The 72,089-nt window shown below is 42.6% G+C and overlaps 3 protein-coding genes across 3 annotated transcripts in view; all 3 read right to left on the bottom strand.

Moving 5' to 3' along the window:
• LOC147632070 (pentatricopeptide repeat-containing protein At2g33680-like) overlaps nt 1-890 on the bottom strand; it is a 1,947-nt gene extending 1,057 nt beyond the window's left edge. Inside the window, exon 1 of the mRNA XM_086807997.1 lies at nt 1-890. This exon is cut by the window's left edge and continues 1,057 nt beyond it. Coding sequence (XP_086664123.1) covers nt 1-890 — 890 coding nt within the window.
• Nucleotides 891-1,013: 123 nt separating this feature from the next.
• LOC147632069 (pentatricopeptide repeat-containing protein At1g11290, chloroplastic-like) lies at nt 1,014-2,222 on the bottom strand. The gene has a single exon (XM_086808644.1). The coding sequence runs from the start codon at nt 2,220-2,222 to the stop codon at nt 1,014-1,016; it is 1,209 nt and encodes a 402-aa protein (XP_086664770.1).
• A 17,934-nt stretch (nt 2,223-20,156) lies between these two features.
• LOC147632068 (uncharacterized) lies at nt 20,157-61,676 on the bottom strand. The gene is made up of 8 exons (XM_086808643.1): nt 61,456-61,676; nt 45,063-45,226; nt 44,738-44,957; nt 23,728-24,109; nt 23,518-23,652; nt 23,264-23,420; nt 20,381-20,783; nt 20,157-20,262 (listed from the first exon to the last, which is right to left on the bottom strand). The coding sequence occupies exons 1-8, from the start codon at nt 61,579-61,581 to the stop codon at nt 20,182-20,184; spliced, it is 1,668 nt and encodes a 555-aa protein (XP_086664769.1). The 5' UTR covers nt 61,582-61,676; the 3' UTR covers nt 20,157-20,181.
• Nucleotides 61,677-72,089: the final 10,413 nt, after the last annotated feature.

Here is a 72,089-nt window from a genome sequence, read left to right as displayed (position 1 = left end):
CCATAACCATGTGCAGCATATCCTGTGATTAGTGCATTCCACGAGATAACATCTTGAACTGGTAGCTTGTCAAACACTTGCCGTGCTTTGGCAAGTAATCCACACTCCACATACATATCCACCAAGGTGTTGCCAACAACAAGGTCTTTCTCCAATAACCCCTTTCTGTCAATCTCAGCATGTATTTCTTGTCCCTTGCCAATGGCTCCTATGCCACCACAAGCTTTCAAGCTGCAAATATATGTGACAGCATCTGGAGAGACACCCTCAAGTTGCATCTGCTCAAAACACTTCAGTGACTCCTCACCATGCCCATGTTCAGCATATCCTGCAATTAATGCATTCCATGAGATCACATCTCTAACTGGAAGCTTGTCAAACACCTCTTGTGCTTTAGCAAGAAAGCCACATTTGGCATACATATTGACCAAGGTGCTGACAACAGTAATATCTCTTTCCAACAACCCCATTCTTTCAATCTCAGCCTGTATTTCTCTGCCCTTGTCTGTGGCTCCTATGCTGCCACAAGCTTTCAAGCTGCTCACAAATGTGACAGCATTTGGGTGGACACCCTCGAATCGCATTTGATCAAAACACTTGAGTGCTTCCTCGCCATGCCCGTGTTCAGCGTATCCTGCGATTAGTGCATTCCAAGAGACAACATCTCGAACTGGAAGCTTGTCAAATACTTTTTGTGCTTTAGCAAGTGAGCCACATTTGGCATACATATCGACTAAGGCGCTGCCAACAAAAACATTTCTCTCCAGTAACCCCTTTCTTTCAATCTCAGCATGTATTTCTCGGCCCTTGTCTATGACTCCTATGCTGCCACAAGCTTTCAAGAAACAAACGTACATTACAGCATCTGGAGAGACACCCTCGAGTTGCATCTGTTCAAAACACTTAAGAGCTTCCTCACCATGCCCATGTTCAACATATCCTGAGATTAGTGCGGTCCATGAGATTACGTCTCGAACTAGAAGCTTGTCGAACACATGTTGTGCTTTAGCAAGTCAGCCACATTTGGCATACATATCTACCAAGGTGCTGCCAACAACATGGTCTCTTTCAAACAATCTCTTTCGTTCAATCTCAGCATGTATCTCCTGACCCTTGTCTGTGGCTCTTAAGATGCCACAAGCTTTCAAGCTGCTAACAAACGTGACAGCATTTGGGGAGACACCCTCAAGTTGCATCTGCTCGTAACACTTGAGTGCTTCCTCATTATGCCCATGTTCTGCATATCCTGCAATTAATGCATTCCATGAAACGACATCTCGAACTGGAAGCTTGTCAAACACTTCCTGCGCTTTGGCAAGTGAGCCCCATTTAGCATACATATTGACCAAGGTGCTGCCAACAAAATGGTTTCTTCCCAGTAGCCCATTTCTTTCAATCTCAGCATGTATTTCTCGGCCCTTGTCTGTGGCTCCTGTGCTGCTACAAGCTTTCAAGCTGCAAACAAAAGTGACAGCATTCGGGGAGACACCCTCAAGTTGCATCTGTTCAAAATACTTGAGTGCTTCCTCACCATGACCATGTTCAGCATATCCAGCTATTAGTGCAGTCCACGAGACTACATCTCGAACTGGAAGTTTGTTGAATACTTGCAGTGCTTTGGGAAGTAAGCCACATTTGGCATACATACAGAGCAAGGCATTGCCAACAAAAGGGTCTCTTTCCAAGAATAATGTTCTGGCAACCTTGGCATGTATTTCAAGGCCTCTTTCCAAATCTTTCAGCTTTGCACAAGCCTTCAGTAAGGCCACAAAAGTGTGTGCACTTGGATGTAAAGAATCATCCTTTAACATTTTCTCGTAAAGGGTGAGAGCATGCTGTGGCTTCCCACATTTAATGTAACCTGTGATAAGGGAATTCCACGACCACTCATTCCGATGCACCAACCTGTCAAAAACCTGCTGGGCATCAAACATGCTTCCAACTTCCACCAACATCGAGACGAGGTAGTTCCACAGTGATGCATGAACTTCCAGCCCATTTTTGAGCATGTAGGTGTGCAAGCGCAGCGCATGCGGTCGGTCTCTCTCCTTCCTGCAAATGTGCAAGATGTGTGCAAAGTCCTCAAGGGAAGGCTGGGGCAGCACCCCTTCTTCCAAGGCAGGCAGTGCCTCCTCTAAGCTAAGCATCCTCCAACCAAATTGGGAGGGATCCCTCGAGTAGTCCTTCCACAAGCGCTCCATCCGTGCTCGTGATGTCTGCATCTCCACCACACTACCGGGGCATGTTCAAGCATGAAAACTCGCACAAGGCAGGCAGTGCCTCCTCTAAGCTGAGCATCCTCCAATCAATTTGGGAAGCATCCCTCGAGTATTCCTTCCACAAGCACTCCATCCATGCTCGTGATGTCTGCATCTCCGCCACACTACAGGCGCATGTTCAGACATGAAAGCTCGCTCGTGGTAGAAGAATTGGAAATCCTTGCCGGACACCGTGATCCATCAAGAACCATAATAGTCACAAGGTATATAACTTTCTAATGGCTGCTCGTAATCAGTGGCAAGTACCCTTTATATTGCTTGTTTGTGTTCGATGTGTCAACATCTCCATAGAATACCTTTGCCTCCTTGCTTCTTGTGATCACTACAGCACCACTACTACCGCCCAAAGAGGGGACATGGGACTGGAGCCTTCAGCAGCCCCCAGAGGAAGAGGGGGCTGCAGAACGCTTTAGAACGAGATACAATGATTGTTGAATCCAAACTACAAAAATGCCGGCAAAAACCCAGAAACTGACCTTGAAAACAATCACGACACTGCCTCTGAAAACACCGCTTGAATTGCAGACGACTGCGATGCTTCGGTCTCCCTGCTGTTAGAGTGTTCACCCGCTAAAGCGCGCTCCAGGCCAGTTGGATCTCGCTTCATTATGTTTGGGTGATCGTGCTCCAGAAGAGCACTAAGATCAATATGGATTGATTGTTCCACATGGTCACGACACATTTGGCATGGCTATGGCCATGAGCGCGTCTCCACAACCTAGGCTATGGCCAGATCACCCCCCACAACTACCAAGCTTCGGTGCCCTTGTAAGCATGGTCCGATGCCATGGCCATCATGTGCAAGCTATGTCTCCCAACAGCCATAGCACCATGTTGTCCTTGTGCATGCAACGTTTCATAACTTTGGGCCTCAGCACTTGCACTCCCTACACACACATTTTCCATGCAGTCACTACAAGCCTCATTGGCGTTACATGCCATCCCTCCTCTCCATCCTCTCTCTAGTCACTCATTGGCATTACATGCCATCCCTTCTGTCCATCCTCTCTCTGGAAATCCAATCCCTTCAATCACACTCCAACGCCAATGTGATAGCCATCACTAGACACATGCATCTAAAATTTCCAATCCCTTCAATCACACTCCAACGCCAATGTGGTAGCCATCACTAGACACATGCATCTAAAGCAATAGTATAAATATATCCAAACCATGACCAAAACAAATGAACAATAATCTAAAAATATACTTGACCAAACAAATAAACAATAATCACCATGACCAAAACCATATTCATACACTATTATACCCTCTCATTGTACTTTGCTCACACACTCTCTAAATTCTCCTAGACCACATACTTTGCATCACTTGCATTGATTTTCCTAACTACTGGCTCTTTAACCAAAGCAAATTAATTATATGATCATAAAATTACAAAGTTTGAGATAGCTTATGTTAACTAGATCCTTCTATGGTAGATTGGGGATGCCTAAAATACCATTACACCATGCTGGTAGTTGGTATCATCATGGACGATTTCGTATTAAATACTAACGTGCATGTTGGGATTGGTTGTGAGGAGTCCAATTGATTGTATGTAACTAACGTGGTTGGCATTAAGCACAAGGATAAGGACATCGGCTAGCATCATGATTACCCCATTGCACACAATTGATAAAGACAGTATAGCTAATGTCATGGTTACCCCATTATTACACATAATAAAGTATAATTTAGAACACTCAACAAACACTCAACACTCAAGTGGATTTGGTGGAATATATGACACCACATTAGATTCCTTTAAGGATTTAAATGTTTATACTTATGGTATCTTGAGCTTCTTTCATCTTTAGTTAAGGGTCTAACCGTTCCAACAATGATTGACTAAGCTCATAAATAGCAATTTGTGGCCCTTTGGGAGTTGGATTAGAATCTTGGTTTTCTTAAGAGATGACTAATGGGGTACTTGTTAAAGAATCCTTTCTAGAATTATCTTTCATGTTATTATATAGATCCTTTGACAAGAATATTGGTACTCAACTATAGCAATCCCATAGGCATGAAGATCAAGATCACGTAATCTCATAAGAAATTGTGATAATAACAATTGGTCATCACTCATTCTTTCACTTTCTTCACATCTCTAGTTCAGGTGTTACTCCATGCAAGCTATGAATTCATGCACACTTTCATTCTCATTTTGAGTGATTTGATATAGTTCTGTAGCCGTGCTCCATTTACACCAAAGCTAGCCACTTCAATCTCATTTTGAGTGATGTTCCTAAAGTTGTACATGAACATAGGTTTCAAAGTCTACTTTTTCCTCAGGATTTAGTGATCTAAACGACTCACATGCTCTTCCATCAAGTGTAAGACTAAGAACTCAAACCTTGGCCAATTCATCCAGTTTATAGATTGTACAAAGATCTCTAGGTGTAGGGGTTAGTATCTCCTTGAAATTTTGTTTGAAATTTGTGCATCAATTTTTTCACATGGCCTAGCTTGATATCCTTTGTCCTAGGCTCTCTTTATACTATTCCAACTTCCCTTGCCACCCCCTTCCTATTTCCTAAATATATCTATTATAACTAGTGCAAGTGGTCTAATTCGGTGTATTAGTAAAATTGGTGGTATGATAAGATATATCTGGGTTTTTGGGTTTTCTATAGTAGGTCTTTTGTCATTGTTGGCATAACATATGGTGGAACAATTTGTCTTGTTGTGTAAACCTTGGTGGTGTCAAAGGTGTATGGAGTTGTAGAGTTGTGGCTTGCACCATGTTATTTTGGTTTTTGTCACCTTTAGAGTCTCTCTTGCTCCTTATGACCCTACAATCATAGGTAACCCGACAAAGATGGTATTTACAAATAAATATGTTCGTAGCCAAATATTAGCTACAATGACGTGCTCTTTCTTTCTAACTCTTTATGTTTCTCATAGATGTACATAATTAACTGTCTGACGTTCTTAAAGCTCTTGTTATTCATAACCTTCTAGTTTTAATTTTATACCTTTTTATAGTTATTATTGGTGATTGTTCAGGTTACAACATAGTTTTCATATGTATAGGCTTAAGCTAAAAGAAGACCACTATCCTTGGTGGTTGTTCAGGAGGCTACACCATAGTTTTAATATGTAACCTTAAAGGAGACCATTATCCTTGTTCGGGTTACAACATAGTTTTCATATGTATAGGTTTAAGCTAAAAGAAGACCACTATCCTTGGTGGTTGTTCAGGAGGCTACACCATAGTTTTAATATGTAACCTTAAAGGAGACCATTATCCTTGGTCTCTGGTGGTTATTGAGGTTGCAACACACTTGAAGTCTTTGGTGGTTGTTAAGGCTACAACACAATTTCAATATATAAAACACAATTAAAGTCTTTGGTGGTTATTGAGGCTATAACACAATTTCAATATGTATAACAATTGAAGTTTCTATTGGTTGTTGAAGTCTTTAGTGGTTGTTGACGTCTTTGGTGGTTGTTGAGGATACAACATAGTTTCAATATGTACAAGCTTAAGCTTAAAGGATACCATTATCCCTAAAGTCGTTGGTGCTGATAGTAGGCTAGCATCAAGATATCTCCAAGTAGCATCAACCCTTAACTCTATGAGTGCTTTGCTTATCTCTCCAAAATAGGGTCTACCTATGATAGAGATCATACATATCCATATTCCATCTTTATGTGTTCATCCCTTTGATCCATAGATCCCTTCCTTAACTTGATTGGAAAGGTCCAATGTACTTTACCAAAGGATTTTGTTATTCTTTGTCACCACTCTTAGATTTTGTTATTCTTCTTCACCACTCTTAGATCTGGTTAGTCTTCGTCTTGCCACTCTTAGATTTGGTTATTCTTCATCCCCACTCTCAGGTTTTTTTGTGCCAGATTCTAAAGAGGAAGACCCTAACAAGATTTTCATCTCTCTAGATATAGGTGAGCACTTTGTTCAAGACGCCACTTTTCCAATTATTATAGCATGAATGTCCCCTCTCCTTGTTGTTACCTTGGGTAGCCTAACACCATTGCAGAAAAGTAAGCAAGGTGAAGGTATCCACATGGCAAGAAGTCATTGGCTCACTAGAAGTCATTGACTCTGTCTATAAAAGCGCTTCCCTCCGCTCTCTAGAAAAGTGATTCAACCAGAGCGCACATTGTTACCTTGGGTAGCCTAACACCATTGCAGAAAAGTAAGCAAGGTGAAGGTATCCACATGGCAAGAAGTCATTGACTCTCTCTATAAAAGTGCTTCCCTCCTCTCTCTAGAAAAGTGATTCAACCAGAGCGCATATTGGGACTTCTTCCCCGTGTGGTTAAGGCTCCAAGGCTTGATACCTTGCAGATGTCGATCTTACCCCAGCTTGCCTCTCCGCGATGCCCAGAACCCTGAGCTCCATCAATGTTGAAGAGAGATGTCGTCCGCTTACACTTTGCAACCATCTCTACGTGAACGTTATGGCATCCAACCTTGCAACCAGTGTTGGCTGCGATCTTTCCTTCTGCTGCTCACACTTGGTCACCACCCAAAATTAAACACCTGAGCCTGAACACGCAAGGGAAACACCTCCAAGGATAACACCCACCCCATGGAGCCAAACCCCACTCAGAAGAACCCCACGTAGGCGTAGATAGCGCCGATTTGCACTATAGAAAAGAGGAAACACATTCATGACAAAATTGCAAGAGCGCTTTCTGCGAGATAATATTTTGCAAGCTTGTATATATGCTTGAGAATCCCCAACTACATCATGCACAATATGTCTTGGTGCATAAATGCAAGCATGTACTCTCTCTCTCTCATACACACACACACACACACATACATCATCAAAACCAAGTGCACTCCATGCTCTGAAGCTTGCAAAACAAGATTTATTATTTTAATTCTTTTACCGTGTTTTGTGTGAGTCCTTGGATAGCACCCTTACATATTTGAAATACTCAAATGATCATGAATTTGAAAGCATACTTGAAAGCAATGCTAGACTAACATCCACAATCGATGATCTTGAAGCCTGTTCTTATGTTCAATGGGGATTCAAAAGTACCTCACAAATTAGAAAATTACAAATTCATTACCACATTTGAAAATGAGTTTTGTATCATGAATCAATACGTGGGACTAATGGCCACCTTCAACACTGAAGGTGTTTTGGTCCACTTTTGATATTGAAAGTGCTATTTGGGAAATGGGGGAAGGACACGTTCTCCTAGAATTTTGGGGAGGACTATGACATCTCCCTGCCATACTTTAATTATGTTTTTTTTAACTTCACTCACACAAACGAGCACCAAAATCCTATGACTTGATGAATACGGTGTAACTTAGATTCAAATGTGGTAATGAATTTGGGATTATCTACCTTGCGATGTACTTTGAGATCTTTGTCAATGTCCATCGATTCCTCACTTTGAATATAATCAAAGCCTTGATGTTCATGCTCATTCGAGCTTTATAAGTTGTTCATATAAACTTGAGAAATATACGAAGAGGACGTGCTGTAGAAATGGTATGGGTTACAGTATCCATTTTCATTCAAGCGCTTCAAGATGTTTATATGTGAACAGAAGGACACATGTTCTTTCAAAGTACGTTGACAATGCACAAGTGCAAGCAATCAAGAGGATAAGGATACCCAAGCATTTTAGTTTAGCCCAAAGAATTCTTCACTATGGAAATATTTATTTGAAAGCTTGGCAAAGTGGAGTTTTAGTTATTTACTGGTGTGGATTTGATAGAAAAATTAGAGCTATAGTTATTTAATGGTGTGGATTCAATAGAAGAAAATTCACTTGCTTCTTATGATTTTATTTGGTTTCCTGCTATTTTCATTCAAGTGCTTCAAGATGTTTATATGTGAACAGAAGGACACATGTTCTTTCAAAGTACGTTGACAATGCACAAGTGCAAGCAATCAAGAGGATAAGGATACCCAAGCATTTTAGTTTAGCCCAAAGAGTTCTTCACTATGGAAATATTTATTTGAAAGCTTGGCAAAGTGGAGTTTTAGTTATTTACTGGTGTGGATTTGATAGAAAAATTAGAGCTATAGTTATTTAATGGTGTGGATTCAATAGAAGAAAATTCACTTGCTTCTTGTGATTTTGTTTGGTTTCCTGCTATTTTCTCTCCCACCAACTTGATCCTATTCATTGAAAGATAGGAAGAAGACTATCTAGAAACAAGATATTTGAGATAGCAAAGTTCTTTCACATAATTTATTGATAGGTGCTTACAAGATTACATTAGAAGATTATAATATGGGCATATGGCCTTTGTGGAGTGTAGATTAGACTATGTACTTCTCCTCACTAGACACCTTCCCAACTAGGTCTTTCAGGTGGTTGGGGCTTCAAGGTTACAAGGTGTCCTTAATGTGTTACCCAAGGGTGATGTTCACTAGACACCTTCTCAACTAGGTCTTTCACGTGGTTAGGGTCTTCAAGGTCCTTAGCATGTTACACCCAAGGGTAATAATGTTCATATTTTCCTTAACTAGTAGTGGAATTTAGGGATTCAATAAGTTCAATAAGCACTTAGATATACCTTTTGAAAAGGTATCTTCTAAGTTTAATAAGAACTTAGAAGATACATTTTCAAAAGGTTTTCTCAGGTCCCATTTAAAAAATCAATTGCTTGGGATGACTTATGTGTCACCACATGCAAAGCATCATGGACATGGGGCAAATAGGCCACGAGGGGCTAGGGGGAGGTTGAGTGGAGAGGAGATGGACTTTGGATCAATTTAGAAGAATGAAAGTGAAAGATCCTCATGTGATCCAAAACTTCCCATGTTTGGGCCATTGTTCTTGCCAAAAACATCACTTTTAAAACATACAAGTCCACACATGGAGAGAGTGCCATTTCTAGACGTGGTTCAATTCTTCAAGTTATTGGTTCTTATTATCAATCAACCAAAGAAATAAGTATGTGGGTAATCAACTTTGACCTCAATAAAGGTCCAAGAATTTTATATTTTTCAAAGGGCAAGATATTTATCTTTGTATTACCTCTCGACTTTTAAGGACAAATAATGACACCAACTTTTGGATAATGAACTACAACTTCCAACAAAGAGTAAAACAAAGGAGCGGAAAGAAGTGTATCAAGGTGCTTTGGGAGCATAGCCCATATGAGCTTTTAAGGATAAAACCTCTAGGTTAACCAAATTGTGGTTGACACATTATACATAAATTTTATAATCTTTTTAAGTCTAAAAATTGTAACTCTAGACATCTATAAGGCCATTAGTCCATGTAAAAGTCTTTTTTTTTGGGTAACTAAAGTGTGAATACCATAAGTATATAGGGAGAGAGAGGGATTGAGAATTTCATTTCCTACTTCCATGTCTATTTTAGAGGGAGTGAGAGAGTGAGATTGAGATAGGACACATCTATGCAGGTGAAGCACCTTCCTAAGTGACACAGTAAAGCAAAGGGGGGAGAAACCAAATGGAATTGGTACCTTGGAGCCAAAGCTTGGTACAACTAACCCCCATGACACATTATGCTCATTCTAGCCTAGGCTAGTGTGGGTAGTAATAGTTTAATATTTCTTATGGCTAAAATCAAAGGCACCTCTATAATATCCATTAGAATCTAATACATATAATCATAGACTTTGTTTAAGATTCACACCATAATTATCATCAAAGTTCATTAAGCATCATGCACTTGCAAGATTTTTTCTCTCATCACTAAAAATCAATGGACTCCTCCATCTAAGAATAAAAAACCTTACATAACCCATATGGGATATCGCCTAAGAATAGTGTAATGGAAAAGAATAAGATTCTTGAGGAAAGCATTGTACCCCTTAAAAAGAACCATCAATCCAACTCAATACTCTTTAAGATGATGTGCCACTTACCTTGGTCACACACACACACACAGACACAGACACAAAAGCATCAATGTCTTTGCTAGCCTCCAAAGAACCATTATTGCTAGCACCTCCTCACCATTGATATCCTTGGTAGATTTACGACCACACATCCGTATCTTTGCACGGTTTATCATTCCTTAATCCATACATTATCACCTCAAGTCTTACTCCTAAAAAAGTTCTATTAGCACACTTATGGTGGCCTACTTTATTCGGAGACACAACTGATTTTGTAAAAGGTTGTGAGGAATGTCAGCAATTCGTGGGAGTTCACAACCATGACGAAATTCCCATGTACCCTGTAGTGTTTCTACAACCATTTGAGAAATGGGGCATTAACTTTGCTGGACCAATTAGTTCAGCGGCTTAAGGAACTCAAGCATGATTTATCATTGTTTTGCTACTATGGACTACTATACTAAATGGGTTGAGGTTGATGCTAGGGCAATAGCCAAGTTTCTTCATAATTACTAGATTTGAGTGTCCACTCGAACTAGTGACAAAGGGACTCACTTCATCGATGATGTAATTAAGTTCTGCTGTATTCATGGCAGTGCACTGCAAATCCTCACCCTATTAGCCCTAAGCTAATGGCCAGGCTAAGAGCACCAATAAGATTATCTATGCTATCTTGACCAAGATAGTGGAAGCCTCATGTAATGACTACGAATAGAAGTTATTAGCTGCTCTTTGGGCTTACAGAATGACCTACAAGGTAGCCATCCACATGACACCTTTCAACTTAACATACAAAACAAATACTATCATGCCCATGGAATTCTTAGTGCCAAGCTTAAGGATTGTCGTCAAGGAAAGGTTGTCACAAAATGTCCAGATTGACCGATTTTTTGAGCTTGAACACTTGGAAGAAGCCAAACTATGCATCGTCTATGGAATGATAGTCGAAAAGCTAAGGCACAACTCTTGGGGTACCAGGTCACCAATTGACTTCTCCCCACAGGGAGTGGTGTTGCTCTGGGAAGTCCGAGACCACATGATCCATAGTAAGATCCAGTTCGAGAAGGTGGAGCACAATCTCACCTATCACACATAAGGTTGCCAAATACCTCAAAGTCATGGAACACCTAGACAAACTTAGACTCAGTGGTCTAGCCACTCTTTTGGCTTGGGAACAAGACCTCACCACCCTGATTTAGATTCATTTCCTCTTAAGACACCCACCTCAATCTACGATTCTATAGGTCCTAACCTCACATTGGCCCTCACTACTATGAGTATTTTTCGCCGCAAATCCTTGCACCTAGCATGAGCTATAGAGCCCTACCAGAAAAAACTGAACTATGAGGACTACTAAAGACCACATGCTAGGGTAGCCCCAATAAAACACGACCTCATGGGTGAGCAACCGATGTGACACGGTGACCCTACCTTGTCCAGGCCAAGTATTTGAAGAAATATTGCATTGCTACGCTCCAAGGTACCTTAAGATCAGCCTTGTTTATTTCCCAATCGAACACAAATGCGGCGGCAATGACCCTACCTTCTCCAAGAAAGTATTAGAAGGAATACTACTATGTTCCAAGATACCTTAGGATTAGCCCTCTTTATTTTTACAGATGGGTCAAGGACCTTTTTGAGAAAGAGTTGGAGAAAATCCCAATAATACATGACCTCATCGGTGAGCAACTGATGTGGTGGTGTGACCCTACCTTGTCTAGCATAATTATTAGAAGGAATACTGCTACGCTTAAAGGTACCTCAAGATCAACCCTCTTTATTTCTAATTGAATGTAGATGGGCCTGGGACCTCTTTGAGAAAGAGTTGGAGTAGAATCCGAAGATATAATTTAATTTCCCCTGGATACCTCCACCTTTTGCCCACCCCTCCTTTTGGATGCTTTGCACAATGCACAAGCTCATTCAGGATTATGATACAATACCTAGCTCTGACATGGTCATTACTATTTGCTTTTTTGGCTCATCATCGTTATTTTGGTGTTCCCAGACTGGCATGCATTTAATGAAGGTCGATAAGGCATAGCCTTTGACATCAACAAGGGCCCAACTCTTTACTAGATACTCCATACTTTAAGCGAGTATAGTGAATGCAAGATTGGATGCTCACATTTGAAGATATGTTCGAAACAGCCTTTTAGACATCCTACAAAGCCTTTCATCGAACCACCCAAAGTCATGCTTTCACTTCTACTGAAACTTTAATGGCTTCTACCACTAGCCTCCCATTGAGCTTCCTTGTTGATTCTAAGGATGGAACCACTAATTAGGGAGGGGTTGTGTTAACCACATTGTCTAACATTACTCCAAATGCATAGCAATACTTTCAAGAACAATGTACTTTATGTAAAATGATCATGGGGAATTTCTGAGCTTATGACTTATGTAATGCCTAAAGATAGTCAAACACCAAGCTTACGACCTATGTAATGCTGATAATGTACAGTTAGTCTAGGAAATAATCCTAGACTAAGTTACTGGACCTCTGAACATTATTTGGGGTGGCCAAGCATTTTATAAATGAGTCTTGTATATAAGACGTTTTAACTAATGAGAAAACACATAATCCCATTCTCACAATTGATTTTAAATCTTCTTGCTCTTGTGATTGAAGTTTCTTGTATGCTTTTTGTTATTGTATGCATGGTTAGGGATTATGTGGGTGAGTGATAGTGTTGATGTATGTTCTCTTTTTCCTCTCCCCTTCTCTTGTTTACTCTCTCATACTCACTCAAAATGGTATCAAAGTAGAGGTTGAGATTTCTATAGCTCTCTTTCTCTTTTCTCCTCCCGGCCCATTTACAAAGGTCCTTTGTGTGATGAAAATGAAGGAGCTAGCTCTCCACATAGAGGGTTACTCTACCTAGAGTAAGAAGAGGTACGAGCCGGTAAAACCCTTGCATTCTCTTCTCTTTCTCCCTACATTGCAAGACTCAAGTATTATCAACATTGAACATTTTTCAGCACTACTTCTAAGGAATCACCTTTGCTAAGGACTCCTTGCTATACTTTTCCTACGAGGTCTAAGACAAGACTTCGAGGTGTTTTAGACATTGATCATGACACGAGATCGTTTGCCAAACTTTTGTATTGAAGATGATATTGGAAGAAAATTTCAAAGAGAGCTTGAAAAGCGAGAGTGTTTTTTAATTGCATGGAACAAGGAAAGCCCGAACAAAACAAGAGAAAGAAGTTTATGGATACATGGGGAGCACAAGAGCATCCACTAGAGGAAAAGGTGGACATTGGGCAAGAGATTGCTATCGAAAGAAAAGATTTAAAGATCTTTGTGAAGATGAAAGATTCAAAGGGAATCACAATGACATGAAGGGTGATGTTTTGAAGGAACATACCTTTATTATGACACGTGGAAGGAACTACAGGTTCCAAAGAAGTGTCAGACATTGATTTGGGGCATAAAAGAATTTTTCATATAGAATTTCACAAGTTGAAAGACATGCGAAGGAAGGGAATTATCAAAGGATTTCTCAAGCTTAGTGATGATAGATCATCACACACATGTTCGGCTTATCAATTCAAAAGGCAAGCTAGTCTACCATTAGAAAAGCAATGGTAGAAAGCAGATGATTAACTGATCTTGTACACATGGATGCACATGGACCAAAGAAGACATCTACTATGACTGGATACAGATACTTTATGACACTTGTTGATGATGACTATAGCAAGAAGACATGAATTTACTAAGTGTTGAAAAACAAAGAAGCCGCCTTGGAGAAATTCCAAGAATGGAAAGCATGCGTGGAGAAAGAATATCACAGATACATAAGGTGTTTGAGGCTTGACAATGGTCAAGAATATTCCAATCGACAAGTTTTTGAATATGTATAGAATACATAAACATTTGTCAAGAAGATATGATCAACATTAATGTGGAGTTGTAGAGTTGAAGAATATACATATTGAGGTCATGGAAAAAGCTATGCTAAATGAAAAAGCAATGCCAGTCACTCTTTGGGGTGAAGTAACACTTATAATAGTATATTTACTCAATAGGATGGCAAATACAAGAGTCCAAAAGACATGTAGACACGTTATAAACCTAACATGTTTTACTTGAAGGTATTTAGAAGCATTGCCTATGTTTTTGTACCAAACAAAGGTACAAGGTCAATAGGATGGCAAATACAAGAGTCCAGAAGAGGTGTAGACACATTATAAACCTAACATATCTTACTTGAACTTAGAAGCTTTGCCTAGTATGTTCATGTACCAAACACAGGTACAAGGTCAAAGGCATTGGTGTGTGTATTTCTTGGATATGTAATAAATAGAAAAGTATACACGTCACAAGGGGTAAAAGTATACACGTCACAAGGGGTCACAAGGGAAGTGACATTTGATGAATCAAAAAGTTGGTACATTGGTACATCTCAAGAACATGAAAAACACTCGACAAATTTAAAGTCTACATCAACTTGGATAGGAAGAAAGGCTAGCTCACCAAAGGAGGCTACTACACACAAGAAAAATGAGATTGGATATTTTTCAATCATCGAATGATGAATCACAAAGTTCAGAAGAAGAACTTAGTCCCCAAAAATGCTCAATGTTTACACACCAGGTGCAAAAGCAAGAAAATTTGAAGACAGATGCAAAAAAAAAAAGCCAAGAGTCATGGGGTGACTCAATCTTTGACACCACAAAGATGGTTGATGACATAGAATTATCCACAACAATAGAGTTCGCCATCGACATTGAATACTTAAAGGATGGAGTTACCTTGAAGAGTAGCAGTACAAGCTATATGTATTAAAGATCTTGAGCTCAAGGGGGAGTGTTGAAAAATAACAAGCTCAAGATAAAAAAGGAATCGAACGGCATTGAAAAATGAGCTCTAGAATAAGAGTTATGAAGGATTTTGTGTATAAGCATGTGAACAAGCTCTAGGAGCTTTAGGAAATTAAGAAAATAGGGAAATTCAGTTGCTTTAGAAAGCATGAAAAAGAAAATCATCTTTTTTAGAACTTTATAAAAAGGGGTATCCCCTTTCATTATAATATGGCTCCAAGAACATTAATAGAACTCCTTATAAAAAAACTTCTCCATCATCTTTGATTTTTAACATAAAGATGGTGTTTTGTCCACTTGTTACACATGGGTGAGGGCACTATGAGACGTGGTGACAACCCAAAACTTTACAATGATTGCAGTATAAAAATATTGGCTTGAGGTATAGAGTTGAGGTGGTTTTGATGACAATTGCCATAGATTAGACAAGGAAAGACTGGTTTATATGAGGAAATACTGGTTTAGATGAGGAAGATCTCATTTTGCAATTGTCCTTGATTTTATTGGTTTAGACAAGAAAGATACTTGCTTTTACTAGTTTAGATGAGGAAGATCCCATTTCACAATTGTTCTCCCACATGTTAGCATCTAAATGGATTACTTCTTTCTAACATTGATTAATAGAATCTAGATTTGAGAATATGCTCAAATTGTGCAAAGTGTTTTTCTTCAATCCCATGAGAAAACATTTTGTCATTTACACATGTCATTGAGTTTCTCTCAATCATCAATATCGTGAGTGCATACGAGGTAATCACATGGGGTTTTTGTTCCATTGTATAGAGTTCTCTTTGTGGACTTCATGAGTTTCCAGCTAAGGCCCTGTCCTAAGAAGTTGCAGATGAAGGCTTCGTTCATTGCTCTATAAAATCTAAAGGTAGAAAGAGAAGGGAAAAGGGGTAGTTAAAGAAAGGAGATGAGAGAAGCCAAAGGAAGATAACAGAGAGATGGGGAATAAGCCCACAAGTGGCTAATTCACTCAAAGAAGAGGCAAGAATCCACTTAATTGGTCCATACAATGTGCAAAATGCAACAAATGGTTATTAAAAGGACTATGACAACCCAATTGCACATGAAAATACTCCCATTTGAGCATATTGCAAGATTGAATCCCATTTTAAACTTTTGAAATTCCTAATTAAGTTATCAATAAAAAAAGTAGCAAATTAAGACTAATCAATAATTATTAAACTCTTGAATCCCATTTTAAACTCTTGAAATTCTTAATTAAGCTATCAATAAAAAAACTAGCAAATTAAGACTAATCAATAATTATTAAGATACTTTTTAGTGGCTTGGGTGTTTTTTCCTTCATTTTATTACTAATCTACCTATCTAATAAAAAGAACTAAAAAAGAGATTGCCCTATGCTAAGCTATAGCCCTCTTCTAAATGAGCCTAACAATGCAAAAAGTAAGCAAAACTACTCTTTGCATGCTTTAGGAGCCTAAAACACACTAACACTATAATTTACGAGAAATTTTTGATAAAATCAAGAAAAAACATATTTTTCCTTCCTTTTCTACACATAAATTCGCACATCAACCTTGTGTGTTTTATGGACACACCACTACTCTACATAGAGCTCTGTTAGAGTAACAAGGAAACAAATCAAAGAGACTACCAGCCGAACCTAGCAACAAGACAAAAAAATGTTTAGACTTAGAGATGAGGGATTCACTCTACCACTACTCCTAGAGTTATGGGGATCATTGTGGTCGATGAGTTATCAATGAAGGCAAGCATCAACTGCATGGATGGTCTTGATGAAGGCACGCATATGTGTGTGGACAACACTAAACGGCATTCCTTCCACACTCAAACTTTCACTTCAAAGAGTTTCATCACTAAATAAGTCTCTCACACCTATGGTAGCTACGCAAGCATCAGGATAGAGCAGAGAAGAAAGAGCAAGTCTCAATTGCAAAAAGGGAGAGTATTTCTTGCATTATGAGAAAATGACTTATATACAAGGCCTTATATGCTCACACACACTTAAAGTGTGACCGACTAGACTCCCACACTTAAATGACTTATATACAAGGCCTTGTGTTCACATACTCTTAAAGTGTGCTTGACTAGATGCCCATGGCTCTTTAAGTGTGGCCGACTAGACGACCATGGCCTTATGTGCTCACAAACTTTAGGACAAGGCCTTATACTCTTAAAGTGTGTGAATAAGACCTTATATGTTCACACACTCTTAAAGTGTGGCTAATTAGATACCCATGGCTGTTAATAAATGGCCTATTGCTTATACAATGGTTAATCTTATAATACATCCATTTGGGAATTCATCCTAGCTTGTTGCCACATGCCCTAGAGGAGGAATCCGTATAGCGATTATGTCAAACCATTACGTGTGCCTATGCAAGTTGTAGACATATACACTGCCATTTCATAGCTTGATTATACATCCTTTTGATGTGTGTTTTTTTGCTCTTTGGTGTAGAATATTAGTTAACCCCAAAACTGGGTTAACACCTCCATACCTGGTGTAATGATTGGACGCTTAAGATGGTCACTATGTAGCTAGGATGCTTAAGATGCTCACTATGTAGCTAGGTAGCCTAGAGGACTGGCCAATGTGTGAATAAGTGACCAGGCTATGGGTGTTAGGCCTAATAAATAAGGAAATGAATAAGAGGCACACAAAGGTGTATGAAGACTTTCTCGGTCCGTGGGCACACTTATTTGAAGTATGTTTCTCCATATCTTCCCTTCTTTGTGTCGCCACCACCATAGCGAGAGCCACCACTGCCATAGCCGCCTGCAGAATCGACTACAACTACTCCTCCTAGAAATGGAGGTGGCAATTGTGCACCGAGAAGGATATCTTCTAGTATATTCATAAGTACATTGACACCAAACCATGCCAAACCACGTAAATATTGATTGTAGGCAAGCATACATGAGTGGACAACTCTCAATGTGCACTTAAACTATCACTTAAAAGAGCTTCATCACTAAATAAGTCACACCTATGGTAGCTATACATAGAGCAGAGAAGAAAGAGCAACTCTCAATTACAAAAAGGGAGAGTATTTCATTATGAGAAAATGTTTTATATACAAGACCTTATGTGTTCACACACACTTAAAGTGTGACTGACTAGACGCCCACAATTAAATATACAAGGCCTTATGTGTTCACGCAGTCTTAAAGTGTGTGAACAAGGCGTTATGTATTGACACACTCTTCATGTGTGGCTGCCCATGGCTTGTAAATGGCCTATTGCTTATACAATGTAATCTTATAATATCCATTTGGGAATTCATCCTAGCTTGCCGTCACATACAGGTGCATATCCAAGTTAAAGACATATACACTACTATTTCATAGCTTGATCATACATCCCTTTGATGTGTCTTTCTTTGCTCTTTGGTGTAAAATATTAGTTAGCCCCAAAACTGGGTTAACACCTCCATACTTGGTGCAATGATTCGACTCTTAAGATGCTTGCTTTGTAGGTATGCAACCTAGAGGGTCGGCCAATGTGTGGGCAAGTGACCAGGCTATGGGTGTTAGGCCTAATAAATGAGGAAATGAATAAGAGGCACACAAAGTTACATGAAGACTTGTTATATATATCACCACTTGTCACTAGGGGGAGAATGGACAAGTTTTGGTCTCCATAATTTTCCACAAGGTGCAATGGGTTATTAGTAGCCACAAAATGGATGTGAGGCCCAATTATACAAATGAGGAAATGCGAGTTGAGGTATTAAATAAGAGGCACACCAAAGGGGCATGAAGACTTAAGGTTATATATATTTCTACTTGTCACACATGGGGCTAGGGGGAGAATGGACACGGTATGGTCTCCATGATTTCCTAGAAGGAATCTCCAAAAGGGACTAAAGAGAAAACACACGTGAAGAAACTAAGGGATCCAGTGATGGATCAGTTGAAAATTTGAAGAGCTCTCTTTGTTTTTTTGTAGCTAGTACATGAACACAATGCCCCCAAATAGCAGATATGGACAATGGCCTTCCATAAGCATAGGGCTCAGCTTTTAGTGGGATAGGGAGAGTAGTACTAGAGGATTCCCACTATCATATTGGAACACCTCACTTTTCCCTTCTTTGAATACTCCACACAGTATGGATTGCAGATCTAGCTACACAAGGGTGATGGTCACTTGGCACTACATGCCCCCCACTGAGGCTTCCCACCCTCCGTGATGTGTTTCTCTTCAAGAGATGCTAGCCATGGAGAGAACCTCTATATTTTTACTTTGTACATTCCACTCCCTTAAAGGGTTGTAATCCATCCACAAGCATGCGTCTCTCCTAGCTAATAATAGAAGGTTCCTTTTTCATTGATTGTACAATTTGAGGCTAAATTATGACCATATTCAAGAATTTAAACCCCAAGTCTTACTTTGAATTGCTAAGCTAGGAGCTTATAAAAGTCCACTATACTACTCTACTTGTACCCATGTAGTTTAACTCTTCTAGATCCATCTTTAGCTATTGCAACACTTGCATCCTAGGACTCTCCTCATGGGCTCTAGTTCTGTAAAGCTCTTTTGTACTTTACAAGGTACAACTTGAAAGGGCCTTCATCACCACTTCTTCTACATGAACTTTCCTAGGTTTCATTGAAGATAAAAAATACAAATACTTGAACCTTGGACACCCGAATGGTAGTCCACCTTTCTTGCATGGCATGATTTGAGGGATAAGAGGGGTAAAATATAGCCCCATTTATCTATGGTATATAATCTTCTAAAAGAAATGAATAGCTTAAATTTAGTGGCTTAAATTTAGTGCTTTTTCCCATGCTATTCAAAATAATTGTGGTGTCTGTGTGTAAGATAAACATTTATTGTTGTGTAAAATATTTATTTGCCAATATATGTGTGGAGGATATTTGTTATTTTTGTGGCCGTAATATTTGATTGATCGACACATTCAAGAAAACTATATTATGATTAGAGTGAAAACTATATTATGATTAGAGTGAAAACTTTGCTTTCATTCAGGTTGCACTCCAGGCTTGAGGTGATCAGATTAAATTAATCAAACTAATACCCAAGCAAGTTTTTTTAGAGACTTAAAATCGTGTAGAGTACCAATTGTCTCCACACAACCGAAGGTCAAAGTGTCTAATGGTAGGCTAAAATGCTGAGCAATATATTTTTGCACCATCAAATTAGGTTTGATTGTATTGAGTGTTATTTATGTCAAGCATTTCCATGGAATCTTTGCAAAAGCCCCTTGTATGCAAACAAAGATCCTGCCTGATTTTTCCTTAGGAAAATACCCCTCTCATATAATGACCAAGCCATGATTGGTGGAAATAATCCTTAAGTGTTGTCATACCATAACCACCCTACTAGGTCATAAGAAGCACACACACATATAAAGAGCATTACTTTGCCATCACTAATCTCATATTGCATAAATTAAAGAAAAAAGAATTTGTAAGCTTTCATAGAACTCAACCTTACCGCTAAGTCGGTTGCAGAGAAAAAAGCATCAGAAACCATGGTTGAAGCTACTAGTGGTGGGGCCAAAATCAGAACAAATGATGCAATTTCCATCCTTCTCTTCATCCACCCATTGTAGAGAAGTTCCAAATCTCTAGCAAAAATAGATCCCTTGGCAGACTCACTTCTAGATCTAACATTATTATCACTCGGATGAACCTTGGAAAACTCTGAAGTAATGCACTTCACCATTAACCCTGTGTAGAAGGCAATTGGATCACTCTTATTTGCTTTGTCTTTTGACGTTTGATTCCATCTCTCTTTGAAAAACTCCATGAAACCTATTAAAGTGCCAATGAAAGATGTTGCCAAAGCTAAAATTGAGAACAACTCAATCATAATGGCAAGGCTCGTTCCTCCTAACCTGTAAAATAAGATTGCCTTCATGATCAAAATAAAAAACGTGCAAATATTTTTTGCAAGTTCTACCAAAATGCAAAATTCAGATATTGATATAAAAGTGAAATTGCACTTCTTGTCTAGCCTCCAATATTAATCATCTTTTCTAAAACTCAGTGAAGCAGAGAGGAAGGGAGGCCATCTGCCCTCCCTTTTAATGCTAGGCCTATTTTCTCTCGCGTTGTCGTGAAGTGTGCGGTTCAGCCAGGAAAGTACGAGACTTCTAGCTGTGAGAGTGAATGTCAAATCTAACAAGGAAACTCACACACAAAATTTCCCAAGGAGTATTGAACATCACTATTTCCAATGACAAGTACATGTGTCGATTCACCTCAATACATCCTTGAATTCATCCTGATGATTGCACAAAATTGCATACCAAGTGTTTGTTCCTTTACTCACTGACTTCTTTCTCGAAATCCTTTGAACCATTCACATGTAGGCATATCAAAGCCTTCAAATTTTTCCAATATACATGTGACCAGTTACATCCTTTACATCCAGTGCCATCAAAACCATCATATCAAGATGCTCTTTATCACCTGAAAACCTGCCTTAATATTCTAACATTTCACAAGCAAAAGATAGCATACGGCATAGCTATTTCATGTTCATAATTTCCAAAACTCAATCAAGCAGAAACAAGGCCATCTTCCCGTGATTTTACAAAACACCAAGTTCCCCAAAATATTAACTTGTTCACCAAGCTTTTCACATATTCCAAATCCTTTAAGGACTTATGTGTCATATGCTTCTTCTAAAGTAAACGAAGTGGTTTTAAAAAAAACTTATCTGAATGATGCCACGAATTTACACTTTGATTTTATTTTTGTTAACCCAAAAAGGTTGCTTCAGCGCTGATAACGCGATGGAGAAAAGCGAGATGCAACAGTCGCTTCAGCGCAGACTGTGAACTTCGATTTTCCAAAAAGCATATCATCATGTAGTATTCGATTTTCCCTTCATTTCTAACACCTAAAAGCTATACACAGAAGATGTAGCCTTCAAATGAAAATGCCTGGTCGTCAACGCTTCTGTCCCCTGGTTTTTTTTCTGCCGACTTCTTCTGATAAGCCCCGCACCAATTCTCTGGTTTTTTCTCTTCATTTCCGCGAGGAAGTCGGCGCCATCCACCTTTTGCAGCTAAAATCACGCTTTTCCCATTTTAAATTTCTTCACTGCGCCTACCATTCCACGCGTAATTTTTTCAAGCAATATTCATTAAAAATTAACTATAGCCTTGCTAAGGTCTCCCACACCACATCAAGGTAGGCTTCATTTGGTAACCTTATTGCATATACGACCTTGCCATCTAAAGCATACGATCAAGACCACAACCATTATGCACCATAAAGTCCTCTGTCTCAGTGCTAATATCAACTCAACCATGTTAGGCACAGCTTATGAGCAATTCACCATCTCATGGAATCAATAAAGCAGTCGAACCACAAGCATAATCCAGTCCTATCAAGGCACAAGGTGTCTGCTAGCCCCAAAGTTCTCCATAAGCATAAAAAAAATCCTCCACAATTCACACCACACTGTCAGAAGCTTCGAAACCTGGCTGAGCCTCAGCTCATCTTATTGAACCTCATATACAATATGAACATATGTACATGGCATCATATAATGACTCGTCATGGCACTTAACCCCATGCATCTGGATGTGTATTTGATGGCCTCACATGCACGGTTTCACACCATAGACGTGCCATGGCACGACAGCGTAGCCCTGGCCCGATTTTAACTCGCATTCATCAAGGGAAGAGAATTACATTAAGGGAAGATATCTGCATCAATTGAGAGCAAGTAAATTAAAACAGCACCCAGATCTTCATTCATAGAGGAGAGTGCATATACAAAGAGGAATCCTTAGCCTTACTGATGAGTCATCCCTCTGTGTGTCCACCATCACTGACACTACTTTCATGCACTTTGGCACTCATCCCTACTGCATGGTGGAATCCACTTTTCCACATAACATCCTAATACCGCATTATCAAACCTTCTTTTCTTGGGAAAGAAAAGATCCTCTAAGATATACACTCCCCCCTCTTTCAGGATCAAATGGACGAAGCATGCTCAAGCTTAGACCCATCTGCATGATCTCATTAAAGCCAACTTGTAGAGCTTCTTCACTAGGGCACTTCCCGTTGAGGCTCCCTTCTTGACAGAGGAGCTGACCATATCCCTTGACCCTATTCCCTGCTTGGGATGGTGTCAGGATTGCAAGGAAGTATCCACAAGAAGTTTTTCCGTGCTCGTCTTGGAATGGCCTTGATGGGTAATCATATTGTGTATATGGTGGATTGGTCATGCTAGGTGAGAAGTGACCTTGGAGTAAGGAAAGTGGAGCAACATCAAATTGCATTTTCAAAAGAACATGTTTTACCTCAAGTACATAACAAATCAGAAGTTTGGCAGGAAGATGATTGCTTGTGTTACCTTGTTAGGAATTCCAGTGGATCTTCATTCCCAGATATTGGTGCAATGCACAGAATAACTGCATCCCAGCTTACAAACATAACCAAAGGTACAACACTTCCAAGTAGAACTGCCAGTCTTATACGATGAATATCACCCTTCAAGTACATGCACAACACTAGAAATAAAAAAAATGTTTGATCAAAATCGATAAATACCAAGATTCCCAATTTTCATCAAGTTGTGAAAAATTTAGTGTGCCTAGAAAAGAACACCTGGCATAAGATCATGATACACGAGTGCAAAAAAGATAACAGGAAATGTTTCCGGTGCCCCTTCCCAATTCATGTGTTGTAGACCTGACCAGTTCGTGATTCCAACCCCTCCCATAATGATCAACATGAACACTCCTGCAAGAAAGCACTTGATGATGATAGTAATATCAGCGTTTGATGCTGAGACCACAAATGAAAAAGTGAACTCACCTATCAGAGCGGAAGTCAGAATCTGATTGAAAGAATCGGCGAGCTTCGTGTCTCCAAACAATATAAGGCTGCCGACCACCAATGTGAAGGTCCAGCAACCGAGTGAGGGTGAGATATGAATAAGTGGTGAAAGAACATCTCCAGATTTGGCAATGTAAGCCACCATCAATGTGTAGGACAAGAAACTGTATATAAAAGCAGATAGAATTCCACCTAAAGGACCCAGGGTCTTCTCTGCCATGGCACACAAAGACACAACACTAGTAGAACCTCTGTTTTTACGCTCTTCTAGGAGGGCCACATTTACCTCCGCAAGAAGAAGAGCTTCAAGTAACAAAAAACACCAGCAGATCCCCATGGTAGTCATTGTTGGTATGAACCCCTGTACACTTTCCGCATTCCCCACCAAAACCTCTCAAATACTCGTACAATAAGATGCATGGCTTACACTCAACATCATACATTGTTGAAAGTTCTATCTACTTAAAAGTTACAATTTCAAATTTATACCTACAGTTAGAAAACGCAAAAATGTTATAATGGCTTTGAGTGTGTGTGTGTGTGTGTGTGTGTGTGCGCGCGCGCGTGTATGTATGTGTGTGTGTGTGTGTGTGTGTGTGTGATCCTGGGTTAGTGTGTGTGATCCTAGGTTAGTGTGTGAGGGGAGAGACGCTCGACCTGCTCGACTTGCTCGCCTGCTCGCCTGCTCGGCCTGCTCGCCTGCTCCCTCGACCTGCTCGCCTGCTGCTCTGCTCGACCTGCTCGCCCCCTTGTGTGTGTGCACGTGTGGTGAGATGCTCGCCTGCTCACTCCCTTCTAGTTCTGCTAGCCTGTGTGACTCCTTGACTGTATGTGTAAGGCTCGCCTGCTCTCCCGCTTGACTTTTCATGTTTGTGCCTTGCTCGCCTGCGACTCTGCTCCATTTGCTTGCTACTCGCTGCCTCTTCTTGTTTCATAGCTTCCATCCTTTTTTTCTCTTCAGCCTCTTGGCTGCCTTGTGTGTGTGTGTGTGTGTGTGTGAGAGAGAGAGAGAGAGAGAGAGTTGTATTTCAATCATGGCTTCAGGTTTGGATTTTTGTACATATGCTCGAAAAGAAAGACCTGCAGATGCTAAGCGCCGCCTATCAGAGCCTGCATCACAAGATGATGAACTTACTATGGAAGCTCAGTACGTCTTTGACACCCTTAAGGATGACTTTCAGAAGTCACGACAGGAATGGGGCAAACCGGTTCCAGAGGTCACGTACAAATTGAAATTGCCGTCCCTCGTGAATCCTCTCAAGAAGTTGTCTCAAACTGCAGTTATAATTTTCTTTCCAGGAAAAATCCCAGCGGCCAGTGATGTCGCACAGTGGATTAAGTCCATCCTTGGAGGATGCTTTGTAGAGGGAGTGTATTTTGCTTCCAGAGGCTTTTATGAGGTGCATTTATCAGATGCTTCGTGCAAGCAGAGGCTTCTTGAATTCTCTCCCCTGTTTTACGGGAAGCAGATGGTACATGCTATGCCTTGGTCCCCAAACAAGGATTATCAAAGTCTTATACGACATCATTGTCCTGTATGGGTTGAGGTTGTTAACTTCCCGGATTATATGCGTGAAGAGTTGCCTGGAAGTTGAGGGAGTGCAATTGGGAAAAAAGTATTTTGAATTGAAGTGGGGTGTGTTTGCAGGAGCTTGTTTTGCCTGCCACAAGTTTGGGCATCTAGCCTCTGAATGCCCAATGGTTCTGCATCAGCCCCCTCCCAATGCCTTGCCGCCCCAGACACGGGAAAAGAATGAGAATTTGCAAGCTAACACAGCAAATAGAAATGGAGCAAAGAATGCCAAACCAATCAATCAGGTGCAGTCACTTGCTGGAAAAGGAACAGATAAAGGAAAAGAGAAGATGAAGGAATCTGCGGGGATTGATCAGGATGGTTTTCAACAACCTAAGAAGGTGGTTGTATTGAAGCAACGCCCCCTTCAATCTCGTCAATGGGATACTTCTTCTCCCTTACCAGGACAGGCTTCTACTTCAGCTCCTGTCCTTCAAAATTGGGTGGGGGTTTTGAAGAAGGGCATCCCCATATGTGATTCAGAAGAAGGGGATAATGCTGTCTTTCATGGGTCATGATGGAATGCAGCCCATGCAGGCAGAGGCTTTGCCTCTCTGATGTCTTTTTTTATATCTGATACTTTGCTGTATATACCTCTTTCATGCCTCAAACACTTAAGTGCTTTACCTACAATGTACAAAGCCTCTGCAATGTCTCAAAGTGGAGGCTTTTATGGAATTATGTACATAAAATGCAGCCAGATATCGTTTGTTTGCAAGAGCATAATCAACACTCCATGGCTGGTCATCATGTTTATTTTGGCGGTTATGATATATATTATGCTGGTACCACTACCTCCTCAGGTGTATGCATACTGGTTAGACATGAGCTGGAGCCTCAGTTAGCCTTCAATGACAGCAGTGGCAGATGGATGGTCATACAGTGTAATGTCAATGGTGATATTCTTGAGTTTGCATCAATCTATGCTTCCCAGACCTCTGCCATGAGGGCTTCATTATGGGATTCTTTATGCAGATATCCATGGAGATCCAATGCATTCATCTGTGGAGATTTCAATAATTCCCCTCTTCCAAGAGATAACACCACTTCAAGATCTCATATGCTATCATTGGAAAGGCAGAAATGGGACAGCATGCTTCTTTCTGTGCAGGCTGAAGATTTATGGGTGCTTCTCCAAGGGTCAGTGCCTGGATATACTTTTCATCATAATGCACTTACTACATACTGGCTAATCATTCTCCCTCAGCCGAGCGAACCATTGTATTTTCCGAAGCCGAGCTCGCGGTCCTCTACGCCGAAATAGAGAAAGACTCCAAAATGGCCCTCATTGCCAGAATCTTTGGATCTCACCCGTCCCGTCTCCAGGCTCGGGATTGGGTCCTGGCGGCTCTGCCCTCCGACCTCGCTCTACACTTTCGAGATGTCAGGTTGCTTGGAAGAGGTTTCTTCCAAGTGGATTTGGATTCTGAGGACGCAGCCTCAGAGGTTTTGAAGGGCAGCCCTTTGCCATTGGGCCTGAGGAAGATATTCTTTCTTCCCTACTCTCGCTATTTTGACCCTGTTGAGGAAGATCGGAACCGTTTCCCGATTACTCTCAGATTCCCAGGTCTTCCTCGCGCATATTGGCCTATGTTAGAGGCCATCGGGTCTGCCTTTGGGCTTGTTCTTCAAGTGCCCCCCCTGCATGCCTTGCTGACATCTTCTGCCCAGGTGGTCACTGCCTCGGCGGATGCTGTCCCCAGGGTCATGGTTCTTGCCCGTGACATTGAGCTCTTTGAGGACTATGTTTTGCTTCCGGGCCCTTGTGGCCCTTTGAAGCAACGTATGGAGATTGCAGGTAAACCTGATCAGTGCCGGGTTTGTCACCAACAGGGTCACTTTGCTCGAGATTGTCCTCGGGCTCGAGGTCGCAAGAGGCCTCGTAAGCGTGCCTCTCAGGTGCCACCTCCCTTGGTTCCTTCCCGTCCTTCAGTCTGCCAGGTGTGGCGAGCTGTTTCTCACGCCCGCCCCCCTGGTGCGATTGATGGGAAGGCTTCCTTGGAGTTGCACACAGGCAGTTAGTTACCTTAGGAGGAGTAGGAGAGAAGCCTGTCAGGGATCCGGGGTAGAGACAGGCTTAGCGTTGATATTGACTCAGCTATTCCTCCGGAGTGGCTGACTCCTGCTCTAGACCCGCCCCCCCCAGTGTGGCTAGGCGTGTTCACCAGACACGATATCCTCATGGCGGTCCAAGGAACAGATGAGGACAGTGGTCTGCTCACTTTTACTATTGAATTACATGGTAGATTAGAGAGATCAGAGCACCCCTTGGAGGATTTCAGAGGCTGCACCTTGCAGAGGGTGAGGGTGATTGGTTTTCGGGCACGGGCATGCCACATAGATCCAGCACCGGCCAAGGTGGCCAAGGAGAGATTTTGGCAGTTATGGATTTGGGAGTGTCGACCTCTCATGGGGCCGCAGTGGGACCCTCGAGAGTGGACTTGGCATGATCCCACAGATCGGATGGAGACTTTGGATGTCCCTTTCTTTGCATATACAACACGGCTCGGCTGCAAGATCCAGATACCGGAGATAGATGGCACACCGGGAGCAGCAACACACTGGTAGTCTCAGGGCCTATCATAGCGCTTCCTTTTAGATTTCTGGAAGAGGCTTTGGGACAGCTTTTGGTCGAGGAAGATCACTCTCTTCCTTTGGTTGACGGCAAAAAGGAGTCTAGCGGTCGGTACTTGGCTGGCAGTCAGAGGGGTTGGTCAGCAGCTTGTTCGAGGTGCGGCCACCCCCAGGAGGCTCAGCAACATCGCCTTTGGGATTTCTCAAAGGCTCGGTAGATTTGGCAGCGGATTCTTTGCATCTTCGCTATGGACAAGGCATCGACCCAGATCATGACTTGGGGTACTGTCACTTGGGCCACCGAGGCTAGAGTGCTCAGGACTTACAAGGAGGGTGGGGGAGGCCTTGCCCTTTAGGTCTCCCACCATCGTATTGCAGTAGTACCAGTCAGAGCCCCACCTCCAGGTGTCTGGTGATCGAGCTCATGCCAACGATGGGAGATTTGCAGTAGCAGCCTGGCACATTTGGCATGCTAGATGTAGCGAGGCCATGGAGGGTACCCACACTCCGCCGGCTGAGACCGTCAGGAGCATATGGCTTGACATCATTCACACCCTCCATGGTCAGTGGGGGAAGCTGCAGGGAGGTTCTTGTCGCATACGGAAGCAGCGGGAAGCCTTCTTGAGACTCTGGAGGCCTGGCCCTTTCCTCACAGATAGGGGCGGTGACCCCATTTGGCATTACAGACCATGGCGTGCTAGATGTAGTGAGGCCATCGAGGGTACCCACACTGTAGAGCTGATTTTGCACTTCCAGGATACACATCTACTTGGTCGAGGCTTCTTCCAGGTGGATTTTCTTTCTTTGGAAGCTACTTCTTAGGTGTGCAGCTCCTATCCTCTTGGCCCCAGGAAGATCTTCTTCTTTCAGTACCAGGTTGGCTTTGATCCAATGGTGGAGGATCAGTGCCTCACCCCGGTCTCATTGGGGTTCCCTGCTCTTCCTTGGTCTTATTGGAAGCTCTTAGCTTCGATAGGGGCATCCTTTGGCTAGGCTTTAGAGTTACCGGCCCTCCCGGGCTCTCCCGCCTCAGCTTCCGTTGCTGTCACCGCCACTTCAGATGGTGTACCCCGGGTTTTTGTGCTTGTTCCTTATGCATCGATTACTAACGATCATATCATGCTTCAGAGGCCTGACAGCTCACACTTTTGTTAGAGGATGGAGATTGCAGGCAGACCTGAGCAGTGTTGGATGTTGTCGACAGGGCCACATTGCTAGAGATTGTCCTAGATCGAGAGGCCACGCTAGGAGGCGGCGTGGTCCTGCCCAGCAGATGCCTCTTGCCAGTTGCACAGACTCTAGTGGCCCTTGTGCCCCAACAGACCACACAACGTTCGGTTGTGGTTAGAGATGGAAGGCGCCCTCGGACCCCCGTACCTGTCCCTTTACCCTCACCCTTAGAGGAGCACCCCAACCCTTATGCAGCTCTTGCCTCACAGGATTAGGATGTGGATCCTTCTTTGGAGGATGAAGCTCTGCAGGCACAGGATTTGGATCCCTCGCAGGAGGATGTAGCACTACAGACACAGGATGATTATACCCACGAGGATGATGTTGCGCATTTGCATTATCATGGTACCTCTCCAATTTTGAGGTCCAACCGTGGCTTTTCCCTGGAGTGGGAACGAGAGGTAAGGTTTTCATCGTCAGATTTTTCGCTTTTGGCTAGAGGCTGCTGGTTGGCTGAATCGCCTTTGCTACGGGATTACTGCAGATCGGCAGATCACCTCTGCTTCAGGTTGCTACTGGCTGCTGGTTGCCTCTACGACTGGGTGTTGCTGGTCGCCTTTGCTAACTACAAGGAGCTGCTGGTCGCCTTTGCTCATAGTCGCCATATGTAGGCTGCTGGTCGGCCGTTTTGGCTTGGTCGTACAGGGCGGAAAGCATCGTCACCTTTCAACGAGTCTTCTCCCACCGAGTGTCTAGTCCAAGCGCCAATACGGGCACACCAGCATCGTGTGTGGACCCAGAAAACCAGTTCCATGACTGTTTACTCCAGTGAAGGGCGAGAAGATTTCTTGAGGGACATCGACTACGAAGGGAACTCTTCTCCAACCATCTTGATTGGTATGTGTATTCATTCCTGGTGCATTTATGGCAAATCTGGCAAATTTGGCTTAAGAGCCTTTGGAACATTGTACCAATAAAATACTCCAATAATATATTTGGTATTGAGGGGGGTTCGGCCCGAGATTCCGGCCCTAGTGTGGTGTTACTGAGCATTTTCTCTTTTCCAGTTTCGTTTACGTCTTGTGGTGTCATGAAGATCTTGAGTGTTTAAGTGTTGCTCAGCCACGATATGGTGCCCGATACATGCTTACACCTCCAGGTGTGCATTACACCATTGAAGTCTGTAATGCATACCCCAGCCTGTGGGAAAGATAGAACACACCCCATAGGGGATATGACATCTTGGACAGTGCATACACACTTTTAAAAAAAAATGAGTGTTCTATTACCAAGGAGAAATATACACGGGGAGGATGTACTTCAGAGAGAAGTCATCCAAGGAAGAAAGCTAGAAACAATAGAAAAAGACTATCGGGTATCAATAGCCTCCAGCTGTCAACAGTCCTGTAGGGACTGGCGAAGATTGGCACGAAAGAAAGCATATGCATCTAGAGAAGGCTGTCGAAACATAATATGGTTCCTACGCGCGCGCGTGCACACACACACACTTTTTTTTTTGGTAATATCCAGTGCAGTATATTTATATGCTCATAAATTTACATGATGGGAGTCTCCGAAATGGAGAGTGTCCCAAAGATCAGAAACATAAAAAGAAAAGCTCTATGCAAGAAGCATCCATATCACCCTCATGGTAGGCATCATATAAGGATTGCCGCAATGAGGCTCGGAAAGATTCATATGACTCGTGAATCTGCCGACCCAAGTATGCCAAATTATGCTCACTCCAGATTATCCAAAGAGCCCAATATCTCACCCAAGAGAGAAATAGTGAGTATTGAGACAAAGCCTTCATAAATCTGCCAAAGAGCCAGAAATGTTTCCCAAATCTGTGACTCGGGAAACGGAGCCGAAGATAATCTGAAATTCTCCTGAGAAGGATCCTAGAACACGGTGTCATGTGCACAGTGTGTATCTACCGTGTGCTATACGCATGCAAGACTAGTTTCGAGGCTTGGGGAAGCTTGGAACTAGGCAGGCTGATTGATGAGCTGAGTTAGGGATATACTAACGGGCGGGCACCCAAGTATGGACGGGCGGGCGGCCAAGTGTGGACGCCCGATGACCGGCTAAGAGCCTATAAAAGGGTGGCCAAGGTTAGTTATTGTATTATAGAGAGTCTCGCGAGTTTGTGAGAGCTCTATGGTCTTGGAGCTTGGATCTAGTGCAGACGTGCACCTACTTTGTGCAGCCGAGGCCGGCGGCAGTCTCGAGGCCCGCGAGGACAGCTTCGTGGCGGTATGGGACGTCGCGAGGAGGAGATTGGTCGATACGTCATCCTAGTTAGCTCAGCTCGTGGCTCGGTGGGGACAACCAAGTCTGTGGTCTTGCCCACGGCTGTCATGGTTGGGAGGTGAGTCAGGCCTGCACCCCCTTGCTTGTTTGTTTGTTCGTTTGTTTGCAGGATTCGAGTTTCGAACCAAGATCGATCACGAGGGGATCCGTGGGGATTTGACAGTGGTATCAAAGCATACCTCGTGAACGAGCAAGTCGGTAGGTAGAGAAGAAGAGGTCGAAGAACGGTATGTGTTAAAAGCTTGCTGTTTTTTCTGTGCATACTGCAGTTTTCAGATTTTGTATGTGTTTTTTTTCTTCATCAAAGACACCCATGTTGATGGGAGATGGTAGTGTAGTAAGGGTTGATTGCTTTGCAAAGAAAAGGAGTCGTGTTTGTGCAGTCGCATGAGAGAAAACAAGAAAAAGCAAAAAAAAGCAAGTTGCTTTTCGTTGTTTTTTGGCGCATGAGAGAGAGAGCGAGAGAAGAGCTGGCGAGTGGGTTTGCTGGCCGAGATTTGTTGACGTGGCAGGCGGGCTGGTACGTTGTAGGCGGGTGGATGTGTCACCAGGCGGACTAGACCTGTAGGTAGTCGGGCGGCCAAGCCTGCCAAGCCAGGCGGCTTGCACAACCACCCCACCCCAGGCCGGCCAGGCTTATGTAGCCAGGCGGCCAGGCCTGCGTAGCCAGGCACCCAGGCCTACGCAGCCTAGCGCACCGGCCAGGCCAGGCCACGCACAGCAACGCCCCGGCCATGCTTACATGGGCTGTCGCAGGCGCAGGCGTAGGTTGGTGCAAGAAAGCACAGACGTCAGCAGTCAGCGATGGCAACCAGCCAGCCGTCGAGCGAATCCAGGGGAAAAGAAACAAAAAAACTAAGAAAGCTTACGTTTTTATTAGCTTTTGGTTTTTTTTGGAGTTTAAAATTTTTAAGTTTTAAAAGCACCCTCCTCTAAGGTTTCCAAGGTGTTTTATTTTTTTAAGAAAAGAGAATATATATATCCATATATATATATATATATATATACATATATATATATATATATATATATATATATATATATATATATATATATATATATATATTCAAGAAAAAAAACACAAAAGCTAAAGCAAAAGCTAAGCCTAGCTTTTGAAGATTTTTTGGCTTTTGGGAAACCTTTATAAACCCCCTGAAGTGGGCTTCTTGCCACACATCTCTCAAGTTCTCAAGTTTTCAAGCTCTCAAGCTCTCAAGTTCGCTCTCACTTTCATTGTGCAAAGATTGAATTTTCTCTCCACGTACCCTCGTCACGATGTCGACCCGAGAATCGGAGTTGGAGCCCCTTGTGAAACGCGAAGGCTTGCCGGCTACGAAAGGTACCGATGCCGATCTTTTTGACGATTTTGTGTCAAAATCAGATTTCCAAGAGTTCAAAGTAGCTCTCGAAGCTTCTTCGACGGAACGTCAGGCACAAATCGCAGCCCAGATGCAGGCTTTGCAGAACTCCATCGCTCTATTGACCACTACCCTCTCTACTTTCTCGGGTATGGATACCTTGGCTTCAGCTTTAGGCCCAACATTACTCCGGAACCGTTCGGGGGCGAGCAAAAGCAACGCACCAAGGAGATCGTGGACACGTGGCTACACAAGTGGCAAGTTCACTTTCAGTTTCATCCATATGATGATGGAAAGAAGATACAGTTAGCAGAAGATATCTTCAAGAAAGAATTCCTCAAGAAACAGGATGATTACGATGTTGTTGCCCGGTTTTCAGCTTTGACCATGACCTCGCAGCACCTCACTTATGAGGTCTACCTCCAGAAGTTTCGTGACTTGCAGATGAAAGCTACAAAGATGGATCCCACTACTCTTTTGGGGTTTTTCGTAGCTGGTTTACCAGACTCGTACCGATTACAGGTTAAAAATAACAAATGTAAAACTTTGAACGAGGCCATTCATTCAGCTCGTATCTATGATGATACGATGGTCTCTTCCAAGTCGAAACCCGTTACCGAGCAGGGGAACAAGCATAAAAGAAAGTTCTCCGCACCTATGGCTAACACGTCAGAGGGAAAGTCTTCGGACTAACCTTCGAAAAGTTCAAGTTCGACACCAGCCAAGAAGAAACGACTCCTTAGGGCTTTGAAGCTCAAGAAGGAAGGACGTTGTTTTATCTGCGAAGAAAAAGGACACATGCGTAACGAGTGCCCGAAGCAAAAGGGTACCAAGTCAAACGCAGGACCCAAGCCAAAGGCAACTAACCAGTTGTCTTTGACAGGTACGTCAATTACTGTACTTTCTCGCCCTAGTACTTGTTCTGATTGTCTGTTCAATTCTAAGGTATTTGGCTTGCATGATCTTCTCCGAGTTTATGGAGAAGTGAATGGCCATAAAATTCACATTCTTTTAGACCCTGGCAGTTCGCATAACTTTGTTAACTACAAACTTGTGCAGAAATTGAGTCTTGATACGACACTCAGCGACCATACCTATGAGGTACGCCTACCTGCGGGAAGGCAAGTTTGGGATCGCAAGGTGGAGATGTTTCTCATATTACCTTTTGGGTTAACCAATGCTCCAGCCACTTTCGAGCAAATGATGAACGATCTTTTTCGTGAACATTTGGGGAAATTTATGGTGGTGTTCCTGGATGATATTTTGATTTATAGTCGTACTCTTGAGGATCATGTCAGACACCTCACGATTGTCTTATCTATTTTAAGACGGAATCGACTATATGCTAAGTTAAGTAAATGTGAGTTCTTTATGACCGACATCATTTACTTGGGACACAAGATCACTAGAGATGGATTGAGCATTGACTATGACCGAGTTCAGAAGGTTTTGGACTGGCCTATACCGCGAACAGTGAAACAACTTCGTTCTTTTCTCGGTTTTGTAGTTTTTCTTAGGAAATCTGTACGGGAGTACTCTCAGCTCACACTACCGATGACCGACTTATTGAAAGGTCTGGACGTAAGTCAAATCAGCCTATCACTTGGAATAACGATTTGGATATGGCCTTCAGACTTTTGAAAGATAAAGTCAAGGAAGCACCTATCTTAGCATTGCCTGATCCTAGTTGGCCTTATGTTCTTGAATATGATGCCAGTGACTATGCTATTGGGGCTGCTTTATTTCAAGATGGTAGACCGGTTGCTTTTGAAAGTAAAAAGCTAGACGACACTCAATCTCGTTGGCCAACCCTTGAGAAGGAGCTTTATGCTGTGATTCATGCTCTCAAGGTTTGGAGACATTATTTATATGGCTCCAAGTTTGTGGTATTGACTGATCATCAGTCAATCAAGTATGTGTGTGATGCGGATGATTTGAGAGGAAGGAAAGCTCGTTGGGCAGAGTTAATGCAAGATTTTGATTTTGAGATCTGTTATCGGAAAGGGTCCATGAATAGTATTGCAGATGCGCTTAGTCGAATTAGAGAAGTGAATACTTTGTCGTTCACCGAGATTTCTACTGACTTATTTCACTCATTGAGAGGGCTTTGCAGGACTGATAGTTATTTTGGTCCATTTTGGCAGAAGATCCATGACGGGAGCTCATTGATTGACCAAGACTCGGTGACTGAGCAGTCTACTATTCAGGCTGCAGGAGGTCAGTGGATGATTCGGAATGGTTTGCTATTCCGTAATGACAAAATTTGTGTACCACAGATCCCGGACATTAGGTCCAAGATTCTGAGGGAGTGTCACGACGCCCCTTCTGCTGGACACCCTGGGGTACACAGGACACTATCATTAGTGAAACACACTTTTTATTGGCCAAAGATGAAAGGGTACGTAGAAGATTATGTTCTCAAGTGTCAGATTTGTCAGGCAAATAAAGCTGAACGCTTTAGACAGGCTGGGTTGTTGCATCCTTTGCAAATCCCAGGTAATAAATGGGAAAGTATTTCCATGGATTTTATTACCGGATTGCCAAGAACACATCAAGGCCACGATTCTATTTGGGTTGTGGTAGATCGCTTGACAAAGATGGCTAGATTTTTACCGACCCGGAAGACTATTACAGCTACGCAATTAGCTCGGCAGTTTATCGAGCAATTGTTTAGACTGTACGGGTTACCGCAGGACATAGTTAGTGACAGGGACTCTAAGTTTACGAGTGATTTTTAGAAACTTGTTTTTGAGAAGTTGGAAACAACTTTGAATTTGAGTTCCTCAGATCATCCTCAATCTGATGGCCAGACTGAAAGAGTGAATCAGATTTTGGAGGATATGCTTCGAGCATATGTATCCAAAAGACAGAGTTCATGGGAGGATTATCTTCCTATGTTAGAATTTGCATATAACAGTACTAAGCATACGAGTATAGGGTTTAGTCCTTTCATGCTTATGTACGGTTTTCAACCTAGATCACCTGTTACAGTAGGATTCTCAGGACTTCAGCATGATGCAAGAAATATTACAAGTTGCAAAGATATGCAGGAAATATTACAAGTTGCAAAGGAATCTATTAGAAGTGCTCAAGACCGAGACAAGTTTTATTCTAATAGACATCGTTCACCTAGAGAGTTCTCTCAAGGAACGATGGTGTATTTGCGAGTTCCGAAAGATTCCAAGACTTTACGGATAGGTAGATCTCCGAAATTATCCCCTTGATACTGTGGACCATTTTGTGTTACACGACGGATTGGTTCAGTTGCATATGAATTGGATTTGCCTTCTCATGTGAAAGTTCATCCTGTATTTCATGTCAGTAGACTTAAGGAAGTACTGGGTGGAGCAGATCAGTTAGTTACTCCTCAACAAATCATAGATGTCCAGGACATGACATTTGTTCGGCACGAACCTGAAAAGATTCTTGGATTTCGTGAACGAAGATTGCGTAGTACGCTTATCACAGAATACAAGATCAAGTGGAAGGATCGTGTTGAGGAGGACGCTACATGGGAGACATTGACTACTCTTCAGAGAGATTACCCTAGCTTTTTAGTGAGCTCAGGAGTGAGCTCTTAGAGGAAGGGGAGTATGTCATGTGCACAGTGTGTATCTACCGTATGCTATACGCATGCAAGACTAGTTTCGAGGCTTGGGGAAGCTTGGAACTAGGCAGGCTGATTGACGAGCTGAGTTAGGGATACACTAACGGGCGGGCACCCAAGTATGGACGGGCGGGCGGCCAAGTGTGGACGCCCAATGACCGGCCAAGGGCCTATAAAAGGGTGGCCAAGGTTAGTTATTGTATTATAGAGAGTCTCGCGAGTTTGTGAGAGCTCTATGGTCTTGGAGCCTGGATCTAGTGCAGACGTGCACCTGCTTTGTGCAGCCGAGGCCGGCAGCAGTCTCGAGGCCCGCGAGGGCAGCTTCGTGGCGGTATGGGACGTCGCGAGGAGGAGATTGGTCAGTACGTCATCCTAGTTAGCTCATCTCGTGGCTCGGTGGGGACAGCCAAGTCTGTGGGCTTGCCCACGGCGGCTGTCATGGTTGGGAGGTGAGTCAGGCCTGCACCCCCTTGCTTGTTTGTTTGTTCGTTTGTTTGCAAGATTCAAGTTTCGAACCAAGATCGATCACGAGGGGATCCGTGGGGATTTGACACACGGGCAGTGCCAAAGCAAATGAAGAACAGTCTCTGAAGGAGCCTGACATCTTAAACATGTGGATGGTGCAATGCGACGTTTAGCAAGTGTGACCCCCACTGACAATGTGCCTGTCATACATCTCCAAAGAAAAGGTCTTTGTTTCAATGGCATTTTACACTTCCATAACATCCCGAGATTCTTCCGCCACCATGAGAGGGGCTTCCTTATATGCCACAGAGAATTAGCATGTTGTTGAATCCATGGAGCAGGCTGAAGAAGCCTGTAAGCTTTGATGGAGGTTAAGGCGGGAAGAGGAACAGGATGAGTGCATGTAGCAGAGGGTTGCAATTGCCAATCCGCAGGAGGAACAGGTAGAAAAGGATGTAATAAATCAGCAATTTTCTTCCATATAGACCTATGATGCATTCCCAATGCATAGGAAGCAGTGGCCTGAGGAAAAGATAAGACATAGCCCTGATCATCTACCACATCATGTATATATCTAATTCCCAATTTCATGAGATTGTATGCCCGAACAGGTTCCTGTAAAGCAAGTGGAATGTCAAAGATGACACTCCAATGAATACTTTCTTTCCTCATTGAGTTTGTCCTCGAGCAATTATCAGGAGCCCATTTGACCTTAGAAAGTACTTGTTTCCAGTCAAGTATCAGAGCAGTAGAGAAAGGACAGCCAGGTACCTTCCCTACAAATCTCCCAATGACAACCTCCCACTGATCAGTAATCCAATGACCATAAGCAGAAGTCCTCATGTTGACACACATGGATGCTAGCATACAAGTCCATGGCTGTTGTTGGCGGAAAAAAGTATGCAGCATAGTCGCCTTCCTTGCAAGTACATGATATCTTATATTGAGGACATTAAGTCCACCATGCATCCTAGGAGAGCACACCATTTCCATCTTCATCAGTCTCAATGCTTTCACAGCAGTTTTTGTCCTCCATAAAATCTCCATAGCTTGAGACATAAAGGCTGAAATATCCCTGGAGGACCAATGCAGCAAAGGCAAGTAGAACTGGACATAGGACATTACAATGGATTGTACTATTCTGAGCCTGACATGAAGAGGCCAAGTAGAAATCTTCCAGTATTCCAGTTTATGTTGAAGTCTTTGGAAGATCCATTTTAGCTGCTGCTTCCTGGTGATATGCCATCCTATGGGATATCCCAAATGCCTGACTACATCTTTGGAATGCACCACCTGACCCGGCCAAAGAATAGAATGCCAGTCACATTGTTTCAGGGGAAGTAATTTAGATTTGTCAAAATTGACATGCAATCCCGCTGCCAAGCCATACAATGAAAGAGTGGTCATAAGCATTTGAACTTCCCGGGAAGAATTCTGTGGCATAAAGAAGGAATCATCAGCATATGCTTGTGCCAAAAAAGATGCAGCTCCAGGGATTTTAAGACCAGTCATCTGTCCTATGTTTGTAAGATGATCAAGATACATTAAAAGGGGATGGGTTGCAATGGCATATAAGAGAGCACTAAGAGGACAGCCCTGTCTAACTGATCGACCCAATGTCCATGACCGAGACAGATGACCCCCAAGAATGCACTGAGAAGTAGAGCCAGAATAAAGCCAGTAAACTGCATTTGCCATCTTGGGACCAAAGCCCAACTTGGTCATGATTTGAGAAATAAAATCCCATTGAACAGTGTCAAATGTCTTAGCAATATCCACCTGCAATATAAGCACATCTTGATGCGAATACTTAGCATATTCAATTGCAGTCAAGGCATTGGATATATTGTCATGGATTTGTCTTCGCGGCACAAACCCATACTGATGAGGATGAAGTCCCACATCCAGTATCCTGTGAAGCCTATGCACAATCATTTTGGTAATGAGTTTGTAAACTACAGGCATCAAAGTAATAGGCCTCCAATCTGACATATGGTCACACAGATGTTTTTTGGGTACAAGTTTGACTATGCCATGCTTCCAAGAGTGCGGCAACTGATTTTCTTGCCAAGCAACATTGATCATTTGCAAGAGGACTTCTTTTAAATCATCCCAAAAAGAAATATAAAATTCCACCGTAAGGCCATCCCAGCCAGGGGACTTGTATTTGCTGAGGTGGAACAATGCATTATCAAGTTCTGTGTCAGTAAAAGGTCTCTCCAAGGTAAGAGCTTCATCCATTTCCACTATTTCATAAACATATTGGCGAAATTCAGTCCTAGCCTCAGTCATTTGATTTGATGGGGAACTAGGAGTGGAGAATAATTTCTGGAAATAATTCTGGCATTCATCTTGGAGATCAGAGAAAGAGTGCGTCCAAGAGCCATCTAGCTTCCTTACCCTTAGGCATGAGTTTTTCTTTCGAGTAGCATGCAAGCCCTGAAAAAAGGCTTTTGATAAGCAGCCCTTATCCATGAGGGGCTTCATTCTTGCCCTAATCTGCCATTTGTGCAATTTCCTCTGATCATTAATAGTCAATTTAAACTGAGCATGTGAAAGGGAATCCTTTTCTGAATCAGAGAGAGGCCTTAACTGAGAAAATTCAGTCAATTGTTGTGCTGTCCTTTTTGCCCATTTAACCTCATTCCTCCATTCAGTCATATGCCAGTTGCCATACTCCCTAATGACATTCTGCATACGAGAGACAAAGCTGTCCCAAGCATAATTCATGTCCTCCTGGGCATGCAAAGGCAAGGGATGAATTGCAAGTCTGATCATTTGCTGGAAATAGTGATGTCGGAAATAAGCCTGATTAACATGCAATAATCTACTGGAGAGGGGTGGCAAATCATCCAGAGGCATGCCAAGCTGCAAATTCATCCACAATGGGGCATGATCTGACAAGCCCAATGAGAAATCTATAAAGAGATGAGGGCTAAAATCTGCAAATTATTGAGGGTAAAACAAATACCATCTGTCAAGCCTTGCCCATGATGCTAATCGAAGAAAAAGGCTGACTTGAACCCGGATGAGGAGCAATCCGAACCAAGGGGAAGAGGAAGGCGTTGAGGCGGAGGAAAGGAAAGGAAAGGAAAGGAGGGAGGAAAAGGGAAAAGCAAAAATAAAAGGGAGGCAAGGGGGAGATGGCTCGTATGAAAAACCTCATAACCAACCAAGAGCAGATCCTGTATATAATCAATCCTGGGAGAAGCAAGTTGCTCCTCACTGGAACCCTCAAAAGAAATAGAGTCAATCTGCTCCAACTCTGTACCAAGAGTAGCCAAATGCTGTAAAAAAGCATCCTCTGAAAAGATCGGCATTGCAAGATGTAAAGACTCTGTAGAAAAGATGGGTCCATCTGCTCAAACTCCGCATCATGAGTTGCCCAATGCTGTACATAAGTACACGCCACTGAGGTGGGCATCGCAAGATGAAAGGACTCCACATCCCCCTCTGAAAACTGATGTCGTCGGATTGGTGCAAGCCCAACCTGATTCTAATCCAAATCCAAAAAACTCTGGAAGTACCACTGTGCCCCAGGCACGGTTAGCAACCACAGATCCAAAGCATCCCACGGGGTCCAAAAAAACATCCTCCAAAACAACAAACCTGCTGAACCAGCAAGGGGAGGGGCATCCTCAGAAGCATCACAAAGAGAGGCAGAGGTAGACTCCTCACATTGAGGAAGGGAAGCAGGAATATAAAATGTAGTGGTAACAAAGTCCTCAAAATCATCACAGATAGCAGAAGACTGTTCCATAAGTAGAATCAGATCCCAAGAATCAGCAAAAAAATAAGTGATCCAGGTGAAAGGATCACACCTCAAGGGCAAAACACCCTCCATGTTCTACAAACACTGCAAAGAACACAGGCTCGGACAAAAATAAACTCTGCTCAGGATCTCTGAAAAGATCACTGCTCTCCTCCAAAATCTGTAAACTCCTGTCACACAGAAGAAAGTCACAGATACAAAACAGCTCCCGAAACTGATCCTCAAGTGAAGTAGCTGGAGATAGACCCCCTCTAAGTGTAGAAAACTCCTGTGGGAAGCAAAACGCAGCCAAAACACTGGCTATCCAGCAAAAAAAACAGCATTCCACCGCTAATAGAAGGCAAGGAACATGGAGAAACCAAGAAACTGTGTAGGCCAGGAACAAAACACAAGTATAGATGCTCCAAAATCAGCAAAACACTGACTGAAATCAGATATTCAATATCCTCCTCAAGTACCAAACTGCCTCCAAAGCCACAATCCACACAAGAAAACCCCTCTGCAAGTGATCTGTGTCCACTGGAGAAGAAAACACACCCAAACAAGGCTACAAACCTGAATATTCAGGCCAACCAATGTCCACACCTCCTATGAGGAAAAACGCTGAAGAGAAGGTACCTTCGGGTCCAACAGATGAAGCCCAGAAGAAGGTAGAGCTACCAACAAGATCTATTCAGAAAAACGCAGCAACCATGGCTGCAATCTGAAAACGCAGAGGTATTCGGGGCAGTAGAAAGGGCTGAATCTGGAAACGCAGAAGAAATAGGTACACCCAAGTCTCAGATCAGCAAATCAGCATCAGAAACCTAGAGAAGAAAAAACACAGCATGTAGGCTGCTGCTGTCCTGCACAGAATAGGCGGCCAGCACTGGGGGGGGGGGGGGGGGGGGGGTTGTAGATGCTGAAGAAAACGCTGAAAAACTGCTGTAGACAGCCACCTGTAGAAAAACGCAGCAAACTAGGTGCTGCTACCTTGAAAACAATGCAGAAAAACAGGTGTAAAAGAGGTTCTCAGAGGTCAAACTGATGGAGAAAGACCACAGGCTGCTGAGAAGAAACGCCTGGAAGAGGCAGGTGACCAGCACTTCTGGGAAAAAAAACGCAAGATCTGTCCACCTTGTTGAAAACGCAAAAAACGCAGGAGGGAGCATCCAACACTGAAGATCACCAGCGCTCTGATACCATGATAGAATGTGCAACGGAAGAAGGGAAAGTGGAAACACGGGAGAGAGAGTGAGAGAGAGAGATGGAGAGGAAACACAAGTGAGAACCTGCTCTCAATATCATCATCCAAAGGAATACATGTCCCGAGCAAGAGGGGAGAAGACCTCATATGTGAGGGACTACAACAAACAATGCTAAGCAAGTAGTGAGTAATGAGGGAGGCATGCCAGCTATATATATGCCCATATGAAGGCAGCCAACTGGTGATAAAGAACCTCCACGACTGGGAAAATACCCAAGACCATAAAATAAATATGGGTAAAATATATGTGAGGGGTGACGAGCCCCTCAAGCTAACATGGTCAGCCCTAGAGGCTACAATAGGACACCAAACAGGAAGCCAGCAAGAAGGGGATGATGTCTAACAATACATACATACATATATAGTAAAAAACGTGAACGTACTTAAAGTACTTATCTTGATGTGTACTTTACGTATTCGTACTGTACACATACCATACCGCACCGTACCTAAAGTACTCAACCACTATGCCTCTCTCTTCTCGCCTCTAAGTTGGCACCCCTTTCAAGAGGCTTTATGGCTGTATTTTCTGCACTCACTTTCCCTAACCATATCCAAGCTTGTTAAAGTGTTTTCCAAGCTTCTAAGAGTGTTTTGAGGCCGTAATCACTCTCCTATACACTCCCAATGGCTCAAATTCAGTAAAATAGTCCTTTTATTTACTGTAATTTCTGGTCTTTTGGCTGAAAACCCTAATTTCAGCCCTCCTTTCTTAAGTTGAACCATAGGGGAAGCTTTCCCAAGAATCCCTCCATCCACTTGGAGACTTTTGTCGTGAAGGATCGCAACAAATTGAAGATTTCAACACTCTAGACGCTTCCATTGCAAAGACTTCCACTGACATTGACTCTACTTGCAATTGGTAAGCTTTAATGCTCAATTATGGAAGCCAGTAGCGAGAGGGGAGAGTAGGACTCCATGTTCACATACCTTGTGTAGTGTTCTCTTATCCTACCTGCTCTCTTGAAGATTATTTCTACCATGTGCAGGTGAAACAATAGAGAGCAGATGGTAGGGAACATGGACACTTGAGAGGATAGTGTGAGTTGAAGATCTTCACTGAGAACCATCTTGTTTGCAATATTGTATTCATACGCATTGGTATGGAAATCTCGTCTGAATGGATGAACAAACCAAGACCTACTCCATATATAGTTGATTTTTTTAACCTCGTAGTAAACTCCATCAATAGTAAACATTCGATTTGTACTTGATCCTCCCACGATCAGTACACATTATTTGAGGAAGGGGCCGACCGTTCTGGCTCATTGTGCATCTCTTGTCAATTCAGCAAGTTACATCTTGTATTGTGCTTGTTGTCCATTAAATCTCAGTGCGTTTAAGTGTATTGATTAGCATTGTGTTCAACCAAACACTCCACACCGACCGGTGGAATTATAGTTGTTAACCATGTATTGCTTGCCTCAGCTTCGTTCATTGCCTCATGTTGGATGCATTGGCCAATTGCAGAGATTGGTCCGCAACTTTCTCTAATCAGGTTTGGATGGTACAGTTGACACTCTAGGCCAAAGTTGCTTGGGAGACTGTTATATGCCCCAAACAAGGAGGGCTGAACATTGTAGATTTGGATATCCAATGCAGAGCATTGCTTTGCAAGTTAGTGGTGCTCAATGGCTTCCTTCCAAGCACTGAGCCTTGGAAGAATTTCTTTATGTTTCACATCTCCAGATGTATGCCTCATGATGGTGGAGATTGGATGCTCAGTTTGTGTTTCATCTTTATTGAGGCAGAGTATAGGGCACCTTCCTCTCCACTTATAGCAACCATTATCAGCGGTGGAGCAAAGAAAGATGCTCATAGCCTTGGCAACAATGAGATACAACAGGGGACTAAGGGCCATCCCTACAGAACAAGAGATCTAGAAGTGATCACCTCTACCACCATGTGCAAGCACACTAATGTGAGAGTTCCTATACAAGCATGAAACACCTCCTCAGAGTCCAGCAATAAGATGGCTAGCTGGTTGCTTTCCGTAGCCCATTCAACCGCCTCTTCCAAAAAGAGAAGATATTACCGAAGATGCTTCTTCCTTGTAGGAACACATTCTGTGTATCATGAATTTGTAATACTAGCTCCAACCTCATGCTTACTGCCTTGGCAAGTATTTCGTAGGCATTCCCAAGGAATGTGATAGGCCTCCATTGACCACTATTCGTCTTATCACCACCTTTTGGGAGAACCTCAGTAAGAGAAAGCGGGCAGCCCTATGTTACTACTAATGTCCCTTGAGAGGGCAAGAGAGAGAAAAGGCACCAGCACAGCAAGCTCATCACCCCAGCCAACAGTTGTACACACGCATCAGCAATAGCCACTACAAATCTGTGGGCTGCAGAGGCCTGACAGTGCCCCTGCACATGTGGGAGCTGTATAAGAACTGATGGTGTCCTGTGTATGGACATGTGAGGAGATGTACAGGTTTTAGACTGCTCCGCAATTGTACAGGTAAGGAGGGGGAAGAAAAAGAAAACGGACAGCAATATAGACCAATAATGTAGTTTCTAGCAGCTAATTTATATTGACTCAGCTTTTATTTGTATCTGGGAGAAAGTTGTTATTTGGCCATGTAGTGCAAAGCTGGGGGCCTCAAGCTTTGTTGTAGCCGTGCTAAGATCTACAAGACCAGGAGAACCACGGGCATTCACGAATGATAATGATGATATGCACATAAAGCCTTGAAAAACACAGAAGTATATCACCTGACTAAGATAACAAAGCATATTAGCATGGGATTTATAATATAGAAGAGTAGGAACATGGAATTTATAGCTCAAAACTGGTTTTTGCCTCAATCATCTATACTACAGCAAATTAAATAAAGAGTCTAAAACAGAAGAAGCTTGAGTATCTTATTTTGCAGAATTCATGACAATCTCAGACTATTGATACACACCGCATTCAGCGTTCTAGCTGGAAGTGCCAATACACCAGCCCCCACGCTTGTCCCTATAATTAGTGCCACTGCACCTTGGAGTGTCCCTTGTCCTTTAGAGCTAATTTCTTCAGAGACAATGATTTCTTCAGGTGTTTGAGGTGCCTCTGGTTTAAGAACATCCTCAGACCCAACTGGAAACTCAGCCTTTTGATCACTTTTGATATGTGATCTTATGGAGCTGTAAGTATACAGGGGAAACATAATTAGCAACAAAAATACTGATCAATGCATCAAAAATGCTAAGGAACAGCTTTATACTGAATTTAGAGAGAGCTTAACATACTTTGAGAAGGCATCATCTGCATTCCTTGAGTTCAAATGCAGATATCTCTGGCCATGAAGTTGCCGTCGACCTCTCCAAACAAGTTGTGAATGTCTGATGCTTTTGATATGAATGAAGCATTTTGTACACATTTCATGTCGTGGATTCCGTGTGCATGTGCTAGCCTTTTGCAAAGCACAACAAGTTTATCAAACTATTCCAACTGAGAATGACTCATTACTGAGTAAAACCCTCACCAACATGCAGCTACTATTGACACTAGTGGAAAAGCGGGCTACATGTAACAGCTTCAAAAACAATTAGGCATATGATTTGATGTAGTAAAACTAGAAGCCAGTAATTGAGAAAACAAGAATGCAAACTTCCTTTGCCAACTTGCAAACAATGTTGCAAGAGACAAGCGCCATGAAGGCTACTCATGATAGAAGAATCACTTATGAGGCAGATGGATCACAATTGGCAAGGCCAAACCAGAGTAATATGTGACTCTCTGCCAAAAGGACTAGATAAAATACCTGACAGCCCTTAATCCACCAGCTGAAAATATCAGACTAGCAACCAGAAGAAAGCCATCAATTACCAGCTGAACTACAGATTCTAGAAGCCATGTCGCTATTAGAACAGTCTAGCTATCTCATCAGATGTTTCAACATCAGACAGAAAAGACAGCCCAGATGCAAGAGCACATGTCCAATGATGATGCATATCTGGGAAGGGAAACACTCATAAAGGATGATGCTAATAATAGCTGCATTGAAGAAAAAACTCACTGTGCAACACAAAACCCAAAAAGTGGAGCGAAAGCAGAAGAATTAAAAAAGCAAGAAAATAAAAAGCAGCAGCTTTATTTATCAAAAAAACTATATAAAGACGTGCCCGATCAAATCTTGAGCTTCGAAGCTAACAAACACAGGGCCTCTACAAGATTGCGCACCAATTGCTGTTTTGGACCAGTATTTCCAAATTTTGAGGGCTTCTAAGCAGTTTTGACCAGAGTTTCGAAGCTAACAAACACAGGGCCTCTACAAGATTGCATATACCAATTGCTGTTTTAGGCCAGTTTTTGCAAATTTTAAGGAGTTCTAAGCAGAATTGACCAGCCTTAACACTTCTTTATTAAGTATGAAAAAATACGAACAAATCCAGAAACTAAAAGTACAAAAACAACATGCAAAGCATGGAAAAGCCATGAAGGTGGCTGAAAACACCAAGATAAGCCAGAAAAAGTCTCAGAGAAGAGAGGGCAATTCTGATCCAAGTGGTAATCAAAGTACAATGTGACCCTAAATGCAACAGGGTGTCTGTGATGTATGTATCTAAGTTGACCAGCCTTTGACTTTCAATTGGCCGAGGATTCTATCAGGTATTGGACCATCATAAGCACTCTTTTGGCTAGTTTCAGATGGATTTTTGGGAGAAAAGTAAAATAATGAATTAAGCTCTCCTGCTTCACACATTGAATGTGCCGTGATGGTTGGCAAGATACTTTCTGTTTAGTTCTTATTTTCAAATGTTCATGGTTGCACATTGGATGTGCTACCATGGTCTCATAGACCCTTGCAATCTTTTGTGAGATATTAATATTCAGAGATACGGGCAGCAGGGGTAGATTTTGATACTTTAAATGCTAGGACCCGTACTATGCAGATAGAACGCTTGGGCATCCAAGGAGATGCCATTTTGCCCCCACAAGCAGATATTAAACACAACTTATATCATATTTCTGACTATACACATGTGGAGGATACCATGGAAGGGTAGGTATAGATCCAGTGTGTGTTCCAGGCATGGTTTGGTTACATGTGGAAGGACTCCATGGAGGGATTGAGATCCTGGTGTGAGCTCCTGGCATGATTGGTTACATGTGTAAGGGCTCCATGGAAGGATTGATATCCTGGCGTGAGTTCCTGGCATGACTCCATACACATGGAAGGGCTTCATGGAAGGGTGGATACCATGGTGAGAGCTCATGGCATGCTGATGAAGTCTCATGGAAGGGGGACACCCTGGTGAGCCTTCTTTATACCTGTACGGATAGTGCCTGAGAAAGGTTTGGTACAAGATGAATAAGTTGGGAGATGGGATCCAGAATATTATGCATAAAGCATTTGTGTGTGTTTTGACATGCATGAATGCTTTGTCTTGACTGCCTGGACAATGCCTGGTATTTCTGCTTGTGAGTGTCCATGGGCTCTGGGGACGCCTAGGAACCTGTGGACACAGCTTATATTTTATTATACTAAGGTTTATGGGTGCCGGTGTTCACATACACTTAAATTTGGGCGGACAAATTATAAAGTGTTCACATACACTTAAGTTTGGGTGGACAATTTTTAAAGTGTTCACATCAAAAGGACCAGTTTTTAATAAAACTGGCCATTACTCAGAGTGGGCAGCCCATCTAGCCAAAAAATCTCCACGAGTTGCTATTCTGGGAGGGAAGGGCCAAAATCAGCTAGGCACCCCCCTTTTGAGCTGTTTTTGGCGGTGGAACATCCTGGGCTTGAGACGGTTGTCAGTGGGGCATGCAAAAGAACTTGGGAGAGCTGGTCGACTATGGACAGGGCTGCTATATAGCTAGTTGCTTGCCTCCATAGCTGCTACAGGCAAAAGCGATTCTTCTCTCTCTCTCTCCCATGAAGCAATCGACCCCTTCTGGCTTCTCTACACGGCTGGTCGACTGCTGTACAGCAGGTTTCTAGGCTGAATTTTGATGCTCAGAAGGCTTGGAGTTCAAGGCAAGCAACAGGACACCCTTCTCATCTCTTGGGGTGACCTGTACATGATGTTTATGGGCTCAAAACAGTGCTGTTCAGTCCAATTCAGTAAGGCAAACAGTCTCTGAACCTACGTGAAGCGTGTGGCTCTAAGGGTGGAACCTTCAAATGCCAGAGTCAAGGTTTTCATGGCTGGTTATTCGGGACAGCACCACTGCTAGAGGGTGTTATCACGTACTAGAGTGTGGCTGTGCCCGAGGGACTCGTGGAAGCTTGAGATTGAGTACTCAAGCAATTGTTTGATTTGTTTTCATCTTATTCTGGATATATCTGGTGCCAATTTGAAGAGTGTTTACTCTCTGGCACCCGTTCTCTTGTACCGGAACACTCTGCTGGTAATAAAGATACCTCAAGGGAGCTTCAGCCCCTAGTGCTGTGTCTTTGTGCAGATTTTCATATTGTTGTTTCAGTGGTATCTAAGTATGATGATGATGTTGTCAGATGCTATGTATGATGCCATGATGTTATGTATGGGATAAGGTTTTCTGTACATGCTTCCGTATTTGTGACTGTGGTATCAGAGCTTCGGTTCTCTAGTTTGTGGTAAATCCCCCGGCTGAGGGTAGTAGATAGAGCATTCCGAGCACAGAAGATTACTATGTTGGTAGAAATTTTTGATCTGCAATCATGGCTGATCATGTGAGTGATGATGAGCATGTGATGAATACACCCGACGGACAGATGCAGGATGAGTTTCCCAGGGATGTACAAAACACCTCACATGCCACACCACTTACGGATGTATTGTCTGAGTTGGAAACTCTGAGACGCCAAGTTAGGCGATACCGTGAAGAGACTGCAACATTGAGAGCCATACAAGAAGATCCCGATGAGCAAAGGGTATTGCAATCTAAGAGAGAGTAATACAGATGGTGAGGTATTCGAGGCCATAGCTACCCAGTCGGGATATCCAAATCCCAAGGAACTGGCCAAATCTTATTTGCAGGAAAAGAGGAGAGATGAAGAAGGATGTGTCTCATCATGCCACTCATACAAACTCTAAGGAGTCTGATGATGCTTCCTCTCGTTCTCGTCATGCCTCCCGGAAACGGGAACACTCCCAAGCATGAAGGCTCTTCTCATTCTCGGAGTAAGGGAGATAGATTTGTTTCTCCTGACAAGTTACATAGCAGGAAGAAGACCCGAGAATTTAAATTGGGAGATAAGGACATAAAGTTTGAAAATTTCCATGAAAAGATGGATACCACAAAGGCTCTTTCTTTTGTCAGGCAATTTGAGATAGCCTTTTGTGATGGAGACTTCACAGAGAAGTCCAAGCTGCGACATGTGGACATGCACTTGAAAGATACGGCCAGTGATTGGTGGATGGCAAAGTTGTTGGATGGCACTGCAGCTCTCTCTTGGACTGACTTTAAGAGGTAGTTTTATGCACAGTTTTTGCCACCGAATTTTGCTAAGAATGTGAAGAAGGAATGGGATTGGCAAGAGGGAGAGTTTGTGCAGACTTATATGGGCAAATTTTGGAAGGTGCTGCTGAAGGTAACCCCCTTCATGTCTCTTGATGAAGAAGAGAAAAAAAGAAAGTTTGAAGCAGGCTTGCATTCTGTAATATAGGACAGCCTAGAGGTGTACCCGAATCAAACTCTTCAAAAGCTCATTCATTTGGCTACCATGGCGGAACGGTTGCATGTTTTGCCCAAAAACAGGTCATTTTCAGATTCATACAAAGGCAAGAAGAGGGCTGGTTATGACCAGAAAAAGGAGGGGCAGCCCCCTAAGGTGACCAGAAAAGTTCTTCACATACAAAGGAAGGCTCATCTAAGAAGCCGGGTAGTAAATTCTTTGATCATGGGTTGTCCAAATCGCAGAGGCTTGAGTATGTACGAGATGGGAAATGTTTTGGATGCGGCAGCAAGGACCACTTGTATCGTAAGTGTCCAACGAATCCCAAGAATACAGGGGACAAAGCAGAGAAGCCTAATGTGAATGTGATTCCCGATGTTCATGGAAATACGGAGCAGCCAATTGAGAGCAGAACCATATGCAGGGCATGGGGGCAACTAAAAGATCAGCCTGCTCTTTTCCTTTCTGATGATGCATCCATAGATAACTTCATTTCTGACGAGATGGCTGCAGCTGTTGGGTTAAATGTATTAGATTATGGTATGCAAATGAATGCTGATGCCGCTTTTGCTGGTAAAGGGGTTAATGTAACTCCTATCGTTGGGAAACTCCGCATCCATATCCAGGGCCCCTTGCTGCGTTTTTGGCAAATCCATAATAAAATCCATGGCTATGGACTCCCATGGCTGATCCGGAATAGGCAACGGTTGAAGCAAACCGGGTGCCTTACATTGGTCAAACTTCACTTTCTGGCAAACCATACATTCGCGCACATAAACATCTATGTCTTTGCGCATGTTTGGCCTGAAAAAGTACCTCTCCAAAGCCTATGTAGTGGCAAGAATTCCTATATGCCTTGCATACAGCGGTGCATGGCATTCATCCATCACCTTAACGCGTAAATCCTTATGTACACAAGCGATTTTGCATTATTAAATATCCTCCCCATATGTAATAGTTCCGGGTTGAAATGCCCTGCGGTAAATCAGCCCATCCAAGCTGAAAATCATCATCCAAATCATACGAATTTCGAATATTGGAAAGATCCTGATGATAGGCAACAATGACAGCATGTACTTGTGGCCTTCTAGAAAGAGATCTGCTACTACATTCTTTTTACCAGGTGTATGCAAAATCTGAAAATGAAACATGGAGAGGAAATTTGCCCATCTCATATGCTTCTTTGATAATTTAGTTTGCATCAAAAAGTACTGCAAACTCTGGTGATCGTTTTGACAACAAATTCAGTGCCAAGAAGGGCATGAATCACTGCTAATAGCTCTTTTTTATAAACCTGCAAGTGGAGCTCTGCATGTTGAAGGGCGTGTCCTTCCTGATTCAAAACAACTCCAATACTATCCCACATGCATCACACACTCAATAGAGAACGGTTTATGTAAATCCGGAATAATCAGTACCGGTCCTGATATGATACAAGCTTTCAACTTATGGAAAGCTTCCTTCTCTACATCACTCTACTTAAACACAGCTTTCTTCTTAGTGAGATCATGCAAAGATTAGGCAATCTCAGAGAAGTGTCTGATAAACCTCCTGTAGTATGCACATAATCCAAGAAAACTTCTAACTTGGTGAACTGAGTTCAACTCTGGCCAATCCTAAACAGCCTGTAATTGCTTGGATCCATGCGTACCCCATCCGTGGATACAATATGACCAAGATAATGAATCTCAGAGAAGAAGAATTCACTCTTCTTACCATTTATGTAGAGCTTGTGCTATCTAAGCTCTTCAAAAACTGTCGGCAAGTGTTCGCTATGTTCTTGCTCATTCTTTGAGAAGACAATGATGTCATCAAAGAACGTGCCATAAAACTTCATGTGTTTCCTGAATATGTGGTCCATCATTATTAAATGTGGCGGGAGCATTAGTAAGGCCAAATGGCACTACTAGAAACTAATATAGCCCAAAAGCAGTTCGGAAAGCCGTCTTATGAACATCCTGAGGTGCCACTCTGATCTGATGATAGCCACTTTTGAGATCAATGCAGCTAAAACAAGTAGCTCCTCCCTCTTTATCCAAAATATCATCTATGCGTGGAACAGGAAATCTGTTCTTAATCGTGATTTTATTCAAGGCACGATGATCCTCGGGTCTCTCCGGTGGTAACTCACTAGGCAAAGCATCATGAAAGTAATCACTAAAACCATGCAAAAACTTTAATCTTTCATGTGTCAAATGATCCACATTTACATTAGTTTGAGCATGTTCAACTTCATCTCTGACAAAAACCAAGTAAGAACAAGTCGACTTTTTCATTACTTTGCGAATTTGTACATGACTGACAATAGGTTTTGTGCTTCTTGGAGCACAAGCATCTCTGACCACTTCCCTACCTCTATGCAAAAAAGAAATTTTCTTGGACTTATAGTACTTCTTCGGCTCCATACGAGCATGCCAAGGCATTCCCAACAATACATCACATCCCATGAGTGGAGCAACCAAAAAGCTCTCATGATCCAGGTAAATGACGCCATATGGACCATCGTTGACAGGTTTAGCAAGCAGGCTCATTTCATTCCTGTGTGAAAGAATATCAAGCCTGAGCACATGGCAAGGATATTCTTGGCCCAGATTTTCAAGCATCATGGTATGCCTAAGACTATTGTGGGAGATCGTGATCTGAGAACCACAAGTTTGTTTTAGTGGGCTTTATTTGATAATATGGACACAAGGCTGAATTTTTCATCAGCTTATCATCCTCAGACGGATGGACAGAGTGAAATTGCAAATTCAACTGTACTTGATTTGCTCAAATGCTGTGGCTGAGCGGAAATCAGATTGGGAGAAGTACTTGACTCTTGTGGAGTTTGCTTATAACAATACGGTGCATACCTCGACTAGGAAAGCAACCTTTGAGATTGTTTATCGCAGGGTAGTGCTTCCACCTATCCTTCAAATGAAGGACGAAATTTTTGTTGTGGATGATTATGTTAAGAGATCTGAAGACAGCGGACAGCCACACAAAGAACTCAGGAAAAGCATAAGAAAGTTGCAGATAAACATCGCAGACAAGTGGATTTCAAAGAGGGTGATTGGGTGCTTCTCAAGTTTGAGAAGGCACGCCTTCAGAAGCAACCTGGCAACGAAGGCAAGTGTCCAAAGTTGTCTCCCAAGTACTATGAGCCATTCCACGTATTGGAACGGATTAATGAGGCGGCTTTCAGGCTTGCTTTGCCTAAACATTGGCGCATACATAATGCTTTTCATGTTAGCCTCCTCAAGAAATATGTGGATCCTAAGCCGCTTGAGCCAGTTATTGAGGACCAACCCGAAATTGATGAGCTTAAAGAAGTGCTTCAACCGGAATTGAGTGTGTTCATAAGTAATGGAAAGCTGTTGGTGGCAGGCTTATCTGCAGGTTCCTTGTGAGGTTTAAGAACTACCCCGCTTTAGATGCAAAATGGGTAGATGAAGACTATTTCAAGGATTATCCGGATCTTCTACATGTTTATTTAGCCGCATTTCAATTGCGGACAACTAATTAGAAACCGGGGAGATGACTTATTTCTGGGGGCTCCGGGGACGCCTGGAAACCTTGTGGATGCGTGTGTGCACACCTGTTTGGGACTAAGGCAGTGGTCCTATGTGTTTTGCAGGTGGTAAGTGACCCCAAACTCAATTTACAGCTTATATTTTATTATACTAAGGTTTATGAGTGCAGGTGTTCACATACACTTAAATTTGGGCGGACAAATTATAAAGTGTTCACATACACTTAAGTTTGGGTCGACAATTTTTTAAGTGTTCACATCAAAAGGACCAATTTTTAATACTCAAAGTGGGCAGCCCATCTAGCCAAAAAAGCTCCACGAGTTGCTATTCTGGGGGGGGGGGGGGGGGGGGGGGGGGGGGGGGGGGAAGAACCAAAATCAGCTAGGCGCCCCCCGTTTCAGCTGTTTTTGGCGGTGGAACACCCTGGGCTTGAGATAGTTGTCAGTGGAGCATGCAAAAGAACTTGGGAGAGCTGATCGACTACGGATAGGGCTGCTATATAGCTGGTTGCTTGCCTCCATAGCTGCTACAGGAAAAAGCGATTCTTCTCTCTCTCTCCCATGAAGTAGTCGACCCCTTCTGGCTTCTCTACAGGGCTGGTCGACTGCTGTACAGCAGGTTTCTAGGCTGAATTTTGATGCTCAGATTGGAGTTCAAGGCAAGCATCAGGACATCCTTCTCATCTCTTGGGGTGACCTGTACATGATGTTTATGGGCTGAAAACAGTGCTGTTCAGTCCAATTCAGCAAGGTTCTTCGCGACATATTTGAAGGCAAACAGTCTCTGAACCTACGTGAAGCCTGTGGCTCTAAGGGTGGAACCTTCGGGTGGCCAGAGTCAAGGTTTTCATGGCTGGTTATTCGGGACAGCACCACTGCTAGAGGGTGTTATCACGTACTAGAGTGTGGCTGTGCCCGAGGGACTCGTGGAAGCTTGAGATTGAGTACTCAAGCAATTGTTTGATTTGTTTTCATCTTATTCTGGATATATCTGGTGCCAATTTGAAGAGTGTTTACTCTCTGGCACCCGTTCTCTTGTACCGGAACACTCTGCTGGTAATAAAGATACCTCAAGGGAGCTTCAGCCCCTAGTGCTGTGTCTTTGTGCAGATTTTCATATTGTTGTTTCAGTGGTATCTAAGTATGATGATGACGTTGTCAGATGCTATGTATGATGCCATGATGTTATGTATGGGATAAGGTTTTCTGCGTACACGCTTCCGTATTTGTGGCAACTTATGATGCTCATCTGACGATACACATGAACATGCCACGGTTACAAGGTATAGGCAATACCTGTTGAATATATGCACCGCCCCCAAGCTGATCATATACAATGGTTTGAAAAAATGGCTTGGATCAAAGCATTGGATCAACGCAAATACACATGCACTCCTCACAGAGGTGGTTACAATGTCATGGAGGATGTCATAGAGACTCCTGCTTTTGCATACATTTCCAGCCTCACAGTTCACCCACTCATGCCAAGAGCCAATCACTCACATACACGATTAGGAATTCCTGAATGTCTATAGTAGCAGTTTCCAAAAAGTTATGGGTGAAACAAAATTCACCATGTCCCGTCCAAGACCTTACTCTTTGGAAGAACTAACTATGTGGCCACTTTGTATGATGTCCCTAACCAATTCCAATTAGCCATCTCCAGCATTCCCTCTTCACACCACTTCCCGGCTGAAGGAAGCAATCAAGAAGCTCCAAAATGGCAAAGCCAAGGATCATGAGGGCCTCCAAGCAGAGCTTTTATCTCATGGCTGAGGGATAGTCGCACTGATCCTCACCACGCTATTTAGTGAGGCTCTATATTAAGGCTTCCCCACAGGTTGAACCATTCACACCACAGTCCAGATTCGTAATTCATAAAGCACAAGATCCTCACCACGCTATTTAGTGAGGCTCTATATATAGGCTTCTCCACGGGTTGAACCATTCACACCACAGTCCAAATTCATAAAGCACAAGATCCTATGGACACTGGTAACTATTGAACCATTGTGCTAGGCCTTCTTACGGCCAAGGTGTATGGATCAGCAGTTGAAATACACATTAGTGAGGAGGCCGGGTGGCCACATTTACTGCATCTGAGGGGCAGGCAGGGTTCAGGGGAACGTTCAACCTTGGACCACATTTTCACTCTTAGAGCTCTCATTGAGGAGGCTAGACACTGGAGGTAGAAACGCTTTACTATTTCTTTGTGGACTTCCACAAGGCATTTGACCCAGTCCCATGGGCCTGCCTCATCTCACGACCTCAGGCTTTAAAGATTGCAGATGATATCATAAAGGCAGACATGGCAGTGTATGAGCAGGTAGACTACAACGTATGCACCACCCAGGGCATGTCTGAAGAGGTAAGTCGCACCGGTGTGAAGAAGGGATGCTCCCTACCCCCACTCTCTTTAGTCTCGACAAGGATGAGGAGCTGCCATCCTTTGTGGATAAACTAGGACATGGCCCAGAACTCACAGAGACCCTTGTTCCCAATTTGCTTTACACACATGATGTCCTCATTTTAAACACAAAAACAAGCCTCTAAAGACATCGGACAGCAGAACACGCCTTTTGTGATAGTCGAAACATGAAGGTCAATGATCTTGACACACATCTCCAGAATAAGTCATTCACCTTTGCTGGGGTGCACGTTGAGATTGTCACCTCCTATGTGTACATAAGATTCACTATCTGACAGTGTGTCAAATTTAACAATACCATCTAGAAGCTAAGACCACCATCTAGTGTCCAAACCAGGCCTAATGTGGCAAGTTGCTCAACCATGGCTTCTCCTCATAATGGGGACCTTACAAAACATGAGCTAACTAAACCCATTACAAAATAGAAGAGGGTCGACATTGGTATCCAACAATAAAGGCTCTTATATGCCTCGTCAATGAGTCTCTCCATCAAATATGAAGCGTAGGGTCCAAATCCTGATCGTGCATTGTATTGTCTCTTAAGCTTTTTGATTCACGTCCTAAGATTTCTAATCTCTATCACTCTAACTACAACATCAACCTTGACTCCTTTGCCTCCAATAACAGTCTCCAGAGTGCAGGCACACAGTATATAATCAAGGAGTGATGTGTCTATAAGAGTAGAATCTTAATTGGTAGTCTTCCTGCACTTTATCTATGGTATGGTGGAAAGAGATCAGAAGCCTTTGCGGCCGGCAACTCTCTTTGATCCTCATAAAGTGATGCATATGCCACCTCATCTCAAGAAGAAAAGGCGCATACATCTATGATGTACGTACAGAATGAACAGTGATAAGAGGCCCAAAACTCTCTCTCAAAAAAGACATTAATATCTTCCTTTAATCTTATAGTAGAAAGCACACCTAGAAAGATAAAGCTCCTCTTACTGCAGATCCCCATCTCACATAGCTTGCAAATACTTCAAGCAACACCTGACTGAGTTTCTCTAAAACAAACTGTTTACGTCCTGGGTGATGGGAGAGAAGACCAATTTGACCAATTGCAACCAAGCTCTGGGAGTCTTCTTTCGGCCCTAAACACCATCCTGGAACATGCTTGATGCAAAACGCATTCAGAAGACAGAGAAGAGAGAGAGAAATAGCTGAGTATTGAATATATTCCATAGTGCAAAACGGTACATCTTGGCTAGCCAACTGGCTGCCCCATCAAAAGGTGGTAAATCGCCTAGTCTAAAACCCTAATCTACACATTGGAATGAGATGCCTCCGGACAGCAGACCAAGCCGCCTTCGGGTGGGCACTCAAGCTGCTACTACAGAAGGATCTACTTGCTCACATTAAGCCTGATAGAATTTCAAACTCTCAAAGCTTATCACTATGGCACTCTCGAATGCCTTTTAAAAGTCCACAAAGTGGCAATAGACTTTCTCAGATATGGCATGTGCCTCTTCAATGATTGCCCTAGTGTAAAAATATGAAAACCAGCTTGTCCTTCGATTCTCATTCCAAGTGTTTCCGCAAACTTGCTTACCATTGACTCACATGCACAAGCATCCATCTTGAAGTTCCACCACGATAGTCCTGTGATTACTTAGCTCCATTAGATAGCCAGATTTGTGGGTCAGATGGTGGTGTTTAAAGTCCAAGTGTGAGGGAAACCGTGGCAGACTGCTTCGTTGAATAGACTGGCTAATATTAGGGCTAGAACCACCTATTCATAACCAAATAATATGTTTGTAGTTCATCATGTTCCCTTACTCTTCCATTATGCAACTCTTTAGTAGCATCTATCACATTAGCAATGGTAAACAAAAAAGTTTCATAAGGTCTGGAAGTTTCATAAGGTTTGAGGAGAAAGACATGAAGGCTGCAGGCTGCAAGTGTGCTAAGTTCCACAAGGCATACTGCTATTCCGGCTGCACATGGCCTTCAGCGGCAGCACATGGGCTATACAGGCTGAGCAAAGGTGTGCGGATCGCTTCAGTGGTGTACAAAAGAGCTGTATGGGCTATTGCAGGCTGAGCAAAGGACTGTATGGTCTGTTGGCACAAGCGAGCTGCAGCCGTGGTACAAGGATAGCACTAAGGCAGATTCTCAGAACCAAAGGTGTTGCAAACGGAATCATGATGCTGAGACCATGAAACTCAACAAAGGAAAACGCATGTGCTTCAGCAGTTGAATATTCATATTTGGGAGTCCCCACAGGCTACTTACTTTGACCCAGGCTTAGTTAGTACGAAAGGTACGGTACGGTACGGTACGATAAAATACGGTACTAATTGGTACCTTAAAATTTTTTGAGGTACGGTACGATATTAGTACGTTTTTAAAAAAAATACTTCCTAAACTTAAAAATTGTAGACAAGAAGTTACAAAATAGTAGAACCATGAACATAATGCAAAATTGCTACAAAAGGATAGGCCAAAAACTCATGGCATGGACGACCGCCAACATGCGTACATACATGATACTACATACTACAATACATCATCAATGGGCTAGAAGGAGATAGATGCCCAATGCCTAGAGAGCTATAACATATCAAAAGTCTACATCATCACCAACATCTGCATGATCATCAACATGATCACTACTAGAGTGTCCATCAAGAGAGTTCTCTGAAGAGAACTCTTCGAAGGTCGACGAGACACTCTGGGGATCATTCTCGCTAAGTAGGTTGCCGTCATCATCAAACAAGGGCTCTCTAGGCAGTGGGGTATCATCATGGGGGGGCAATGGAATATCATCATGAAGGCGGGGATTGGAGCTCGAGGATCCCCGCCTCACATATGTGCGAAGGCCACCCTCTGCCGATGTCGAAGGCGGAGGCCTATGAACTCCAACTGCTCGGTCCCGTCCATGCTGACTCCTAGTGCTGCGAGTATCTGCTACCACAAGCTCACTATAGAGCTCCATGAAGATTGCCTCCTCCTCCTCATCAAGTTGTTGATTGACACTTGCAAAGTTTTCACTCGTCAATGTGAAAGTGTCAACATTGACCTACACATTAAGGCACAAAAGTTAGAGTCTGTACAATGTACACAAAACTTAAAAGTTATGAGTCATGACAAGTTAGAGTCTAGACTTGTCACTTACCTGCTTGGCACTACCCATACTAAGAATGCCCTGCATCATGCGCAAGTTAGTGCGGCAGTAGACCAACCGCTCCAACTGTCGTGTGCTCAGTCGATTGCGTATCCTCGTGTGTATGAGAGAATAGGAACTCAAGTTCCTCTCACATGCACCCGTAGAACAATCCTGGGCTAGGACCCTTAAGGCTATGGGTTGGAGATGCTCTAGTCCATACCCAAAATTGTCCCACCAAAAAAGGGGCTTCACAAGTGACTCCCTCCTCCAGCAAGTGGGAGACGAAAAGGAGGTTTGACCTCTCTGATCAACATAGCAGCCCAACTCCTCTAGAAAGGCATTGTGCTCATCAACTGGCACAGCTCGAAGCATATATGCATCCCGATCTTGTCGAACCTCCCTATCGGTGCAAACTACTGGAGACTTGTAGGCTGGATGTACCAATGCTGCAAACCCGTGGATTGGTTTGTGCATCCACCTCCATCTCTTCTGTGCAAACCTCCATGATTTGTGCTCGCTCGTCAAATGTAATGTCTGTGCAAGCCTCCAACTCCACAAGGGCAGCTCTAAAGAAGTGGACAAGAAGGCCCATGGTGGACCCCTCGCAATCTGTCATCCGCAAGAGCCTATAGATGGAGTCATAGCAATGACAATTGCTCGGACTCTAGTCCAAAATCTCTCCTCTAGGCAAAAGCGTTGCATGGCTTTGGCCTCTTCACTGACGTGCTCATCCCATTCGTTCCACATGGTGGAAACAACTGTCTGGCAAAGAGCGGGCCTCACATCGTATAGACGCTCCAAAACCAGCCACATGTAGGCAAAGCGGGTGGCCGATGGCTTCTTCAAGTCAAGCCTGCTATGCTCACGAAACATAGCAAGCACCTTCACCTTTAGCATGAAGAAGTTGACAATAGATGTAGCTTGTTGCACAATCCTCTTCACCCACCCGAGCTTCGCCGCAACCTCCATGAGTAAGTCAATGCAATGACTCGCACATGGAGTCCACACAATGGTGGGGAATTCCGCCTCAAGCAAGCGGCCCATGCGTCGACAATTTGATGCATTGTCGGTGATGACTTGCACCACATTTTGAGCCCCAACCTACATGGTAGATAAATCATGTGAGTTGAGGGCTTTGCACAAATGACAAAATCAGCCACACTTAAGTAAAATAATGCTTACCTCTATGATCGCTTGCCTAATATGGCGGTAGATGAAACTCCCGATAGTCTTTCTCCCCCTTCTCCCGGTGTCAACCGCACGCAAGAAGTATGTGCCAAGCGGGCAAGACACAAGGATGTTGATAATGCCACGCTTCCTTTGATCACTCCATCCATCTGTGAGAATAGAACATCCATACTTCGTCCATGCGGCTCGAATCGGGTCAAGGGCTCGATCAATTCTCTCCTTCTCTTCATCAATCTTCCTCGGGTGCATAGCCGTGTAAGAGACCCCGTCCACCCCTCACATGGGCCCACATTCGCAATCGCCGTCACCATCTTCTTCCATTGCTCCTTTTGGAGTACATTGAAGGCAAGATTGCATTCAATAATGGTGCGAGCAATCTCTATCTCCGCAAGGCGTTGCCGCTCCTTAAGGAATGCAACCGAACCTCTCACACTACCCATGACTTGGTGGAGAGAGGGTTGCACCCCTTCACGCTCCACCACCCTTTGCCTTTTGCCCGGTGCGGAGGCGGACCGTGAATCCGTGGAAGTGGCAGTGGAGGATACACCAATGAAAGAGCCGGTGGCCACTTCATCATGTGCCGATGGTGGTGCTAGTGGTGGTGCCGGTGCGTGTGTTGATGATGCTCCTCTACTTGAATTTGAGCCGCCGCTCATCTTCCACGAAATGTCATCGGCAATGCTTTGCGGAATCTCCTTGCATGGGGCAACTTGTCCCCCAATCTTTGAAAGGTGCTGGAGAAGCCTTGTTGCACCACTGGTGTATGACTCGCCGCAATATCGGCATGTCCAATGATGGGAGTTGGACTTCTTGGTGTCCTTCTCCACATTGAGGCAATGCAAATCAAAAGCCTCATGCTTCTCCCGAGGCATGATGGATAAGAGAAGGGCTAAAGCGTGGAGTAGAGGAGAGAGCGTAGAGAAGATGAAGTATGGGAAGAGCTTGGAGGAAGAGAACTTGGAGTAGAGGCTCAAGTGGGATGGAAGGAGCTTGGAGGAGGGTGGAGGAGAGGCTTGGAGTAGATGGAGGGTGGTGGAGGAGAGGCTTGGAGTAGATGGAGGAGAGGCTTGGTCCTTGAGGCTTTTATAGAAGGACTCAAGAGAGATGAAAGGAAAACAGCCAAAAAAATGGGCAGAAAACGGTCAGAAAAAACGGGCAGAAAAACAGCTATTTCCAACGGGCAGAAACAGGGCAAAATCGTACCTAATCATACGGATACGAATCGTATGTACGATCTGATCCGTACGACGTACGAAACTAAGCCTGCTTTGACCCCACAGCTGTCATACAGTGGATGGCATGCCCGCAATACATCATTCCATCAACTCTTTGAGACAGAAGTATTCAGGATTGTTTTGGAATTTTCTCTTGAAAGCCCCAGAACCCGAGACAAAGTCATCCCTAAACCTCAACAACCCTACATAACCCCCGTGCGTGAGCGCACAAGCACATGTGAGAGTGCACGAGCATGCGCACATGCACATACAATGGTCGAGTGTACTTATGAACAGAGTTATATGGTCTCTTCAAAACATGGAAAAGCTGATCATGTGATGATGTGCTTCATCTATGTCATCCAGAGCACCTACGGCATCTCTTGCCAGTTGATCTTTCCCTTAGATGCCTATCATGAGAGGTCTCAAGGAAGAGAAAAATCACCCACGGCAGTGTAGCCAGAGTCTGTTCTTGCAAATCCATAGCCTCCAAAAAGAGAGTTGTGTGTGTGTGTGTGTGTGTGTGTGTGTGTGTGTGTGAGAGAGAGAGAGAGAGAGAGAGAGAGAGAGAGAGTTATCAGACCTCATTCAACGAGACTTTTGGGCGCTTGTCGTGGGAGGTGGACGGAAGAAGAAGTCCGTCCTGCTTGCATGTTGGCGGACGGCCGCCTACGAGGCGCTGCTTAGCCAGAAATTTCCGAGGGTCCATAAAGCCCTCCTCTTCCAGCCTCCTGACTGCCAACGCTAGCCCCTTTCACAAGCTTACAAATATACATGGCACCCAAGATTCTGGAATCTCGTACGAAAACGGACTGCATCTTGCACGTGTCCCTCTCTGAAAAAGCCCGAAAAAGTCACGGTCCACGGATGTTTAAATTTTAGGGATATAAACGCCTAGAAGTTGAAAAAAGGAGAGAGACCCCGCGTGCCAAAAAAAACATGAAGATGAAATTCGAAAAAGAGGGAATGACACTTGTCAAATAAAACATGAAGATGAAATTCGAAAAAGAAAGACTTTAGGGAACAACACTTGTTATTAAGAAAAAAAAAGGGTAGAAGTTTATTCTATAAATTTTGCTTTTGAAAAATTTAGATTTGGCGTAGATTTTGGTCAACAATTAATAATATAATATTTGTAGCTTTTTAATACTCTTACGGATACACATCCCAGTAGCCAGATGACTATGTCTAAAAAACTAATGACTTGGCCACTTTACCAGCAATTGAGGATTATTTTTTTAAGTTGGGCGATTTTTATTACATGAGGGTCGCGCATACCATTTTTACAAACACACACACACACAGGTTCAAGAGTTACAAGGTAGTACCATGTAATGTAGGCGGCCATGGATCGATCGGGTTACCAGCCATACATTTTAAACAACTGACCTACCCATTGCTTGATACAATTGAGGATTTATTAAATGAGTATTATTAGTTTCTTTTCTCTTCCTCCTTAATGTTTAAATTTGCATTACAACAGTTGAAGATTTATTAAATGAGTATTTTTAGTTTCTTTCCTCCGGAATGTTTAAAAAGGTTTTTGAAGGTTCTTCAACTTCTTATTTAAGTGTTTGATATACACCTTGTATACAAAATGATTTGAATATCTATTGTTTTTTTTTATGAACATGGTTGTCCCACAATGTCAAACTTCAATCTTCAATTCAAAATAATTTAGCAAGGGTTTTCTAAATACTGACACAAGCAACAATGTGGCAAAATAAATAATTATGCAAATTCATGTCCATTGTGTAGGCAAATGGCATCAAAAGTTACCTCTTGAAACCAAGAAAAATGGGAACACCTAAAATGAGATTGTATAAGCTTCGATAAGGTGGTGGGAGTCGGCAGATAAGGTTTTCTGTGTACACGCTTCCGTATTTGTGACAACTTCTGATGCTCATCTGACGATACACATGAACATGCCACGGCTACAAGGTATAGGCAATACGTGTTGAATATATGCACAACCCCCAAGCTGATCATATACAATGGTCACTATTTCAGAGATAGAGGGAGGGGGCTGCTTACAAAAAGTTAGGGAGGAGGAGTATTGTGTGTACATGCATGTATGTGTGTATATTAATGTGTGTGTGTGTGTGTGTGTGTGTGTGTGTGTGTGTGTGTGTGTGTGTGGTGTGCTTATGTGTGAAAGTGGTGCATGTCCAAGCAGGTGATTATGGGCACACGTGTAAAGAGTGTGAACATGTAAGGGATGCATGTACATGTGGATGCACAAGCAGGTGATTATGGATGCACATGTGTAGAGAGTGTCCACGTAAGGTGGCTGTGTTTTGTGTGATAGGACTTGCAGATGTGGCTGTGTTTTGTGTGATAGGACTTGTAGATGTGTGTGTGTGTGTGTGTGTGTGTGTGTGTGTGTACACATAGGTACATGTGTGCGTTTTGGGTTTTTTGTTGTTTTTAGTTCTATTTTTTATTTTAAGTTATTAATCATACCCATATATATGTGTATGTACAATTAATAAGAAGTGCTATGTTACATATGTACAACCGGGTTTTAAGGTTTCAACTCACCATGTGGCCTCATTGAGCAAAGGTGGAGAATTGGTTGCTCAAGCATGTTGGCTTTGCTGGCATGCTTGATTGAGCTCTATCTTTCCATTTCCAACTAGTGAGTTAGTGTTACAGTGTGATGCACATGGGTGTTATGGAGTTGTGGTGCGTTTTTTAGACCTTTGCATTGCTTGTCGGCAATGCCACAAAAGTGTGTGCACGGCTCTCCTTGGGGTTTGGCATCATGGGTGGCTTTCTTTTAAACATGGATGGCTAAGGCCAGGCCTTGAGATTCCTCCGTGCTTACATCGAATGTTGGGTGTGTCCTGCTGGTATGGGACACTAGGGGCTTTGCACATGGAGCCAAAGGAGCATTCCGGTATGACACAATGGAATGAGGACGAAACAGATGAGCTAGCACACCCACACTCGGGAGTTGCATTGCAGCTCTAAAGCAAGGCCCAATGACACATGATTCGGCAAGGCTAAGATAACCTCCATACTTAAACATATTTGGCACCATCGATAGGGACTAGCCTAGGGTGGGTTAGCTCCATTCATCCGTCCATTCCAATCTATTAAGATCTCCTTATATTACTCGATGTTGATTAGGAGGTTATATTCCAAAAAAGATACGGTTTGGAGCCTTGGAATTGTTTTTTATTTTGATTTATACCTTGTTGCATTAGGGCATTCTAGTTTCATATCTTGGAAGGGAAAAACCTTAGTTTCTTGGTGATTTGCGAGATTTTGGAGCCTACAAGGCTTAGATTTCTTTGCCTTCAACCAATAAATAGTTTAGTAATTGTGATTAAGAGTGTAATCCACTTATAAAACATAAGCATTAAGCTCCATTAGGTGTGGATTAGAGTAGGATAGTTAAATTTTATTCGTGCATTTCGTATTTTTCATGCATTTTTTGAATTGGTAGCCAAGAAGCATACAAAATCAACCAAAAATCTTAATCATGTGCACAACCACCATTAATTAGAATTAGAAATCTTAATCACAAGTCCAAAAAAACTCAACTCTAAAAACTTGGCCAAACCAACTCTCAAGTTGGGAAATGTAAGCCCATGGTCCCGTTAAAAAAAGACGAGCCAAACATGTGAGTCAAGGGGTTTGTCGGTGTGAGGGAGCTTAGTGGAGGGAGCTTTTCTTGGCTACCTCTCTCTCTCTCTACTTTGAAACTCTCTCTTTAACTCTCCCCACCACCACCACCCCCTCCCAGACCAACCTAGCCTAGCTCCTCCCCTCCAACATAGCTCCTTCCTTTCTCTCTCTATCTATTACCATCTCTATCTCTCTCTTCTATCACACTCTCTTCTCTCTCTCTCTCTCTCTCTCTCTCTCTCTCTCTCTCTCTATCTTTCTCTCTCTTCTCTCAATTTCTCTACCATCTCTCTCTCTCTCTCTCTCTCTCTCTCTCTCTCTCTCTCTCTCCTTCCTTGTGATCTCTCTCTATCTCTCTCTCTTCTCTCTCTCCTACCATTTGTATCCCTTCTCTCTCTCTCTCTCTCTCTCTCTCTCTCTCTCTCTCTCTCTCTCTCTCTCCTTGTGATCTCTCTCTCTCTATCTCTCTCTCCTACCATTTGTATCCCTTCTCTTTATCTCTCTTCTCTCTCTCTCTCTCTCTCTCTCTCTCTCTCTCTCTCCTACCATCTCTTTCCCTTCTCTATGTCTCTTTTATCTTAATCTCCCCCTCTCCCTCCACCCCACCCTCTCTCTCTCTCTCTCTCCCCCTCTCTCCCTCCTAACTTCTACCATCTCTCTCTCTCTCTCTCTCTCTCTCTCTCTCTCTCTCTCTCTCTCTCTCTCTTCTCACTTTTTTTCTCTCTTCTATCACTCTCTCTCTCTTGCTATATCTCCCCCTTCTACCATTTCTCTTTCTCTCTCCCCTTCCTACCATCTCTCTCTATATGCACCTCCTACCATCTCTCTCTCTCTCTCTCTCTCTCTCTCTCTCTCTCTCTCTCTCTCTCTCTCTCTCTCTCTCTCTCTCTTACTCTCCCGGATCTATAGCTTCTCTTCCTTTCTCTCTCTCCTACCATCTCTATCCTTTCTCTCTTTTTCTTTCTCTCTCTCCTACCATCTCTTTCCCTTCTCTCTCTCTCTCTCTCTCTCTCTCTCTCTCTCTCTCTCTCTCTCTCTCTCTCTCTCTCTCTCTCTCTCTCTCTCTCTCACACACACACACACACACAGATCATATTATGGTCATTTATACAAACAAGTTATGTATGACGTTTGTTCTTGCTATAATTTTGCTTTTTTACCCTCAACTCAAGAGAGCGCTTTATTTTGTCAAAGAAAATTTATTTAAATGACTTTCACATGAAAGAGGACAAAGAGAGAGTGACTGTCCAAGAGTGATCAATACCGTCATTACAACAACCACATGAATTAACAATGATTATTACTCCCCCCGGGCGGCGCACAGTGGCATTTGTAGAATGAAGGAGTGGCCACAATTATGAATTTTTATACTCACCTTCTTTTCTACTACATCATGCAGAGAGATAGAGGAATAACTAAATCCGTTTCCCTTATGAAGGTATTTAGAATCAATGTCTATAGCTCTCTGCCTTATTTCATCCCTCCTACAAATATCACCATCACGTTAATGTGAATGTAGTGCCATCAAAATGACACATTCTTACAATGAGTACTTTTAAATTCCTTCAAGTCGTACCTTGCAAAACCCTTCCGTCTATTGATTTCTTCCAAAGGGTAGGATGGCTAGTATCATACACATAATCTATCTTGGGATGATCAAATTTGTGCTCTCCTAGGAGTCTTGTAAAATGGACACATATGAAATGTAGGCCTACTCAAGTGATACGATTGCAGTGATTACCAATGCGATCAAGCATACATTATTAAACCATGCAAACAACATGAAAATATTATGGCTCACCATAGATCCATGAACGCACCCCACTTTAGTATTACAACGTACACTAAGAGGTACCCTACTTTGTATCCTTTTCCATCTACCTTGGAGCACATGTTTATCACTTGATACATTGACCTGATGATAACAAGTGCACCATTGTCATCAAGTACAATGAATGGAAGGTAAAATAAATACTGCTCATCGCCCTCTATATAGTTTGTAACTTGTAAGTATGGTGAATTTGACACGGATCTCGAAAAATAGAGAAAACAGGAACTTGCAAGAAAATAGTTTATTCAACCCACTTAATATATCAAAAGACCACAAATTTAACATAGTCAAGAATTGCATGAATAACAAATAAAATACTTAGCTCGAGATAATGAATGAAACATTGGGTGTAATCATCTCCCCTCATGTGTGTGGCCTCTCCCCACACATGAGTATTTACGTAATTCTTCATTCCAAAATAGGTCATAGCCTCCAAAAATACAAAAAGGTGCTTTTACTTGTACGGCACTCTCTTATGCTCAAAATAGAGTGTCCTTAAATTGAGGCTAGGGTTAAAGCTTTTTATGTAGATTCTGAGGAAAATATGTACGTGAGAATCCTCTAAGCATCCAAGTGTTTTGATGTGATTACAGGGCCACAAGGACCACATAGAGTCTTCAAGAGTTTAAGAGCTCACACGGAACCAATTACAACTCAACCTTTAAATGCAATAGACATATTTTTCTTGAGTCAATCAAGGTGACATAGGCCTATATGAGGATGCCCAAGGTAACCTCTTTAACATCACCAGCACACAAAGGGATAATATTAAAGTTCAAGTTTATGCTTGATAAATCAAAACATTCCAAAATAAATCAAAATGTGCACAAGCTAGCACATGTATATACAAAGCTTGTTAGCAAAAATGTATGTCAACAAATAATAGTGTGCGAATTCTCCTTAGTCTTTTGAATTCTCTTCACCTATAAAATAACCAATAACAAATTAGTAAAAAAATACTTCATAAGTATTCAAACCATTACCACACACATGTTTGCCGGTGTAAATAACTGAGGAATCACCCTTCCATACAAACTAGGTGTAACAAACATTAGAGGCCCCAACCATACGTCAATGTATACCAAATGTATTACTGATAAGAAGGATTACACAAAAGAGGAGCTCAAAGGAAGGACTGATAAATTAAAACAGTCCTTTATTTCAAGTGCTCAGTCTACAGAAGAAGAGGTCTTGGACCTTGTGTCTGAGAAGGAGGAGGAACTTCTCAGCACAAATTTGGATGTGGCAGAGTTTAAGGCCTCCACTATCATTGATGAAGGAACGTCATCCATCCATGGGGAGCGATTGACGTCCAATTTTGTCATGCTTGGGCTACCGTCCTTCCTAATTAATGGGAAGTATTACCTCCTCCTCTCCCACATTCAAAAACTCTACAATTTTAGGGAGGATTATTGTCTTGCTATAATAGCAGACGGAATGTCATCCGTCCATGGGGAGCGATTGACGTCCAATTTTGTCATGCTTGGGCTACCGTCCTTCCTAATTAATGGGAAGTATTACCTCCTCCTCTCCCACATTCAAAAACTCTACAATTTTAGGGAGGATTATTATCTTGCTATAATAGCAGACGGTTGTGAAGTTGCGTCCGGTGTTCTCGATGTAGAGAATGAGCATAAGGATGAATTTCTTGCATTGGACACAGAAGTGACAGAAAACTTCTTAGAGGCCCCAGAAGCAATGTCCTTGTGCTTTAAAAAAGCCAAGGAGAATGAAGCCTCTCTTCCTTCAGAGGAAGAATTTCAAGCCCTTCAGCAGAATATGGGCATTTCTGAGTTTGGTAAGGAACTTGTTCCCGAACTTGACCAAGAAAATGAAGAGGGCTCCATCAACCTTTGGGATGCAGCGAAGTTGGAGGAGGATGAGAACCAGAGGGTAAATTATTGCTTCTATTACTTCTATTACCTGAATTAATTATTTCTTTAGTTTGTCTGGTTTAATTCTTATTGCTTCAATCTGTTTGAAATATTTCTTACTTTAGTTTGTTCCTCCTGGTTTTGTTAATGAAGATAGAGCTTGATGACGCTGATGGATTTCTTGGACGAGGTGGTGCTGGTCGTGCAAGAGTTGGACAAGATGCCGCTCTTGCACACACTGTCTCTTCTATCGACAAAAATATATTTATTATATATCATAGCAAGTACTCCAGGGATGCAGAGATTCCACTCCTTACACTGAAAGTCCTATCTAGGTATACAGGGTATGCATTTATATCTTATAATATACATAAAGTCATGCTTATAGAGAAGTGTGTTGCCATCCGTATCTTTGGATACGGGCCTAGTTTTTGGCCTTCTCGAGCAGGTTATTTTCTATGATATTCAAGCTATGTCCTAGGTGCAGGAGTGGAGGATGTAAAGTCACTCAAGGGCTATAGTCGTAAGAGGCTTTTGCGTTATGGAGGGAGAATACCTACCAACAAGGGGGAGCAAGAAGAGAAGAGACTCAATAGCAATTAGCTCTTTTCGTTGTAAATATTTTCACTTTAAATCTTCAATATAATGGAATGGTGTAATTATTTTTTATTTTCAAGTCAAAAAGCTTTACAACTTTCTTCTAAATGTTTACTTCCTAAGTCAAAAATGTTTACAACTTTATTCCAAATACTTTCAATTTCAAAGTGCTATTTCTACTTCCAAATTCTTCCTATGCATCTTCATGAAGATCTCCATGTTGCATGATGTGCGGGTCCTGTGCCAGCTTTCCACTTTAGTGATCTTCTCTGTTTGGCATTATTTTGTGCTGCCCTTGCTAGAGTACTCATACGTGTCCTTTCCATGGATAATTTTCACCCAAAAGTGTATCTGTAAAACCAGTTAAACATCTCCTTAAGGTAATTTGTACGAGTCTTCCCTCCTCCATGTCGGATGTTTTTAAAATATACTCCTCTTGCTTGATAGTGAGATTTCTCCATTCCTTGTGTGCTCCACATGTCCAGAGAACCATATTCATTCATGAAGTATGCACCATGAGCATAAAGAATGTGCTGCAAAAAAATTAAGAGAGTTAGTAGTTATTCATACTCGTTTCTTAATATCCAGTAGGAAGGAGCAAATGTGTTTTACCATGTAGTGCGTAATGTTGGTTTCACCCCATGTATCAACCATGGACTTCGTAAAATTAGAAAGCTCGTCTTTAAATTTTTGGTTGTTGCTCCTTTGTGGTTGTCCTGCTTTTGGTCAAAAGTTTCACCATCTTATTGAAGTCTGTCCAAACCTTCTCACGTAGTAGAATTACAAGGCTTGAATTGGTGCAGTCAAATGTTGTACATTTGCATAAATCCTTCCACAAGTTCCAAGGCTTGGTTGAGTCTATGGCATTTTCTGGCTTCTCCAAAAAACATCTTGCTTTATTTCCACTCATGGACACTTGTTGTGCAACCTCATGATTCATGCCAGAGGTCTTTTTGTTAACATTAATCTGCACATTGCCACCATGGCACCCAATTGAGTTGAGTAGTTACTCTACTTTATGAAGAGCTTCTTCTTGTCGTTCTTTTCCTTGCATGGTAAATGCATAATCTATGTAACACTTGAGCAAACGGTCAAACACATGCATGAATGCATGCAGTGTACATACAGAAGTGGACATTCTTCAGGTTAAATGGAATTATAGGATTCCATTCTGGGTCTCTCAAATGCCTGTTTGGCACAGCTAGCATGTTGGCAGACAAGACACCTCCAACCCAGTTGCCAGCATCATCCATGGGGTCGTGCTCAATATCTTGATTCTCAAGCATCCTCTTCTTTCCCGACTTTTGTTTGTTTTCCCTCACCATTATCATGCACCACGGACAAGGATTTGGGGTGTTGGCACCTTCTGGACACCCAAGTAAGCACTTTATTGTCTTCAGGTCACCCCCCAAATGCCCTCTACCTCAAGTTTTTCTCCCTAAATCTATGCTTTGATGACAGTAGTAATCCAGGGTATCCTATCAAACATCCAAGCAAGAACTTCATGTGTCTCTTGATACTTCAAATGCCCCAAGCCACCATATCTCTTTCTCATATTGGACACTATATGAGGGAAGGTCTAGCTTGCAAATCCTCTCCCTATGAGGAGTTTGGTTGATCTCAGTATATTCCCCTCAAATGTGTCTTCATTGAGAAAAGACGATAACTATGAACTTTTTGCATATGCCATAGCCTCATTCATGAGTGTGATACTCATTCGCTCTATCCTCTTTCCTTTCACAATCTGACACTCATCCATTTTCTATGTGAATAAATTGGCCTTCGATGAAGTCCCTTCTTGTGTCATTATTCTTGCCAATTGTTATTGAGTAGGACTCCCATGTGCTTTTTATGCCTTTATGTATAATTAAGTGCTCTTATGAAGCAGATATACATGAAGTACAAGAATTCAGTCATATAGACTCTTATTGAGCTGCTCTTATTGAAGTAGCCACTTGTTGGTGAGGCTTGAAAGAATTACATTGTCTTGCGAGGCTTAGATAGATATCTTCACAAAGGATTAGATATCCTTGTGTTGTGAATATTCTAGATACAATTGGAGAGGTTTGGAATCTTGAAGGAAAATTCCAGGCGATGGGTTGTACCATTGACCAGGATTTCTCCCACCATGGCCCCCCCATTGAGAGATGTACCTGGAAAGTTGTCGATGATGAGGCCTTGGTGAAAATGTCCTCCACCCAGTGCATGAGTATGGATATGTACTCATGGAGTAGCTTAGCCAAAATAAAATTAAGCTATAAGATTAACAAAGATGTAATGGCTATTTAAGATCGTTGGGAGTTGTTTGGGATATTCTACCATTTTTAGGTAGGCCATATATGTGACTCCCTTGTGTTTGTTTGTTTTTTGTTTTCCCTTAAATATATATATATATATATATATATATATATATATATATATATATATATATTTCTTTTCTTTTCTTTTCTTTTCTTTTCTTTTCTTTTCTTTTTGGTTGGCTACCACCTTGCGAACAATAGGTTCTTGTGGCTACTCACCTTTTTGAGAGAACAGGCTCTTATGTCTTCCGCGGTATCTGCACGTATGCTTCACATCCACCACAGGGGTGAAAATACCATTGTAAATTTACCTTTGATGTGCTCATAAGTCTCCATTACAAACATGGGAATTGATTCTTAATTTTGTGTTTCAAGTGTTGTCGAGGTAGTAGGTATAACTTTTGGTTGGTTACCATTGGGGTTGATTGAACATACAAGATCTTGTGTAGGTGGTGAATGCACGAGAGGGGTTGAATGGTTTACTTGGTGTTGCTTGGGCCTCCATTCTTGTTGAATCTTAGGTGAAGATATTGGGGTTGAAGTCGACGGTGAGGCTATCTTCACTTTGTTTGATTTTGGCAACTAGATGATGGGATTACCATCATAGTATCCTTGTTGTTGAAGTACTGTACAGGCACCCATCTTTGATAAATATTATAAATTGGTGGGGCTAATGCCTTTGGTGATGAAGTTTCTTTCTTTGTATAGGCTTAGGGGAATTTTTGATACGCTTGGGAATCCAAGCTTTGGTATTACCTTGGTAGTACCCTTTGGTATTACCTTGGTAGTACCCTTGTGCTTGCTGTAATCTTTTTGGTACCCACACTTGTTGACTTGTTGGAGTTCTTTGAGGAACTCATAGACGGTGTTGTGTACTTTTATTTTTCCTTGGCCTCTGAGTTCTACATTGAGGAAGAGGCTTTGATGCTCGAGGCACCCAAATTGGATTTTTGCCTTCATAGTAGCCTTGGGCTACAAGTAG

This window comes from Cibotium barometz, chromosome 14, assembly GCF_041138505.1.
Source record: "Cibotium barometz isolate CiBa-2024 chromosome 14, ASM4113850v1, whole genome shotgun sequence".
NCBI lineage: Eukaryota > Viridiplantae > Streptophyta > Polypodiopsida > Cyatheales > Cibotiaceae > Cibotium > Cibotium barometz.
This window is presented reverse-complemented; position numbering and strand designations above follow the sequence as displayed.

Coding starts and splice junctions, on each gene's coding strand:
- LOC147632069 (XM_086808644.1), bottom strand. CDS start 2,222: ATGCAGACATCACGAGCACGGATGGAGCGCTTGTGGAAGGACTACTCG.
- LOC147632068 (XM_086808643.1), bottom strand. CDS start 61,581: ATGGACCCTCGGAAATTTCTGGCTAAGCAGCGCCTCGTAGGCGGCCGT. Junction 23,421..23,517: donor GTATCATGATCTTATGCCAG/GTGTTCTTTTCT, acceptor TTTTATTTCTAG/TGTTGTGCATGTACTTGAAG. Junction 20,263..20,380: donor TCTCTGCAACCGACTTAGCG/GTAAGGTTGAGT, acceptor ATGACCTAGTAG/GGTGGTTATGGTATGACAAC.